Below are 72089 nucleotides of genomic sequence, written 5' to 3'. Positions count from 1 at the left end.
TAATAAACGACTTACCTGCATTCAAATCGATCATAAAAATAAAGATTAAAAACCACTTCAAAGCCATGATGGCTCGAAATGAATGTTAAATTTCACACTCAATCCGACATATTACGTTAAAATTCACCAAAATTCAAATGAATCTGCAGAGTAACTTGTTGCGCCGCTGGATCAAATCCAAGTGAGAGGTTAATATGACTTGTAATAACCATATGTAAATGTCATTTCCTTTTGAATTTGGCATTTCCTAGCAATTTATTATTCATTATTATGAATAAAATGCTCTTCCTATATTGAATAATCAAATATATGTAAATGAAAATAATTTGGTGCGTTTTTATCATGTCATATCTTGATGATATTTCAATTTCCAGTCTGCATCTAGGGGTGTCACGTTTATGTGTTTGAACGGATGCGATCGTTTTTAGCAATTTGCAATTCATTGATATCAAATAAATGTTATATTTTGATGAAATATTATTTTCCTATATACAGCTGTGTATCTATGTCCAAATTTGGTAATAGAGATGAAAAATATAAACCAGATCAGTTAGAGTCATGGTAACACTATTCTTTCTGTGTCTACTTGTGTTGATTTCATTACAAATGCCTCCATTTATAGACCATTTTACGACGCGGCCTGTTGCTATGAAAAATTGACCGGAAGTAGTATTTAATTAGCAAAAAATGCTTATCAAGAAGAAGTTCCAAGATAAGGTAAGTTTAAGGTAAAAGGTAGAAAATTATATAAAATAGCTTTAAACAAAGATAGAAAAGATTCCTTTATAACTTTGTTACCAAGATTGCCATAAAAAGGCATGGAAAAGGATATTGTTTAAGAAGGGCCCGCTTACGTTCACGGACCTGACATTGAGATTTTTTTAAGAAAATGTGAAATTATATCTTTTATTCAAATGGGAGTCAACTAAATTGTTGTTGAAATAGTTCATAATAAAGATAAAAGAAATTTAATAGCATATGTAATCGAGGTTAATAAGCATTCTGAAAATTGTCAGAACAGGCCCGGTGATTATGCATTTTTAGTGTTCAGTTTATCTGGTTATATCATTTATTTGACTGTGATGCAAACAGATATTTTTTAAGTCTTCTGGTTGATATAACATGGAATAAAAGGCCTTCAAGTATCACACACTGTGGGCTTTTGTCCTATGCAGAATGCTCATGCGTAAAATGCAACATTGGTTGCTATGGAAGAATCGTAAAAAGGTCTATAACGATGCTTATCTCTAAAATACAAAATTCAATTTCCCTTTATAATATTCACTCTGACTGATTTAAAAATAGCAAGCATATTTTTCTGCTGTTGTTTTTTTTCCATTTCACATAAATTGAGGTTGATTTTTTTTCTCTGAACATAAGAAATACGGTGCATTATCTAAAGTTATACGTTAACGAAGCATAACCCAGTATATAAATCACATAAACCAAATATTATGTTGTAAGAGGATTTTTTTTTCATGTTAAACAACAAATAAACAATTTGCTTAATTCAATTATATAAGGATAATTAATGAGATGTAAAACAATTATTTTAATTTCATCACTTGAAACTAATACTGCCTAATTTGTCATTTCCTATGTGAAGTGGTTTGAGCATATGAATTTAACGATTACCTTCTTGAAACCTCTACTTTTTCTAAGAAAAATAAAGGAATTCGGTTATAATTAAAAATTATCACGTAGATCTTATTAAATTAACCCCTTTCATTGAAAATAGGTAACATAAACAAATACCCGGGGAAAAATTTTTTTCTGTATTGATGTATGAAAGTATAAATTTCATACATTTTTTAACGTAAATTTTTTTTATATATATATTAGGAAAAATATTTAAGGTCCCCTTTCCCGTTTAAAAAATCTACAAGTGCTTTATGCTTCAGAAAATAAAAAAAAATTGGTTTTTTTTATAATGTTTTAATTATTAGAGTAGCCAAAATTTGCTAGGTTTATCTATATAAAATAGATATATTGTAGGGCCCCCACGTTAAATATTTTACGATAAATAAATGTATTCATAGTTTAAAATTTTGTTTTTTAAATTATAATACATGATTACTAGGTGAAAAGCGCGCGGTAAATGAAATGTTCAATTCTTACACTGGATGTTAGTCACTAAGATATATCAATAAGATATTCACTACAGTGTAGAGACGAATATAAACTTAAAGATCAATTTTAGACACCTCAGGCCGGTTGTCAGTCATTATAAATACAAGTACATGTATATCTAAGAAAGGTCGGACAATACAAATAAAGTCGGTTTTGCTGTATTCATTAAGATATCTTTATCAAAACAAAATTAAACCATATATTAGGGACACGGGCTTATTTTAAGATAAACATATACCTGTCCGTTAACACAGTGATGGTCCCGTCGTCTGGCAGTAGTTCAGACACAGATTTTCGGTATATTGCCTGAGTGTACAGCTAATGTAAAATGTCAATTCTATTGTATATATAAAATTAATATATATTTATGGAGTGTTTTGTTTTTTGATAGAAGTAAGTGAAAACAGACAGGCGGACAGACAACTTTATTTCCACTCAAGGTATTATAAATACAACATGAGGATATGCCGAGCAATATATGCTTTCGGGAGGGATCTAGAAAAGATAAAGAGTAAATATCGCCAAGGTGTTCACTCCATAAATATAAAATCATACCCGCCTTATCTTCTCTTGTATCGTAGATATAAAGTAATTTCAGTCTATGTTTTGATAAGATATGCATAAAACAATACACAGTTATAAATATTACGTAAATTTAGGAATCATAAAAGTTGAAACGCATGCCAAAAATACGTTGCCAATGGCGGTGAAATATTCTGAATATATGCCTTTTTATGTGCGATATTGAATTTATTGTACCGATAAAGTCCTGCATTTTATAAATTAGCAAAGAAGAAATGAATGACGTTCGAGGTACAATACTTCCGGTTTTTTTGTTTTTACTATGTAATATTACGTGATATGGAGACTGCTCTCCATGTAGCTAAAGTAACATTATGCTCATGTTTTCATTTTCAATATTAGCTGTATTGACTGCATAATTCAAATGATTTATAATTGTTATTATACTAACTGTGACTATTGGAAAATATTTAGTATAAGATATACTTCTGTCGAAATATAACAAGACTGCCCCACTCTCTTTATGAATTGGATGTTACGGTTAAATTCCAAATTATATTTACAGAATTTTCTTGATTGAAATTTCAGTATATCAACACAAAAGTACGACTTTAGCAAATAGAGAAATACTAAAGCGCTGTAGGTATAGATAAAGTTTATCTTTATACATTAGTTGATATTAATCGTTCGATCGACAATTATCTTATCGACGACGTTTCCGCCTTTTCCTCCTATCTATCGTGACCTTTAAATCAATAGATATGTATTAAATATATATCAAATGTCATCAGTGCATGTTATCGGCATCAATATATTTCATGCTATGATATCTCACCGCATTGATAAAAGACTCTTTTCATAACGTAATATTGCGTAATAACCTTGTGATGTACCACACCGTGGGGCTCTTTTGTGCGTTCATTATACTTACTTTAACATAATTAATAGTTTGATCTGCTTTTTTCTGTACAGTGTCTTATATAATAACATTACCTTTTAATGTTTATTCTCCAGGTTAACAAATTAAAAGAATTATTCTATATTATTTATCTAATATCAGCCACGATATCACGATTGAATCAAAATTCACTGCGAGTATCGCTGAATAATTTTGAAAATGAAATAACACATATATTTTATTCGACTTAAACATTACAAGCTCATTGTCGTTAAACAATAAAAAAAGCATACATGGAATGGCATGGCAGAAAATACAAATACCTTAAAAACATCATCACATTCGAGGGAGCTATTAGATCTACTAATTTACTTACACATATCTTTCGATTCTAAGGCAGCACACCACACTAAATGAAGCCGCAGCTAGGATTTCATGGATATAGTGACTATTGTGGATTTAAATGACTGGTTGTCTTTAAAATGCATTTTCAGCATGAAATTTGTTTTTGTGACATGTAATATGATCATTGGCAAATTCGAAAACATGATTAGAAATCACATGCTGATAATTATTGATGTCAAGATCGCCATTGTTTGTAAACATTGCTTTTAAACAGCATGCTCGGTAAAAACAAGTAATTTAACAGGGGGGTACAAACTTTTAGCAATAGCAAAATATCTACAAGGCCAAGCACCTATTTCTTTGTGATATTTTGCATGCATAGGGAGTTGCTTAAGCAGTGACAGAGTTTTTGTAGACCGTATATTTGCAGGTATTTTTTGCCGGAGGGATGAAAAATGTTGTTTTGGGTCTCGGACCACTATAGATTTTTGGCTTTTACGGAATGAATTGGAATTTTTTTAACTGCCTGACTGTTGCACATGGGATGATTTCATTACAGATTTGCAATGGTATGACATATATGTTCTTAACAAAATGTGTTTTCTTTTTCCAGGTTGTGTAGTTTGGGATCAGATTTATCAGACATATTGCTTGTAGGACATTGACGGCAGAAACTTGAAATTTAGTGTGGAGTGCTACCTTAAGCTTATTTACTCAGTATCATGTAGACGCTTAATATGCTTATTCACTGACCAAGAGTTATCTATGAAAACGTCTGCATGAGCTGAGTCAAAAACATTATGCTGAAAAAATGCCTAACTACAGTGTTTATACAGACAAGAAACTCAGCACGGGTCCAGACTCAAATATACAAGGACTAAGTGACTTACATTTATTTTAAGCCAGTTTTTGCCAATACGCCGTCTTTGATATAATTTTCTTTTTTGGCCAGGGTGTCTTGGGGGCTTCAGTCCTTTAAGCTCCACCCCTGAAAGATCCTGGCCTGTAACCCTTATTTTTACCGTATATCGTGGAATTCCGTACACTCTTGAGAACCATATATGTTCCGCAGTGAATTCCATTATTTATTATGTCACAATATCAATACTTATTAATTATGCCAATAATATATAATAATATATATATTGATGCTACTTTACCGATGAATTATTGGCATAATTGAGCTTAAAGGACTGAAGCCCCCAAGACACCCTGGCCTAAAAAGAAAATTATATCAAAGACGGCGTTTTGGAAAAAACTGGCTTAAGACAAATGTAAGTGACTTAGCCCTTGTATATTTGAGTCTGGACCCGTGCTGAGTTTCCTGTCAGTATACACACTGTCTTAAGGCATTTTTTCAACATAATGTTTTTGACTCAGGTCATGATAATTGAAAAATTCAAAACAAAGAAATGAAAATTTTGCCTGTGTCTGCCTTTAAACCTTCACTATGCAAATATGTGTATGTTCACAATTTTGTTAAATCTTAGCTCGAGGTGAGCATCCTATAGATATCACCTTAAAAATTGCCATACTTTAACAACAAATGCAGTTCCGTCAAATATAGTACGGGATCTAGATGAAATAATCGAAAACAAAATCATGAACATATCTTCAGTCCGGTCCTTATGAAATTTCGCCAGCACGTCGAGTTTTAAATGACTCACGTGATGCCAAAACCGAGGTAAAATCAACATAAAAGTATATAAACTAGAAACCACTTTTTGTTGATTATTTATGTATTTAAAAAGTGAATTTAAAAAATTATGCTAATATCTTGATTATATTGAGATTAAATGAAACATGGTGGCTTCACAGCACACGTCTCTTATCGAAGTTGCTCGAAACCTTACTTTGGGCGTACATGTTTCATAAGGAGAAGATATCCAGAATAACGTTCCCATTACACAGAACAAAACTGCAAAATTGACAGTAAGAAAATAACTTGAACGTGACAAAATAATGTGATACAACATTCTATCATAAGAGTCACGTGTGTGTACGTTTTTGTAGGATAAAATAATGTGCCACAATATTCAATCATACGAGACTCGTGTGTGTACGTTTTTGTAGGATAAAATAATGTGCTACAATATTCAATCATACGAGACTGTGTGTGTACGTTTTTGTAGGATAAAATAATGTGCTACAATATTCAATCATTAGAGACTCGTGTGTGTACATTTTGTAGGATAAAATAATGTGCTACAATATTCAATCATAAGAGACTCATGTGTATACGTTTTTGTAGGATAACATCATGTGCTACAATATTAATCATGAGAGACTCGTTTTTGTACTTTGTAGGATAAAATGATGTGCTACAGTACTATATTCAATGAAAAGAGACTCGTGTGTGTACATCTTTTGTAGGATAATATAATGTGCAACAATATTAATCATAAGAGACTCGCGTGTGTACGTTTTTGTATGATAAAATAATGTGCTACTATATTCAATCATAAGAGACTCGTGTGTGTACGTTTTTGTAGGATAAAATAATGTGCTTCAATATTCAATCATAAGAGATAAGTGTGTGTACGTTTTTGTAGGATAAAATAATATCGTACACTATTCAATCATAAGAGACTCGTGTGTGTACATTTTTGTAGGAAAGCATCATGTGCTACAATATTAATCGTGAGAGACCCGTGTGTGTACGTTTTTGTATGATAAAATAATGTGCTTCAATATTCAATCATAAGAGACTCGTGTGTGTACGTTTTTGTAGGATAAAAAATAAAATGCTACTATATTCAATTATAAGAGACTGGTGCGTGTACGTTTTTGTAGGATAAAATAATATGCTACTATATTCAATCATAAGAGACTGGTGTATGTACGTTTTTGTAGGATAAAATAATGTGCTACTATATTTAATCATAAGAGACTCGTGTGTGTACGTTTTTGTAGGATAAAATAATGTGCTACTATATTTAATCATAAGAGACTCGTGTGTGCACGTTTTTGTAGGATAAAATAATATGCTACTATATTCAATCATAAGAGACTGGTGTGTCTCTACTTAATTACTCACAAAATCATGATTTAACATTAAATGACATGGTAATGGAATGTATTGACTAAATTTGTTGATATATGACATTAGTCCAATTTTAAATGTTCTACAAAAGTAATACAGAAACGATGTCGTTTTAGGTTTTTTAAGCATCAATTTGCTATGTGCTTTAAGGCAAAATGTTTGACTCTTCATGAACTTAATTGTTAAATTTGAATAAATATACATGTATATAAAGATAAGTAAATAAATAGAACAGTATTTATTTCGAAGACCAACTGCTTTAATTGCATTTGAACAAGTCACGTTTCTGGAAATCGTTCAAGTAGATCGATGACTCAAACCTTAAATGATCATGAACAGGGAATTATACATGTTATAAAGCTTTTCTACATTGAAAGATTAACACCCACTTGTATATTTTCAGTTGTCTATAAAATCTGTGATCTCTAAAAAAAGTGGCTGTCATTTATCTGGACGGTACACAGTTTTATTGTGTGAAGGAACTTGAATCGTACCAATAATAAATCATTGGGAAAAAGCAACAAACAGTATAGGTATACAATTTTGATTAGTTTTATCATATTTTAAAATCATAATAACAGTTTTTAATTGAACATTTTCATCATATTATTGTTTTTATGTTCATTGTTGTAATTTCTGTTAAAGGAATAAAGTAAAAGGTTATATATACAATTGACCTAATTTGCATACTCATATATTTTATGTTATGTCTCAACCAGTACCAAACACTCCCGCTTGTGTCACTGCGACTATTTTGCATACTATATATGGAACTGTTTTATAATTCAATCGGAACATTTGTTCAGAAAAATACGTATAAATAGGACATTATATTGAAGAATACAAGTTTTAATGAAAGTTATGTCTCCAAAGATAAAGATTACAAAAGAACAGTTACAATAGCAACAGCCATGTCTTTAAATGAGATTATCTTAAAAAAGTCCCAATAATACTGTAAATTAAACGAGAAATTAAAGATGTTCGTTTCCCTATAATAATGTTTATAGTTATGTCAAGAATACTGAAATAGAAAGGTCATCAGAGGATGACTTCTAATATGGAATTAGTTTTAATCGCATAGCGCGTCTGTTAATGTAGTGCTATAACAAATCTGACTACTACCTCTCGGAGTATTATTGAATAACTAACTAAATATCAAAAAGAATATTGGCCAAGAGGTTACTATATAAAGTATCCAAATATGCTGGCTATTTTTTTATCTAAGAATTAATGAACATTTGATATGATACTGTCAAAATTCTAACATTCCAGGACGTTAAGCAAAAAGTTAGTGTTCTACCACACGTTTAGCTCTTTTGAAATGCAGAAGTCAAATAAAGATGCCTATTGGTAAGTAGATAACGCTCCATAGTTACTGATCTAACCTTTAATGAAGTCAAGCTTGTCGTTGACAATGATGCTTCATTTTCATTTACCAATATAGCCAATTTCACAGGCGTCAAACGTGTCAACTCATGGATAAGATTTTACATATTCACCTAAAGATAAGTGTAGCGTTACCCCCTGTTTAGGTAGCGATAATTTATAAGAGTTACAAAGAACACATGGGGGCAAACTACATGAGTTCGCCTGGGCCCGGCTTTTTGGTAAATTGATATTTACTGCCTGTCTGGCAAGGAATAACGGAGGCAGTTTAAAGTTTAACGATTAACTTTATTAAAGGAATTAAACAGTTATAACGAACAGCTAATAATATTACATCATATAGTTATTAAAATGTTTATTTGTATTTACGACAAATAGTAATATTGTGCACCCTAATCCTTTTAATTCATCTGAATAAATACAACGAATTCTTTTCGAACACAAATGTCAAATTGTTCCTAAGATATTTGTTCCAAGTTTTAATGTAGGAGCCTTCTAAGCAAGTTCACACTTTAATATGTTATCACCGAGAAACAAATACACTTAAATATTATATTCACCGATTTAGTGGTTTCATACCACAAAGAAACTAGTATCAAATATAGTTAGACTACGCCGTAAGATTTACCCTTTTGTAGCTTTTACCAGTTGGTGAATTTTACCAGTTGGTAAATGTTAGCAACTTCGACAATCCTCGTCACAGTTTATCAACATCTTTGAACAATTGTACACATTAATAAATTAGCACTTGAAATATACGCATGATAGAGATTAGTTATGAGAAATACACGTTGGTTAAATGGTTTATAATTTTCACCAACTAACAAGGTAAATTTAACGAACTTTACACTTTAAAAAGAATGGTTATATTGGTAAACACAAGACTTAAACACTAGGAAACACTGGAGATGGAGACACTTAGGAATTACCACATTTTTATTTATTTGGTTGATTTAGGGAACTTTACCTCTTCTGTGCCCATAGTTATTTTACCAATTGAATTTATTTTCTCGTTGGTGAGCGACACACGGAATACCCTCGTCAATGGTATTCCGACAAAAATAACAATGCCGCTGTATTTATATGAAAATTTCGTCAGATGTGACGTCATCAGCGATGACGTAGTAGGAAATGTAATGGCGGACATAAACCAGGAAGTAACTCAAAATTCACTATTCTTTTCTGGATTTTGAACTTATAAAAGCACTTTGAATGTTTTTAAAGGTACATTTTGTGAAAATAACAGTAATATTATTGATATTTATCAATAATTTTTAATACCATTTAAGAATATATGAATAAGACACGATTATCTGCTGAAATAAATTACGACGAATTCAAGCATAAAAATACGTCACTTTTAAAGCGTAGATTAGGGTGCACAGTAATTATTTCCTGAAAACAACATGAATTGTCAACACATATTACAAATATACATCATGAACAGTATTGCCGGCTCGCCACGGCGAGCCGGTATTACGGTAGGATTTTACTGAGAAACAACCTAAAACTCCGAAGCTATCCAAAAATTTAATCGAAGCTTGGCTTCCAGCTTTCTACAAAATTTATCTATCATGGCTAGGATCCAAAATTATGTAGCCAATCAAATTTAATCTTACATAGCGTCAAAAAACCTTCAATTTTCACGCCATTTTTAAAAATCAGCAAGTATTGTTTTGAGCGCAAAGATATAATGATGATTAAAATGTTTGTCTTTATGAATTCTTTTCAATAAATCATATTTACACTGACTTCTGATTTAGCGATTTCACCTGTTTTTCTCTGTAGTAAGTTTTCGTTTGGTTAATTAACATAAGTGTACATCTGGTTCTGTGCATTTTTTTATTTTTCTTTTTTCCGGTCATTTTATCCTTTCCGGTATTTAGTGTATGCATTTACTGGCGGGATCCGGGACGCCCGGGATCGTATAAGATATGGAGGAAAAACCCTAATGAACTATATATTGTGTTGATTGTTGTCGTAATGAAAGGCCATTAAACGTTAATTTTTTTTATTGTATATAATGAACGTTAAATTAATTTAACTTAGAATATAGATATATTTAGAGGTATTTATCAACAAACTTAAAATGCGGAAATCACAATACTTATAATTATATGCCTAATTAATTGGAAAAATCAAAGACTATTTTCTTGAATTGGTAAAATCCCGGGACCCCTATATGTTTTAAAACGATCCCAGCTTTTCTGAAAACTATATACTTGAACTGGCCAATCCGTGAGATCTATTTACATTTTAATACGACCCCGGCTTTTCTGAAAACTATTTTCTTGAACTGGTCAATTCCCGGGATTCCTATATATTTTAATAGGATCCCGGCTTATCTTAAAAACATCTTCTTAGACTGGTCAATTTCTGGGATCCCTATATTTTTTAATAGGATCCCGGCTTTTCTGGCTGAATTAATTCGACCAACTTGTGTTTACTTTAGGAACTTGTGGCCTTCTCATTCCAATACTAATATCAACATAAAGAGACATGTATTACAACTTAATTTTGTATAAAATCTGCATAGACATCTTTTGGGGGAATGAAATCTTATATCACCTATCTAACATTTTGTGGTCAAGGTCAACAGGCCATATATACACTGGCCCATCGGGCACCGGGCAAAGTGTTGACTTCAAATCTCTTCAGCTAACAACTGTCATTTTTACATTTAAACACACCCCTTGAAAAAAAAAAACGAAGCGAGTCGTCACTAGCTTTTTAGAAAGAGCTAACGCTTTATTAGTATACATATTATACATAGTACATTTAAAATACATAACAATATTTCTAAGGAAAAGAAAGTGGGTGGGGTAATGTAAATATTTGTTTTACATTGAGGTGCGATCGTTACATTGCCCCCCACTATCTAAGTTTTGGTCCCCAAAACATTATATTAGTTTTAAATTTCCTTAGAAGAACAAGTACAATAATAAAACAATTACATTTTACCAAATTCAAAATATTAGCTTAAAGACTTCACATGTCATCAAGTAAGACCTTAAGACAAACTTCAAGTAAGATACTTAAGCCATTCAATTTAACTTTCTTAACTGTAATTAAAATTGTCATAAAGAATAGAAAAGAAACATATTTACACTATTTTAGACTACATGAACTAGATATTAGGAACAGTGAAGTTATTTTTCAAGATGAATAATTTCCTCAAAAGTACTTAACATGTGAGCATTACAGTCACAATCATTTTCTCTCTCAAAGTTAAAGTTAACAACAATACAATTAAAAAAAAATACATGTGTTCAATTAAAACTTTTAAAGGTGAACCAAGCTAAAAGTACTTAAGTTGATTCACTTACACATTAAATTATACACTATATATCTTAATAAACAACTTAGAAAATATTTACAACAATAGTTATTTACTATGACAGAATTTATGATTCGCGACAAATGTTTATCTTTTAAAGACTTTATACTTGAAAACGTTTGATTTATTGTCAGTTACTATCATACATGTTTATGTGCTTAAAAAAATCACCAAAACAACAAACACATCTTGAGCACAGTAACCCTTTAACAAATGTAACTTTCCTACTATACACTCAGTCTTTTCAAAAACATTTAATTTCACTTTTTTATTCACTTCATATTACTCACTTTAGTTTCTGAGCAGTTAACCCTGTAAGAGAACAATATTGGCTCCTACCACACTCACTTGGTCAATCTTACTAATTGTCTTGATAATTTTGCACTTACACCTGGCTTAACTTTGGTGTTATACAACCAAACTAAATCACCCACATCAAATGCAGTTTGCATTAATCTGTGGTCGTAAACACGTTTTTGTGAATCGCTTGCCAATAAAATATGTTTTCGCGCAACCTCATGTACTAAATTTAATTTATCCGTAAGCAGAGATGCATATTCAGTTTCAGATATTCTTTCTATGTTTTTAGGTTGTCCTAATGCTAGATCAATAGGTAATTGCATCTCTCGTCCAAACATCATCATACTTGGTGTAAACCCTGTACTTTCTTGTACAGAAGAATTATATGCCATTGAAATAATCGGTAAGTATGTATCCCAGTCCTTCTGATTTGTTGTCACAAATTTTGACAACATAGCTTTTATCGTTCTTTGTCCTCTTTCTACCAATCCGTCGGATTGCGGCCTGAAGGCCGTTGTTCTAGTTTTCTCCGACCCTAGAATTTCACACATCTCCTTAAAGATACGTGACTCAAAATTAGTACCTTGATCGGAATGAAGTTGCTTAGGTACACCGAATACTGAAACAAAGTTTTCAACAAAACTGTTGGCTACGGTGTGGGCCTCTTGATTTACTAATGGAATTGCTACAATCCATTTAGTAAAGTAGTCAACAATGGTAAATATATACTTATTTCTATTATTGCTTTTAGGCAGAGGTCCAGTTATATCTATACCAACTCTTTCTAAAGGGGCACCTACTAGATACTGTTTCATAGCAGCTTTTGCTTTTCTTGGAGGGCCTTTCTGAGACGCACACAGGTCACAGGTTTTGCACCAACTTTTTACATCTTTGGATAATCCAAACCAAAAGAACCGCTGCTTTACTTTCAGCTTAGTTTTACGTTCCCCTAAGTGGCCTCCTATAGGGCTACTGTGTAGCTCCATTAACACCTCATTGACTAACACTCTAGGCAACACCACTAGGTACTTAATAGATTTCCCATCAATTTCTTCCCAAAGATGGTATAAAACTCCATTTTCTATCTTTAATGAATCATATCGATTCCAATAATATTTCAACTCCACCGATCTTGGAGATACTTCAGACCATTTAGGTTTTTCATTATTTTGTAACCACATCTTTATAGTATTTATATTTTCGTCTTTATCTTGGACATCTGCAATAGATTTGCCATTCAACGAAATTAGGATTTCTCTAACTGGTGTGTTACTAACATCAGTATTATTCCAACATGTGGGGATCTTAGACTTTATGTCACCCATACCACATGTGTCATTAGGAATATTCCTTTGATGTTCATTTACTATCTCAGACCTATGACTTTCACATTCTGTTGATACTTCACTATCATCAGCAACAGTTTCAATGACCTGCATGTTTACACTCTTGCTGACTTTCTGAAGCCCAACAACCTGCTCTTGATCTTGGATCACATCAACAGCTTGGTGAAAAGCATCGTCATGCCCACCTTCTAATTGCAAATCAATATCACCCAAGATTTCAGAACTCTTTCTACTACTTCTTTTAAGCAGTTCTTCCTCTTGTTCTAATGAGTTCTGACAAGCATTAACTTCAACATTAAATGTTGTGCTTATCCCCTCTTCTAGCCTATCTTTCATATCCAAACCTAATTCGTATACTGGCTTTGTATATCTGACGTCTGCTTTATCACAGTACGTGCATCCACTATGACTACAAGGTCGTCTGGACAACGCATCAGCATTTGAATGAATACGACCAGCTCTATGTTTTATCTCATAGTCATAAATCGACAACGTCTCTAGCCATCTGGCCACTTGGCCTTCTGGCTGTTTAAAATTGGTTAACCACCTTAAAGCGCCATGGTCGCTCCTTATTATAAAATGACGTCCAAACAAGTAATGGTGATAATGTTTCACTGAACATATCACGGCAAGAAGCTCTCTTCTGGTTACACAATACCGTCTTTCTTCTTTCGAAAGACATTTACTAAAATATGAAATAACTTTTTCTTCACCATCTTGCATCTGCTGCAATACAGAGCCGATACCAACCCCACTTGCATCAGCGTCTAAGATATATATACCATCAGACTTTGGATATGACAATACTGGAGCATTTATCAATCCAAGTTTTAGATTTTGAAATGAGGTTTCACAAGCCTCTGACCATTGAAATCGTTCACCTTTTTCAGTCAATTTGTGCAATGGTTTAGCAATTGACGAAAAGCATTTTACAAATTTTCTATAGTAAGAACACAGTCCTAAGAAACTACGCACCTCACGTACGTTTCTTGGTGTTTTCCAGTTTTGCACATCTTCAATTTTTCGGGGATCAGTTGCAATTCCTTTTGAACTGATTAAATGACCAAGGAACCTAACTTGTTTTTGAAATAAAATACACTTTTCGGGACTAAGTTTTAAATTTGCATTTTTCATGCGTGTGAATATAGCATCAAGACTAGATAGATGATCTTCAAATGTTTTAGAATAGCTTATTATATCATCAAGATATACTAAACATTGGTTCCAAGTAAGACCTGCTAAGACTCTTTCCATTAGTCTCTCAAATGTCGCAGGGGAGTTACATAAACCAAATGGCATTACTGTAAACTGCCATAAACCTACACCTTGTACTGAGAATGCTGTTTTATGTTTATCAGTGTTTGACATTCCGACCTGCCAAAATCCAGATTTGCAGTCAAGAGTACTAAACCAGACAGACCCAGATAAAGCATCTAAAGTATCATCAATTCTTGGTAATGGTTGACTATCTTTAACAGTACATTCATTTAATTTGCGAAAATCGCAACAAAATCTTATTGCACCGTTTGGTTTCGTAACCATGACAACAGGACTACTCCAGGGACTTGTGGAAGGCTCTATAATACCTTTGTCTGCCATTTCCTTAATTTCTTTTTCTGCGGCTAAACGTTTTGCAAGGGGAACCCTATAAGGAGCTTGTTTTATTGGTCTAGCATTTCCTGTTTCTATTGTGTGCTCAACAATATGTGTTCTTCCAATATCACCAGAATCTCGAGAGAACACATTTTGATGTTTAATCAAAAGATTCTTAACCTTTTCTGCCTCGGCATTTGTTAAATTTTCAACGGCCTTCTCTAAGACATCTTTTAAATGAATTGGTATCTTTGTATCATTACTCTCACAGACACCTACTGTTTCCACGTTAACAATATCTGGTTGCATCACAGCTTCATAAAATGCAGCCACGGTATTTTTATAAACTGTACAAGGCTCGGTATTTAAATTAACCATTCGTATTGGTATGTTTCCACTTTCAATATCAACAAGAGCTTTTGCGACCAAAAGACCACTCTTTTCAGAGAATCTAGCATTTGGTTCAATAATTCCTACTGTATTACGAATAGTTGCATTAGATTTCCCTAACACTATTACTTCGGTTTCTGGTGGTATAATTGTATTTTCTTTTACCAAAATTCGACAACTCGTAGCTAACGCATTTTCATCTCTATGAAAGCAAGAGACATCTTCTCCATTAAGTATAATACTGTTCTTTGCAACATCAATCTTACATTGATTAGCTTTAAAGAAATCCATACCCAATATACCATCATTTTTTATATCTGCCAGGAAAATATTCTGTTCGAAACATTGTGAACCTATTGTAATCATTGACTTAATTTTACCATAAAAAGGAGCCGTTTCACCAGTGGCAGTAGTAAGCGTCATGTTAATTGGTATTATTTCCGGCTTCTTGTCCTCCGAAATTTTATCATACAAACTTTTACGGAGAATTGTAACATTAGATCCTGTATCAACTAACATAGAAACTTTAATATCATATAACTGAGCAGGCAAGAAAAATCCATCATCTTTCGTCAAATTTTGATTAGCATTTATTGTGTCTGATTTGGACCTCTGGCCGGGTTTCGAATTTCGGTCCTTAAACTCGAGCCGCGCCCGTTTCCCGAGTAGTTATTTTGCTTAAATGCTTGGACCTTGTCTGGGCCTTTATGAAATGATCGTCCTCGTCCTTGATAATTATGGGTCCTATCAACCCTGTTATCAAACCTATGCCCAATTTTGTTTGTTTCATTACCCCTATGAAATTGCTTTAGGTTGTTATTGTCATGAACCTGAGCTGTTAACATTTTCATTTGATAAGACAACTCATTTAATTTTCTGTCGGTTTGATTTACCTCAGGTGCAATATTTCTTACATGATTCCTACCACCCCTGCTTTTATCAGCTTCCTTATGAGCATCTAACCTTACTGCAATTCGTTCTGCTTCATTAATAGACTTTGGGCCTACTTCTCTTAATCTCAATCGTATGTCAGTATCTGGTATAGCATCGACAAAATAATCTAATGCTAGTAAATCAACGACCTCAGATGAAGCACTCGGATAAGCCTTTCTAGTTAACTTCCTAACAGACTGTGCTAACTCTGGTATTGTTTCATTTCTACCAAGTGTTCTACTTTGTAGATGTGAGCGAAATATTTCTGCTTTGTGGACAGAACCATAACGATTTTGCAGTACATATACAATAGAATCAAAATCACGTCTTTTCTCGTTATCTAGCTCGCATAAGATCGCCCGTGCACCCCCTACTATACTACTCGCAAGAAAAAGCGATTTAGTTGTATAACTCCAATTATTCAATTCAGCTACAATATTAAATTGAGCTAAATATTCGTCTAAATCATCAGACCCGTCATATGTCTGTGGTTTTAGTTTATTATGTGTTACGTCACTACCCTGGTATGGTCGTTGTCTATTAACATGTTGACCGTATGGTATCTGTAAGTTTGGTGTGTCACCACTCATACCCAACTGTGAATTTTGAATAACCATTTGTGGGCCATTATTATTAATGTCTTCACAGTTAGGAGTACTGTTTATAGGTCCTCGTCCAATACATACGTCATGGGGACCTGCCTTCTGTATAAAATTATCTTTTTGTACAGTCACACTCTTTCCACATTTAGGTTGTACGTTATCAATTTGAATTTGTAAATGGTCTAGCTTAGATTCGAACACTGACAATGAACTTCTTACTTCATTTTGAACTGACACAAAATTTTGATGTACTTGTGTGCTTAAATCAATAACTAATTTCTCTAAAGTATTGTGGTTATTTTCTCCATCTCCAGTGTTTTCTAAAATTACTCCCTCAGGTGGAATGAACGGACTTTCATTCTCAGTCTGCATTGAACTAACACCAGGTTCTGACTCACAATCGCTGTCTTCCATTACGATTGAACTCTTTAATTGATTAAAAGTTACAATATTTGATTCCTCCATTTAATGCACAAGACCAAATTTACCACCGGTACCAGGTAAGATCACAATAGCACGTGCACAAACTAAATTAACAAGTCCTAAGTATGTTGTTCTTCCGATTATTTAAAGTGATATCCCACCGCTGCCACCAAATTTGTAGCGTTACCCCCTGTTTAGGTAGCGATAATTTATAAGAGTTACAAAGAACACATGGGGGCAAACTACATGAGTTCGCCTGGGCCCGGCTTTTTGGTAAATTGATATTTACTGCCTGTCTGGCAAGGAATAACGGAGGCAATTTAAAGTTTAACGATTAACTTTATTAAAGGAATTAAACAGTTATAACGAACAGCTAATAATATTACATCATATAGTTATTAAAATGTTTATTTGTATTTACGACAAATAGTAATATTGTGCACCCTAATTCTTTTAATTCATCTGAATAAATACAACGAATTCTTTTCGAACACAAATGTCAAATTGTTCCTAAGATATTTGTTCCAAGTTTTAATGTAGGAGTCTTCTAAGCAAGTTCACACTTTAATATGTTATCACCGAGAAACAAATACACTTAAATATTATATTCACCGATTTAGTGGTTTCATACCACAAAGAAACTAGTATCAAATATAGTTAGACTACGCCGTAAGATTTACCCTTTTGTAGCTTTTACCAGTTGGTGAATTTTACCAGTTGGTAAATGTTAGCAACTTCGACAATCCTCGTCACAGTTTATCAACATCTTTGAACAATTGTACACATTTAATAAATTAGCACTTGAAATATACGCATGATAGAGATTAGTTATGAGAAATACACGTTGGTTCAATGGTTTATAATTTTCACCAACTAACAAGGTAAATTTAACGAACTTTACACTTTAAAAAGAATGGTTATATTGGTAAACACAAGACTTAAACACTTTGAAACACTGGAGATGGAGACACTTAGGAATTACCACATTTTTATTTATTTGGTTGATTTAGGGAACTTTACCTCTTCTGTGCCCATAGTTATTTTACCAATTGAATTTATTTTCTCGTTGGTGAGCGACACACGGAATACCCTCGTCAATGGTATTCCGACAAAAATAACAATGCCGCTGTATTTATATGAAAATTTCGTCAGATGTGACGTCATCAGCGATGACGTAGTAGGAAATGTAATGGCGGACATAAACCAGGAAGTAACTCAAAATTCACTATTCTTTTCTGGATTTTGAACTTATAAAAGCACTTTGAATGTTTTTAAAGGTACATTTTGTGAAAATAACAGTAATATTATTGATATTTATCAATAATTTTTAATACCATTTAAGAATATATGAATAAGACACGATTATCTGCTGAAATAAATTACGGCGAATTCAAGCATAAAAATACGTCACTTTTAAAGCGTAGATTAGGGTGCACAGTAATTATTTCCTGAAAACAACATGAATTGTCAACACATATTACAAATATACATCATGAACAGTATTATAGTACTACAATATTATACATAGTACATTTAAAATACATAACAATATTTCTAAGGAAAAGAAAGTGGGTGGGGTAATGTAAATATTTGTTTTACATTGAGGTGCGATCGTTACATAAGGCAAATAACTGCCAGATGGTTATCCCATATGATAATATCTGGAAAAAAAAACTCGAAAGGTATTAAAAATGTTTCCGAGATATGACAGTAGCCAGTTTTTTTAATATTGTGACTGTGATGAAAGCTGGTTTTACTATTTTACGCCAGTTCGCATGTGGAACAATAAGATATCGGCCACCAAAAATGTCCCTCGACCATGTGTTTCAAAGCGTCTGCGGAGTGTCAAAATTATGTACGTTATTTTATTTAATACCCGGGTCTGTAGGTGCCGTTCAGTCACATTTAAGCATTATTATAAAGATATCGTCTTCAGTAAAATTGAAGAACACTCAATGAAGTTCGCCTTCGACTGGTATCAAAACCCTGTAATTTTTGCATGATATAACGCCACTGCCAAACAATGGGGCTACTAAAATTGATATTTTTTTAAAGAAAAAAGAGTGACTGTCTATAAAACATCCAAGTATTCTTAATCATGGCATCCTTTGGCTTTATCCTAGTCCCTTGACTTAAATCAACATCTTGCTTACAGAGAAAAAAATGGCCTCTGGTCGGTCATTTGATCATATTGCATTTCTTATAGACCCTAACTCGTACTTATTAGAATAAAAGCAAGTTTTAATTAATAAATTCTTTTAGGTATTTTAACTCTTAAAGATAATAATAATGATTTGATCTGGTAAGGTTGCCAATGAGTCAAAGACACAGTAGCGACTTACTAGTATTCCCAAATTGTTAAGTTTAATAAAACTTTGATTGTACCTAAGTGTCTGTTGACAAGATTATTATGATTTTGAAAAAGTAATAAACAATGAATGTAACAGCAGAATGAATGTGTTTGTAAGCGTGTTCGGCATGCTGTCATCATAAGACGTGTGACGAATAGACATTAAAATTAATGAGAAGCTATTTTTTTATCATTTTATATATTAATATTGTCAATATCGAAAAACCTTATTTCATATAGTTATTCAAAAATCGGTTTCTACAATTTCGGCACGAAATGATCATCTACGAGATACATAATCATTGTTTATCCAAGTAAGGTCACTCCTAAATAGTTAAAGACACACGAACAACAGTAAAGTCAAGTAATACCTACTGTTCTCTTTTATGTTGACAATTCCTTGCAACCGGTACAAATGCTGGAATTGCTAGACATTTTATACAAGAACTTCAAAGTTTATTATCAAAAGGGGGTTTTAGTATTCACAAGTGGTTATCGTCAATTCTTGAAGTCATGTCTACAATACCGACTATTGATAGACGGTCAACCTAGATTTGGATCGAGATACGTTGCAAATTGATCGAGCCTTTGGAATTCAATTGTGTATTAAATGAGACGAATTTCAATTCAAGATCGATATAAATGACAAACCGTTGACAAGGCGTGGACTGCTGTCTATGTTAAGCACTGTCTTTGACCCTGATGGTTTTCTAGCTACATTGATGTTATATGCCAAGAACAATTTCAAATCTCTTTGCAGATAAGGGCTAGGTTGGGATGATCAATCTCCAGATGAAGTCGCTAAAAGATGGACTTTTTAGTAAATGACATGCATAAATTGTCAGAGTTTTATGTGAGGAGATGTATGAAATCTCAAGGACTGGGAAAAGTGATGTCTACATCACTTTTCAGATGCTAGTAAAATCGGATATGGAACTGCCAGTTATTTGAGAATAATCATCAATGATAATATGATTCACTGCTGTTTTGGTATGGGCAAGTCTCGTGTTGCTCCAATTAAGCAGTAGTAACTCTTTTTTCATTTTCTTTGATTATTTCGATTGCAGTTGACATCTGTTTCTGCATATCTTCATGTAGTTTTATTTGGTGACATCAGGCCCCGTTTTCACTAACAAAAGATTAGGATCATGATCAAGTGATTCTGATTTTACTTTCATTGTTTTATGTTACTAATATCGTTTAATAATAATCGTGTTTTTGCTAGAATTAAATGGTAATATTCAAAATGTTAAAACATTGCTAATTTGCAAAGAAACCAAACTTTTTTTAGGATAAAATCATCAAATAACAAAAGAAATACAAAAATATTCGGATCAAAATAGGGATCAATATTTGGATCAGGATTAATATTTGGATCAACTGTAAAATGCCCGCATCTTGCAAAAATAACAATAAATTTATTCAAACTTTTTCATAAACTTGCTATTGCAAGTCCAGTTTTTATCAAATTAATATTAGATATTTAATATATGACGATAATTAAGCAATGAAGAATATTAGACTTTTTAAATTTGATCCTGATCTTGATCTTGATTCTTAAATCTTTGTTAAGACGGGGCCATGTGACAGTGCTGTAATAGAAAATATTACATATTTATTAAATCAAATCACTCACATATCAATATTTATAATATTTATCTACATTTTATAATTATTCAACATTTTCAAACATCTTCACCCACTCCATCCAAATAAAATAGAAGAAAAAGTAATATCAAGTTGGTTGCAAGTTTCACTGTAGAAGTTATAATCTATGTATCGCGATTTCGGACCTATTTTAATCAAAGTGGGGTTGCACTAAAAAATTCCAAAACTACAAAATGTTCTTATATCCTACTGTTTTTGGAATTAACACTAAAATTCAATTAGCATGGGGAAATTAGTCAGTTGTATTAAAATTCCCTAAACGTATGATACGGGATGACGTACATCTTTTATTAAAATATGATAAACAAGATCAACAAGGATCACTCACATATCAATATATATAATATTTATCTACATTTTATAAGTATTCAATATTGTATAAGGATCATTTTATTAAAACTCATTTAGTTACCTACAATTGTCGGTTCAATTGTATTTTGTAAACAAAAATTTCAAAATGTATCAACATTAATTAGCGATATAGTACGCTTCGAAAAGCAATAATATGTGACACACGAATGTGAACAAGGCCTACAAAATTAATATTCCTTCATCTCTGTATATTTGGTCGAAGAAAAAATTACTTATTATTTTAATTGATGTTTATTGACATCCCAACATTACGTTTCAGCACAAGCGGTAATTTGTTTCGCCGCGTTTTATAGGTTAAGGTGACAACAGACACTTTCCGTGGTACTCACATAAATGTCATTTAAACCAACTTATTTTAGTAATAATTATTATTTATTTAATCTTTGTGCATTAAATGTCGTTGATCATCATAAAAAATAACATATTTGAAAAAAATGCCTTTGTAAATGATTGATTTTTAATAAAAATCCTAAAATTTTAAATCGTCATATCAAAGTCATTTTTTATTTTTTTGTCATCAAACTTTTGGAAAATAAACATACTTATAATATCTAGGGAACCGTGTCTCAAATTTTTTCTATCTTTTCTCAAAAAAATATTACGTAACGTCAAACATTTTATACGACTTTTTTCACCATACATATTACGTAATTAAAGATAATTAAGTCGCTGATTGAGCAAACAAAAATCCCTGACACGGTTCCCTCCGTAAATAAATTCCCTTTCATGTGCTTTAAACCGCATGTTAATTGCTTGATTATTAAAAAAGTTATGCCGATTCAAAGTTAGTCCGACCCCCATCAAACGAAGTGACATAAATCGGCTGTTCTCTCTCGGACCCCTACGTTTCACGCTAAATAATTGCATAATACACAAATATCGCACCAGAGAGGGTCACAAGTTGCGGTAACATACTCTAACAACATTTTATGACCCAGTGTCATCTGACCAATCAAAAATTTGCTGATTAATATCAGGTTATAACAGAAATTTCTTCAAATCTTAACGTGATTTACTTTTCGTCTGGTATCGGTCTCACATGTCACGTGACTTTCGGTAAAATTTGAGGCACTCGGTGGGGGGAAAATGGAACGTATTTGCACACCGTTAGCGGGGTATTTAATTGTTTCACGTTTGAAGATTATTATTATTATCATCAGCATTATTATTATATTATACCAGTGTCACTCTGTCTGTGTATTCGTGTATGAATTTCCGTTAAAATATAAATTAAAATAACAAAAAACTTAGCTTCTGACGGTCTTTTAAAGTCCATGGTAGATGTACAAATTAGAACGGGATATTATATATTTTTTCCTCCAAATTGATATAAATGCTTGACATATTTTAATAGAAATAAAAGGTATCACTCGATAATTATGATCTGATCTTCTTGACATCTATTATCATGAAAATCATTTACGCACGGCATAGAGATCCAGTTTCTACTGGGGTATACAATAATTCCATACTTTGTCCCAGGTTTATTAGTACTGTGTTCGATTTACTGGCGAACAATTTATTCAAAGCATACACTGATAATATATATCAATATTTTTTTTATTGATTCATAGAGAAATAATCATCCTTAAACAATCTAAAATGGTTTAGAAATTTGTCAGGGACACCGTTCCGCCAGTCATATATACGTTCACATAAAAAAGTTGTCTGTTGTTGTTGTTTTACTTGACATTGTTAGAAAACGAGGTTGAATGTAAAGCAAGCCATTGAATCCGTTCAAAAGTCCATAAACTCAATGTAATATCTATCAGATTAACGGGACAGACAAATTATTTTCACACATTATGGATATTTCAGCAACCATATTTTTAAACAACCCCGTGGTCGTGCGATTTGCCGCTATGCTTAATTGTTTATGTTTTATACATTATGTTACGTACATTGGCCGACAATTTCTTATTTTATAAAAAATGCTCAATAAAAGGTAGACGATATTCATAAAAGATGTACGGTATTTGTACAATACATGAATTACGAGTAGTATGGACCAGTATGGACCGGTAATTCACGGATATATGGAACTACCGATTTCCCTCATTGACGCCTCAACAGGGGGCGGAGCGTTATCGATAATTGACAGGTTACGCGAATAGCAGATAAAAATGGTACAGGTACCGTTTAAAAACGTTTAAAAACACATTTTTGGACTAACTGCTTCCAAAATTAAATCACGAATGTGTTCAGAAATGGTTGATAAATCGACTAAGCAAAAAATCTCATTTTAGGTTTTTTCAGTGATAATTGACTCCGTTGTCACCTTAATGCATTTCACTGACCTATATAAGGACAGAAAAAAGTCAGACCTGAAACTTATATAACCGGGTCGCTGCGTTTTTGCCGGGTCCATCAGGAAGTGAAACAAACATAATTCTAGTTTTGGCCCGAACAGCTTGAAAATTGTGTTCGTATTTGTATATTTGTGCTACGTGATTTACAATCTGTGTTTATAGATGGGACTTTTGATTTAGCCATGAGACATGGTGTAAAAGTGTTTTTCCTCAAAGAGAAATTTGCTTTATGTATTTTAAAGATCATGTATATTATAATGATACAGAGTTTAAAGCAAGATGTAAAAAGTTGGATCATATGTTAGTTGACCCTTTGCAGTTCAGTGTGTCAGAAAAGAACTTAAACGTTCCCTTTTCCCCTGGGTTTGTACTTTCACAGATTCAAGTATGTCATTCAGTAACCCAAATTGTTTTGTGGTCACTAGGTCGAAGGTCAAGATCGCTTTTTATCTAATTTCTATATGTGCATGTAAGTTTTCATTTCCCTGCGGGGTTGTTAAGAGAAAGTAACGATTTCTGTTTTCAATATGAAAAAGGTACAATTTTGCAATCATTCATACTGTTAAAAGTGGATCACTAGGTCTTACTGATTGTATTGATTGTTTCAGATTTACCACAACTGTCCAAGAATAAACTGTCACAACATGCCTGCAACATTTTCAATTTTGCCATTTAGGGGTTCTTTTTATTTTCAAATGATTTATACTCAAAGTGTGAAACAAACAAATCAATATTAACAAGTTTTCCGATATTGTTTTGTGTAAGAAAGCTGTTTACGAACACACATTGTTGACGACAATGTGTGGCTGAAGATTTTTAAAGGCCCACAGAATCATATTTAAAAGTCATATCAGTGGTTTATACATCCAAACTAACACCGAAATTCCCCACCTGAAAAGTATATGAGCCATAAAATGACATTTCCAATTTGACATTTTACATTTTTTCAAAGATTCTCAAAATGCATTCTTTTCTGGCTCACTCAAGACAAATTCTATGAATTTTTGACAATGACAAGTTGCTTTTAACATTATTGAGCATTATTGCATGCCGACGTCGTTTTATTTGTCGTCGTTGACGACGTCATTAAAATTGAAAGGTCTAAATCAGCGTTTTGTTTGACATATACTCCTACATGTTTAACTGTATCTTAGCATGTATAACGCATGCAAAATTTAATATTAAAATTATTGACAAGGAGGTAGCTAATGTTTTATACTTTATTTCACAAACTTTGTTCTAGAGTACCGTATCAATTGTAAGCTATATCAAAGACGGACGGACAAATAGATCTTAACAATTATGATTGTCCTTTTCAAATAATACGCCAAGTAGCGCTAGTATCATTTGCTTTTCTTTATTAGCTCACAATGCACGCAGTATCCGGGTAACGTAAGATTGTCAAAGATTTCTCGTCACCATCGGGAGTTTTCCTCAGTGACAATACCTGCTCTGTTGTGCTAAATCCTTACAACGTTGATTGAAACTATTTCGAAATAACGGTATCATATTTTGACGTAAAAAGACATACATACAAGTCTAGACTAAAAGTGAACCATAATCGAACTGAAAAGACAATTTCACATGTGTTTTTTAAGCGGTATTATGATTATTTGTATAGATAGGTTTCTTCTTATGGCGTTATAGATTTAGTAAACATACCTGTACATTTAGTCTCATATAATTTGCAAACCCAGCATCTACAAATTTTATCTTTTTATCCATGTTCAATAGATGTTCTTGAACATTCGTTTGTTGTTTGTTTTGTGTCTGAAAACGCATGGTGCATCATACTTATAACCGAATTCGGATAATGTGATAGTTTTTATCCACGCCGATGCACTAGGATTAATGCAGTAACAGCGCGTGGCTGTTACCAAGATTATGTCATAAATGAAACCGCGCAAAAAGATTGCGGCAAATCGCCAGGCTTTCATTACATACTCAAAAATGAATGTGCACAAAAACACCTTACCATAATGATGTTTTATCACATTGTTCTGTGATCATACATATATACACGTAGTCAGAAAATATTTATTCTGAATTTTAATAATATTTTCTGACTATTGTCAATTATTTATGGAAAGGATTCATACTTTGACAAAACTAATGTGACAACACAGACCTATTAAAATTATAAAAAAGGAAACATTTGTTCAAACGTTTCTTTGTTTGGTTTTAGAAAAAGAAAAAAGTCGAAGGTGGCCCCCGCCCGGCGGTGGCTCTTGATGCACTTTAGCAATAGTGCCTGAAAGAGATGAAAGTTGAATGGCATTTATATACTCGAGGTGCATGGGTGCAATAAAATTTTCGATGCTCAGATGAATTAATTATCTATGAATGAACTACAAAATTACAGTGTTTGTATGGAATAATGTAAGTACATCCACCCCCATAGGATACTGCTTACCCGTTAATATTCCTGTTTGCTTTCATCATATTAAAGACAAGGGCCTGCTTGTTACTCCCATTCTTTCAAGCTTCTGTGTACATTTAAGCCGTTCAAACTTTTCAAACTATTCCTACTTTATTCATTGTTCAGACTGGCTGCTTGGTTTATAAATGATTTCATTGAAAAAATGCCTCTGTTGTAACATTGATATACAATTACAACACATAAAAGGTCATTTAAACAAAATATTGCAACACCACAATTGAAAAAGTTATTTTTCAATTGACATAGCCCCGTGAATTTGACTAGGTGCTGGATTTACCTTCAAAGTTTCCAACATTGATCAGTTATTTACCAAGATCCACAGTATGTAGGCAATATTCTGTGTTTATAAGCAGTTCAACAGTGTTTAATAAGCCAGAAGTAGTTTATTTATTGAGTTGTTATGATAAATCTCTATGTATACAGTGTAGGGCCTATTCAGCAAAATACACTGGAGGGTGTTTAGTCGCAAAGGGCAAAGTTAAAGCCCTCTAATGTCTTTGCACGGCTTACTGCTATCATCAATTAAGGATGTTCCAATCCAAACATGTTTAAAAAAACAAACTTGTTTTTGCCACTGCTAAGTACTTGAAAGAAGGAAGTGCTGGCACGTTCCTGATCTTACTATAAAGCCAGATACAGTTTTCCTGCAGTCCTCGCGACAGTGTCTCAAGTTTCTATCAAGAAGAGCCATCGTTGAATATCATTTTTTATTCATATTTTTTTTAATTATATATATGGTATTCAGGATAAATCCTCTGAGTTTTTGTCTGAGCAAGAACGTTAATAATATAAGTCCCTGGTCCAACATATGGATTTTATTAAACTCTGTCCACATAAATGATAATTGAGTGGAGTCAAACAAATATTTAAGTATTGCAGGTTTAAGCTCAATATCAAGTTAAAAAGAATTAATATTTATCTAAACTAATGTCTTGAGTCATGTTCCGCCCCTGTACAGTCCGCCGTGTCCTACGACCGAATGTGATAACATTGTAAACATTTTAGACTAAACCTTTAAAAATCCAAGATGGAAGCGAAAGAAAGTATTGCAACACATGGTGTAGAAAAAGACGAAAATGAAAGGGCTAACATGTCAGCAGGTGCCAGTAACACGGGCACTGAAAAGCCAACATGTGTCATTGTTCTTGGCATGGCCGGTTCTGGGAAAACAACTTTCGTTCAGGTGAAAAAAATGATCGATATATTTGTTTACATAAGTTGCAGAAGTTCGGATATGTAATAGTTATCGTTCATGTCTTATTAACGAGGATAGGCAAATGCCTTGGAACATAATAAGTCTATTTATCTCGTATGGAACATAATATACATTTATCAATAATTATATTTATTATATAATTCCCTTTATTTAATGTATCCAAATACTATTTAATTAAAAATTTAAATGTTACTATTTGAACTCGAGGGGAATAATAGAGTTATAGACGGGAATTAGTAACGATTCGCCACACTAACGATTCCCCACATAACGATTCGCCACAGAGTAATAACGATTCGCCACAGTTAAATAACGATTCGCCACAGTATATGATTATAGATCTAACAATGTTTTTTTTTTTTCCTTTTGTTTTAATAATTTGACAATGACTATAATTTAATAATGTTCCTTAATACAAGTAATTAACATGAACCTAAAGCCCCCATCGCGGATTTTCAATTTATCAAAGTAACATAATTACAGGAATACATTTACAAGAAAGTTATATAATTATATGTTGAAATAAATATTGAATTAATCATAAACATAAATGTCAATTAATATTTATATATATATATATATATATTATATATATGTCAAAAATTAATAAAAAAAATATTGCAAAAACATGTGATCATTACGAGAATTGATTTTAAAGAACGCATATCTAAAACATTTGTCACACCTTTAATTTTAACAAGCCAAATCACCTTAAGCTTGTTGTTGAAATATTTAATTGACGCCGAAATAATCCTTTATTATCTGACAATGTGAGCAGATTTCAAAACAATGCGGCAATTAAGCTTTTGTATGTATATTTTGTAATAAAATATGTTAGTTATATAAATAACTTAACTTATCTAAAATGTGTAATGTAATTTTGGTAATAAATTATATTTATTTTCATTTATTCAATTAAAGCCGTTTTCTTTTAATTTTCCAGTTTATATAAATAACGAAGATTAACTTATATTCAATGTGTAATGTAATTTTAAATAAAATATTCATGTGTCTTTATTCAATAAAAGCTGTTTTCATATAATTTTATTACGGTCTCACTAAAAAGCGTCCCGAAGAAATTTAGCGTTTATTTAAATAACGAAGTTTTCTCATCTACAATGTGTGATGTAATTTTGGTGATAAAATATAATATTTATTTTTGAACACGTGGCGAATCGTTATTTAACTGTGGCGAATCGTTATTACTCTGTGTCGAATTGTTATGTGGCGAATCGTTAGTGTGGCGAATCGTTAGTGTGGCGAATCGTTACATTACCATAGACGGAAAGGGACAAATAAAGTTTACCATACATCACAGTGAAGGTGTTTGCTTTGACTGACAAATGATTTGATACAAAAATTAGTGAATAATTAAGTTTAATTGAATTCAATATTTTATGATCTGAAGATACACAATGTAAGCCTGAAATTATCTCAAATAATTGTACTACACATTTAGATATTGTGTTACCTTGTGTATGGGTTATATCTGGTGGGGGGAAAACCCCGGGATCGCCTATAGAAAAGCCGGGACCCAGGATCGTATTAAACATATAGTAATCCCGGGAATTGACCACCTACTCTCAGTGTATTATTATTATGCCCCCATTTCGAAGAAAATGGGGTATATTGCTTTGCACTTGTCGGTCCGTCGGTCTGTCGGTCCGTCGGTCCGTAGACCAAATGGTTTCCGAGTGATAACTAAAGAACCCTTAGGCCTAGGAACTTCAAACTTGGTATGGTGATTGGTCATGACCAGTAGATGACCCCTATTGATTTTTGGGTCAAGGGGTCAAAGGTCAAGGTCACATTGACCTTGTAAGCAAAAACGGTTTCCGATCAATAACTAAAGAACCTTAAGGCCTAGGAACTTCAAACTTAGTATGGTGATTGGTCATGATCAGTAGATGACCCCTATTGATTTTGGGGTCAAGGGGTCAAAGGTCAAGGTCACATTGACCTTGTAAGGAAAAACGGTTTCCGATCAATAACTAAAGAACCTTAAGGCCTAGGAACTTCAAACTTGGTATGGTGATTGGTCATGATCAGTAGATGACCCCTATTGATTTTGAGGTCAAGGGGTCAAAGGTCAAGGTCACATTGACCTTGTAAGGAAAAACGGTTTCCGATCAATAACTAAGGAACTTTAAGGCCTAGGAACTTCAAACTTGGTATGGTGATTGGTCATGATCAGTAGATGACCCCTATTGATTTTGGGGTCAAGGGGTCAAAGGTCAAGGTCACATTGACCTTGTAAGCAAAAACGGTTTCCGATCAATAACTAAAAGAACTTTTAGGCCTAGGAACTTCAAACTTGGTATGGTGATTGGTTATGACCAGCAGATGACCCCTATTGATTTTGGGGTTAAGGGGTCAAAGGTCAAGGTCACATTGACCTCTTGGGTAAAAACGGTTTCCGATCAATAAGAAAAGAACCCTTAGGCCTAGGGACTTCAAACTTGATATGGTGATTGGTCATGATCAGTAGATGACCCCTATTGATTTTGGGTTCAAGGGGTCAAAGGTCAAGGTCACATTGACCTCTTAGGTAAAAACGGTTTCCGATCAATAACTAAAGAACCCTTAGGCCTAGGAACTTCAAACTTGGTATGGTGATTGGTCATGACCAGCAGATGACCCCTATTGATTTTGGGGTTAAGGGGTCAAAGGGCAAGGTCACATTGACCTTGTAGGTAAAAATGCTTTCCAATCAATAACTTAAGAACCCTTAGGCCTAGGAACTTCAAACTTGGTATGGTGATTGGTCATGACCAGCAGATGACCTTTTGATTTTGGGGTCAAAGGTCAAGGTCACATTGACCTTGTAGGTAAAAACGGTTTCCGATCAATTAACTAAAAACGCTTAGGCCTAGGAACTTCAAACTTTGTATGATGATTGGTCATGACCAGCAGATGACCCCTATTGAGTTTTGGGTCAAGGGGTCAAAGGTCAAGGTCACATTGACCTTGTAAGTAAAAAACGGTTTCTGATCAATAACTTAAGAACGCTTAGGCCTAGGAACTTCAAACTTGGCATGGTGATTTGTCATGACCAGCAGATTACCCCTATTGATTTTGGGATCAAGGGGTCAAAGGTCAAGGTCACATTGACCTTGTAAGGAAAAACGGTTTCCGATCAATAACTAAAGAACCTTAAGGCCTAGGAACTTCAAACTTGGTATGGTGATTGGTCATGATCAGTAGATGACCCCTATTGATTTTGAGGTCAAGGGGTCAAAGGTCAAGGTCACATTGACCTTGTAAGGAAAAACGGTTTCCGATCAATAACTAAGGAACTTTAAGGCCTAGGAACTTCAAACTTGGTATGGTGATTGGTCATGATCAGTAGATGACCCCTATTGATTTTGGGGTCAAGGGGTCAAAGGTCAAGGTCACATTGACCTTGTAAGCAAAAACGGTTTCCGATCAATAACTAAAGAACTTTTAGGCCTAGGAACTTCAAACTTGGTATGGTGATTGGTTATGACCAGCAGATGACCCCTATTGATTTTGGGGTTAAGGGGTCAAAGGTCAAGGTCACATTGACCTCTTGGGTAAAAACGGTTTCCGATCAATAAGAAAAGAACCCTTAGGCCTAGGGACTTCAAACTTGATATGGTGATTGGTCATGATCAGTAGATGACCCCTATTGATTTTGGGTTCAAGGGGTCAAAGGTCAAGGTCACATTGACCTCTTAGGTAAAAACGGTTTCCGATCAATAACTAAAGAACCCTTAGGCCTAGGAACTTCAAACTTGGTATGGTGATTGGTCATGACCAGCAGATGACCCCTATTGATATTGGGGTTAAGGGGTCAAAGGGCAAGGTCACATTGACCTTGTAGGTAAAAATGCTTTCCAATCAATAACTTAAGAACCCTTAGGCCTAGGAACTTCAAACTTGGTATGGTGATTGGTCATGACCAGCAGATGACCTTTTGATTTTGGGGTCAAAGGTCAAGGTCACATTGACCTTGTAGGTAAAAACGGTTTCCGATCAATTAACTAAAAACGCTTAGGCCTAGGAACTTCAAACTTTGTATGATGATTGGTCATGACCAGCAGATGACCCCTATTGAGTTTTGGGTCAAGGGGTCAAAGGTCAAGGTCACATTGACCTTGTAAGTAAAAACGGTTTCTGATCAATAACTTAAGAACGCTTAGGCCTAGGAACTTCAAACTTGGCATGGTGATTTGTCATGACCAGCAGATTACCCCTATTGATTTTGGGATCAAGGGGTCAAAGGTCAAGGTCACATTGACATTGTAAGTAAAAACGGTTTCTGATCAATAACTAAAGAACGCTTCGGCCTAGGAACTTCAAACTTGGCATGGTGATTGGTCATGAGCAGCAGATGACCCCTATTGATTTTGGGGTCAAAGGTCAAGGTCACATTGACCTTGTATGTTAAAACGGTTTCCGATCAATAACTAAAGAACCCTTAGGCCTAGGAACTTCAAACTTGGTATGGTGATTGGTCATGACCAGCAGATGACCTATTGATTTTGGGGTCAAGTGGTCAAAGGTCAAGGTCACATTGACCTTGTAGGTAAAAACGGTTTCTGATCAATTAACTAAAAACGCTTAGGCCTAGGAACTTCAAACTTTGTATGATGATTGGTCGTGACCAGCAGATGACCCCTATAGAGTTTTGGGTCAAGGGGTCAAAGGTTAAGGTCATGACCAGTAGATACTTGATAACCCTTATTAATTGTTTGATCACTGGGTCAGAAGTCATGCATAATAACCTTATCATATGACTAATTGGCTGCTGATTGGGGGCATACATGTTTTACAAACATATCTTGTTATTATTATTATTGTTGTTATCATCATCATTTGAATGTTTTGTAGAGATTTCTGAATAAGTTTGATTTGTAGTAGGTATAAAAATCTTAAAAATAATGTTGTTTTTTTTTCACGATTTTCGGGATCGTTTGATCACTGGGTCAGAAGTCATGCATAATAACCTTATCATATGACTAATTGGCTGCTGATTGGGGGCATACATGTTTTACAAACATATCTTGTTATTATTATTATTGTTGTTATCATCATCATTTGAATGTTTTGTAGAGATTTCTGAATAAGTTTGATTTGTAGTAGTTATAAAAATCTTAAAAATAATGTTGTTTTTTTTTCACGATTTTCGGGATCGTATTAAAAAATATAGAGATCCCGGAAATTCAGATAAGCCGGGATCGTATTAAAACATATAAGGATCCCGGGAATTGACCAGTTCAAGAATATAGTTTTCAGAAAAGCGGGCATCGTTTTAAAACATATATAGGATCCCGGGCTTTGACCAATTCAAGAATATAGTCTTTAATTTTTCCAATTAATTTTAATAGGCGTATAATTATAAGTATTGTGATTTCCGCATTTTAAGTTTGTTAATAAATAGCTCTAAATATATTTATATTTTAAGTAAAATAATTTATTATTATTATTATTGTTGTTATCATCATCATTTGAATGTTTTGTAGAGATTTCTGAATAAGTTTGATTTGTAGTAGTTATAAAAATCTTAAAAATAATGTTGTTTTTTTTTCACGATTTTCAAGATCGTATTAAAAAGTATAGAGATCCCGGAAATTCAGATAAGCCGGGATCGTATTAAAACATATAAGGATCCCGGGAATTGACCAGTTCAAGAATATAGTTTTCAGAAAAAAACATATATAGGATCCCGGGATTTGACCAATTCAAGAATATAGTCTTTAATTTTTCCAATTAATTTTAATAGGCGTATAATTATAAGTATTGTGATTTCCGCATTTTAAGTTTGTTAATAAATAGCTCTAAATATATTTATATTTTAAGTAAAATAATTTAAACGTTCATTACATACAATAAAAAATAAAAACTTAACATTTAATCGCCTTTCATTACGACAATATTCAACACAAATATAGTTTATTTGTTTTCCCTCTATATCTAATATTGATTCTGGATCCCCGGCCTCCCGGATCCCGGGATTTTCCCACCACCACAATATCTCCAGCGAGATTCTAGCAAAGAACAAAAATATCTTAGAACATAGATTTGGCTGATACAAGTCAATCAGGCCCTAAGTCAACCCGGCCTCAAGTGAATCCGGCCCCAAATTAGTCAATCCGACCCCAAGTCAATCTGATATCTTGTCAACCCGGCCATATTTTTATTATTAATTATTTGCCACTAAAAATATGCAAATTTTTCTTCATTTACTTATTCTTCTCAAGAAATAATGTGAATAATTATTATTGCAAGACAAAAAAAGATTTATGATATCTAGATGTCATCAAAACTAGTTAATTAATGTGCTTTATTGTTTAATTAACAACTTATTTAAAGAAAAGGTGATGATTTTAAAAAAAATCTTTGAATACATTCTCTTGTGTTGTTTATCTTGATTATTATTTACATTATTTCCTGAATAGGAAAAAAGATAGAAAGATATTAAGAAAAAGTGAAAAATAAGTGCTATAATAATAATATTAAAACGTTTCTCTCTTCTCTCGATTTCGGGTCTATATCTATTTAGGAAAATATATTTTCGAATTTACATCAAATATTAAGACATGAAATAGACCAAGGTTTTTTCACAATTGATGTTTCTTTGTTTATTAAGCTAATTTTTACTATGTCAGTAATAGATGCTAGCGTGAACTCGGCAAATGTGAGTTTTTCCCAGCAGCGGCAGCTAATCTGTAGGTACAAACAATCTTTTACCATTATAGCTTTACAGTGCACTAAGTATCTGTCATAATAGATTAGTCAACCTGATGGGATTATTTTAGAAGCTGTAACTGTAAATTTGTTTGGATCTACAGATTAGCTGGGAAAAACCCAAATGTTCTTAATTCCGGAGTTAGTCTATAATTATGTACAGGATTGTAGCAGTGATTTTTCTCACTTAATTGGGAAGAGGCCTCTTGATGTTGGTGAAAATTATTGCTAAAATTGCTGATTTGGGAAGTAAAAAAGCAGGTTTAAGTTCAGATTTTTGGGAAAACTGCTTGATTTTAAAGAAAATTTTTAATTGGAAAATGCCTTTTATTTGGGTCTGTTATATAAGCAGGAAAATTACTGTGAAGTTATTTTCAATAAATTTTGTTGTATTTTCAGAGAATTGTTGGGCATTTGCATGCAAATAAAACACCTCCCTATGTGATCAATTTAGATCCAGCTGTACATGAAGTACCTTTTCCAGCAAACATTGGTTAGTTTTTATTATAATTTAAAACACTTGAGCCGCGCCATGACAAAACCAACATAATGGCTTTGCGACCAGCATGGATCCAGACCAGCCTGCGCATCCGCTCAGTCTGATCAGGATCCATGCTGTTCGCATACAAACTCTTTAACAAGTAGAGAAACTGATAGCAAACAGCATGGATCCTGATCAGACTGCGCAGATGTCATGACGCGGCTCACTTGATAATTGTTACAGATGTATCTTTTCAAACCTGCATTACAATCTTTTAATGTATATATTATAATAATTGTAACAGTTGCAGTATTCTGGGGACATTCATGGATGTACATGATGTCTACATGTAAACTAAATTTGTGTGTGATTTGATATTGGTGTCATTTCATTCCCTTTCATTACTTAACAAATTATTATTAATATTTGTTGGAACCACTTGCCTCTCACTTTGGAGTCTTTCATGTGAGGAAGCTATCCAACTAGCTTACAGAATGTTGGTGGTTCTATGCAGATGCCCACTTGTGTCTGAAAAAACGCATGGAGGGGCACCTTAGGTCTTCCTCCATCAGTAAAGCAGAAAAGTTGCTGTATGAAGTATTGGTGTGACTTAAAACTCAACAAAACATTGTGTCTGCATAGTGTGCTGTGTGAACACCATTTAAAGGAGCTTTGAAACAAATATTAGTTTGAAAAAAGATATTAACTCTCTACAAGACATAATATTTGGTGTGTATTCTGGTTGTTTTGGTACTGTACAGTATCAATATTTTTGTCTGTCAACAGGGACATAGATAGCATTTGATTGATGCTCTAGAGGCATTCTTTTTTATTTTTTTATTTTATAAATGAGTAAGTATAAGATTTTATATAAGTATTTGTGTTGAAAAGTATAGAAATAAAATATGAGCCACGGCACGACAAAACCAACATAATAGGTTTGAGACCAGCATGGATCCAGACCAGCCTGCGCATCAGAGCAGCCTGATCAGGATCCCAGCTGTTCGCTTACAAACCCTATAACAAGTAGAGAAGCTGATGGGGAACAGCATGGATCCTGATCAGACTGCGCGGATACGCAAGCTGGTCTGGATCCATGCAGGTCGCAAACGCACTATGTTGGTTTTGTCATGACGCGGCTCAAATATAATTTCAGATATAAGGGATACCGTCAACTATAAAGAAGTGATGAAACAGTATCCTTTTGTTAACTAAACACCCAGGGCCATTTTGACATGGATATGTAGATCATATGATGTAAAAAGATAAATTAGATTATAAATTATTCTTCAAATGATGAAATTGTACATAAGTATTACAAACATATTTAAGAAGACATTGTACAAACTAATATAATGTAACAAAAGTAAGAATTTTAATCCATAAAACTGCAGAATTTAATCAATTAATAATTGGCAATTATAATTTATAACATTAATTACAACCAATGTAAGAATGAATTAACTTTAAATTACAAAAATAATCATTTGTCCATTATTTCTTTTATACCTTATCTTGCGTGTAATTCCATTTCTCATCTTTATCAATTTGTTCCCTGTGTCCTAATTACCTCCTCTTGTTAGACATAAAAGTTGCAATTTTACAATTTTGAAAATAAGTATGATTGATGTTTATTTCTCGTTATGTGTTTTTTTTTATCCGGTACACAAAAAATAGCTCTTCTTAGTTACAAATTAAAAGCTTTGGTTACATAAAAAGTCCTTAACCAAGTATAGATATGGCCTTGGTCCGAATGGTGGAATTGTTACATCACTGAATCTGTTTGCTACAAGATTTGATCAAGTCATGCAGTTTGCAGAGAAGAAGACTAAAGATGAATGCAAGTAAGAATTAATCTTAATACTGTTCTAATATTGTTTTGATTTGGTGACTTGGAGACTAAAGGTCATATAAGACATGCCTACGTTCCCGCAAGGGGTTTGACATTAGTTGAAGATAGATGGGTATTTGTTGCTTATTCCAATCCAACTAAATGGAAGTATTGGAATGTGTTTATAATGTTTGATGTGAAAATAGTGAGATATTTTTACAAAGTTAGTTCCTATAATGTAAAGACTTTAAGCATTTTGAGATATCATATTGTTGAAAAGAAAAAAAACTGTGGCTGTGTGAATAAGATTACTGACTTCTAGTCACTGTGTTCCTTATAGTCATGATCTCAAATCGTATTTGTGATCTCTGATTCTTTCATGTTACTGCCAGCTCACTGCAATTATAAGGTTGATTTATTCATATGTTTATTTCTGCCTGAATTATTGCAAGGATGTGGGCCTGAGGCCTTCTTTGGACTTCCAACTGTGAAGCTATTGCAAGGAGGTGGACCTGAGGCCTTCTTCCAACTGTGAAGCTATTGCAAGGAGGTGGACCTGAGGCCTTCTTTGGACTTCCAACTGTGAAGCTATTGCAAGGAGGTGGACCTGAGGCCTTCCTCCAACTGTGAAGCTATTGCAAGGAGGTGGACCTGAGGCCTTCTTCCAACTGTGAAGCTATTGCAAGGAGGTGGACCTGAGGCCTTCTTCCAACTGTGAAGCTATTGCAAGGAGGTGGACCTGAGGCCTTCTTCCAACTGTGAAGCTATTGCAAGGAGGTGGACCTGAGGCCTTCTTCCAACTGTGAAGCTATTGCAAGGAGGTAGACCTGAGCCCTTCTTTCAACTGTGAAGCTGGAAACTCACAATATGACATTTACAGTGTCGATGTTACTTAAAACCCATGGGAAAATATTTAATATAGTACAAATGTAAAAAAATATCTTTGTAATCATGATTGATGATTTTTCACCTGTATTATTTACAGGTACATTATCATAGACACACCTGGACAGATTGAAGTATTTACTTGGTCTGCCTCAGGCTCTATTATTACAGAAGCTTTGGTAAGATTTCTTTTTAACATTTAAATGTTTTATAATACCTGAATTTAAATGTTTTATAATACCTGAATTTAAATGTTTTATAATACCTGAATTTGCTCTGTGTCATAGTGTTAGTTTTTTTTAGAAGTCAGACTTCACAATAAATAGAGCACCACTTTTAAGTGACAACAAAAATCTTTGGTTTTCAAAGAGTGTTGCTCTGCAGAGGTTGTACTGTATTAAAGGGACTCAATTGAGGTTTTAAAGGGACTCAATTGAGGTTTTAAAGGGACTCAACTGAGGTTTTATGACATGCCTGGACTGGAAATAATTTTTTAAGGTTAATGTTCCATTTGATGTAGGTCTTAACAAATTACTTGTGTGCAAAATTTCAAATGAGTTGCTCAGTCCGACTTTCCAGAATGATTATTCAAATGGTGAAAAATGATCCAAAATTGAAAAGGGGTGCATCACTGTTCACTCATTTGGGCAAAAATAGCATGAAAATACAATTTTCAATTTATTCTCATTATATTTCAAAAATATCTTTTGCATATCTCTCTGTTGTAAGTGTCCCAGTTAATCTATGCAAGGAATTCAAATTTTATGTTTTTAGGCTTTGGACCTCAGTGGAGTCCCTTTAACATTAAGAAATTGTGTTAAAAGTTTTCTCTATTACTGTGAATGGCATTGTTAAAATAGCCTCTGTTTTGTATGTTATACTATACATGTACACAAATGCATGTGATAATTAATTGTCATAAAGTCTGTTTTTGTCTTTTAATATTGTACATGTATTTATAAAAATGCTTGTCAATTCACCCTTACCCTAAAGTGGACTTGTCCATCTTTCAATCTTGACAAGACTATTCATCGTTAAATTTTAAATTTAAGGGAAAGTTTCAAAATATGTACTACCTGAATAGTGAACAGTGCAGATTACTGGCCACATAGGTACATTCAGTTACTGCTAGCTCTTATGTTGATAACCTAAGATTTTATCTTTTGTTGATAGCAATGAAATGTATTACATTTATATTTTCAGGCATCGTCTTTTCCAACTGTGGTTGTTTATGTAATGGACACATCCCGCAGTGTGAGCCCGGTCACTTTTATGTCCAACATGACATACGCCTGTAGTATACTGTATAAAACAAAGTTACCTTTCCTTCTAGCAATGAACAAAGTATGTTTGATACAACTTTACCAAAATTATTCATTCTTTATTGAGTGATAAATAGAGGATATTGAATGAGTGTAGTTTAATACTAAATTCATGGAACGGGTTGAATAAAATTATATTATGCGAGCCCCTGGCGAGCATAATATTGTTTTATTCAACGAGTTCAATAAATTTAGTATTGAATCTACACAAATATAATATTCTATTTATCACATACATGTATATAAAATAAGTACAGTAAACTGTTTAAAGAGTAATTTTACAATGACGCGCCTAAAGTGTAACGCTAACATTAGCGTGCTTGAACGCTATTATTCTATATAGCGCAAATGACGTCACGTCAAAGTGTTATTACACTAGTGTTATTTCGTTTTTATTAAATGGCTTTATTACACTTGTGCGCCCTGTTTATGTGATAAAGACCTTTATGGTCAAGTGGTTTTATCATTGACTTTGAATTATATTTTCTTGTATATCAGACTGGCGTTCCCTTAGTTTTATTTATACGTGCTGGAAATTTCATCTGGCAGGGGGGGGTAGCAATGACATAAATTTCCATGGAAAATTGTTTTATTAAGGTTAAGAGTTTAAAATATAATGGAATATGGTAGCATATGCAAGAAAGAAGATCAGACACATGTTTTCAGTTTGAATCGGTATATCCGTCTCTCGGCAACCCTCCCGTGAGCGCGTCCCCTAGGGATGGATATTCCGATTTGAACCGCAACATACCGGTATGACAGATGTTATAAGTCTCTCATTTTGTTATGGTTTCTAACTTCATTCAGGTATTTTTATGATAAGGTTTTTTTTTCTACTATTTAGCTTGCTAACAGTACTTTAAGGAATGTATCCATATGCCTTCCTCAATGTCATTAAAATCATATCTTAACCGTCTCTCTGCTACCTTTCACTATGTCGTAGGGAAGAGTTACGGAACTAAAAATATTGATCTGATTTTAATGAGATTGATGCCTTCTTGTGATGGATGAGCATATGATGTTTTTCTCCACCATAAAATGTGAAAATTGTCAAATGACCTTTACAGGGTCCATGTGAAAGTTGATGAAAATCTACACTTTCAGATATAATTTGTAAAGCAAGTAGTAGTTCTCTGCAACTACTGGCTGGAATTCAAAAAAACTTTATGGGAATCATCAATATCAAGAGAAGATGCGCATATCATCGGCTTGTTCCGGTCAGATACTTTAACTCAGAGTTATTGCCCTTGATTAGTTATGCAGTATGCATATGGAGTAAAAATCGTTTCCGCGCTACTTCTCTGCAACTACTAGCTGGAATTCAACGAAACTTTATGGGAACCTTCAATACCAAGAGGAGATGGGCATGTCGTCGGCTTGTTCGGGTCAGACACTTTAACTCAGAGTTATGGCCCTTGATTAGTTATGCAATATGCATATGGAGTAAAAATCATTTCCGGAGTGGTTCTCTGCAACTACTGGCTGGAATTCAACGAAACTTTATGGGAATCATCAATATCAAGGGGAGATGGGTATATCGTCGGCTTGTTCCAGTCAGACCTTTTAACTCAGAGTTATAACCCTTGAATAGTAATGTAGTATGCATATAGAGTAAAAATCGTTTCCGCACTACTTCTCTGCAACTACTGGCTGGAATTCAACAAAACTTTATGGGAACCTTCAATACCAAGAGGAGATGCGCATATCATTGGCTTGTTCTGGTCAGACACTTTAAATCAGAGTTATGGCCCTTGATTAGTTATGCAGTATCCATATAGAAAAATATTTGTTTCCTCGCTACTTCTCTGCTACCACCGGCTGGAATTCAATGAAACTTTATGGGATACTAAGAGGAGATGTGCATATAGTCGCCTTGTTCCAGTCAGATACTTATAACTCAGATTTATGGCCCTTGATTAGTTATGTAGTATGCATACATCTCATTGGCATTTCCAGATTTTACTATTTAACACAAAGTTATGGCTCTGTTATTTCCCTGAATATTTATCAAGTTCAAAGAATATTACTGTTTATGCCATGATTAATATATAAATAAAGCCTTATGTCTTCAGTTGTTGTGTTAATAATAACCAGTACTCGGCGGGGGATATAAATTCAACGAATTTGCTTGTTGAATACTGAAATATTTTGTGTTTTGTACACTTTGACTTTGAAATAAAATATTTTATTTTATATAAAACTATATAGTTTTAATGTTATTCAATTTGTAGATAGACATAGTAAGTAACCAGTTTGCTGTGGAATGGATGACAGATTTTGAGACGTTCCAGGAGGCTTTAGAGCACGAGACTTCGTACACGTCAAATCTAACTCGGTCAATGAGTCTAGTCTTGGATGAGTTCTATGCTACACTTAAAGTAAATATAACAATTTTCAGTTTAGAATTGAACATGTGTTTAGCTATAACTTAGTTGTAAGTTGTAAGTAACATAAAGTAAAAGATAAGTAAGACTGAATGTCCCCTGCTTTGGCAAATAGCTTTACTGGTAAATACATACAATGCACAACATAAAGGAAGTAAAATTTCATGCTTTTATATAAAAGAAATAATAAATGACTTTAAGTCCGAAATATTTAGTATCACAATGATCTATTTTGTTTGTTTGATTACAAAGCTTCTATGAAAGTTTGGTCAAAATCCCTTAAGAAATGTAGAAGGAGCTGTGCACAGAAAAAATTGTTAATGCCTGCCCGCCCGTCCACCATTCGCCTGCCTACGTACCCCAATCTAATAACCAGTTTTTTCCTTCGGAAAACCTGTGTGGCTTTGTGTGGACAGCATGTAGATTATTTGACCAGCAATTATTGGAAATAAGAAGTATGGTGTTAGATGGTCGTGAATCAAATACAGCTTGAACCCACAATTCCTGGGTTGAGAGGCATATAGCTTAACTACTAGGCTACCTATGCCCTGAGTTGTCCATCAAGTATAGAAATGTTTATTTACAGGGATGCAGTAGATTTACAAAGAAAAATAAAAAAGATGCAGATAGTTATGTTAAGATAAATCTTGTAGATTAATCATATCTAGTATGGCTGGGTCTGTTAAATATATTGTTATCTGATGAAGGAATAATTGTTTTCTGGACAGATTTAGGTTAAGCCACACGAAAAAACAAGAGCTGTCACAGAACATGACAAATGCCCCTGAAGAATTCTAGTTATAAACGGCCTGTTACATGTTAAGTGTGGTGGTAAAAATTGACAAAGTTCGAACCCCAGCAGTGACCTTTAAGTTAGACAAGTTGGTCTTGTTCACAACACATTGTCCATCTATGGTGACATATTTTTAAATTGAAATTGAAACTTTCATGTACATGTATATGGAAGTTACAGAGCGGACACAACAACTACCATTGATATTTATATAACATAAATATTGAAAAAGTTTAAACCCCAGCAGTGACCTTGAACTAAGGCCTAGGAATATGGGTCTTAAGGGCAACACATCATACATTTATGATAATTTCATATTTGAAATAAAAAATATAATACTTTCATGCATATAAGTTTCAGAGCAGACACGACAATCTCTGCCTTTATGTATAATAACATCAAAATTGACAAAGTTTGAACCCCACTGTGACCTTAACCTTAGTCGTAGAAACTGCAAGTCTTGTTCGCGACACACCATACATCTATGGTAAATTCATATGTGAAAGAAAAATTACAATCCTTTCATGCATACCCAAGTTTCAGAGAGGACATTACCATCACCTTCTACATTTATATAACATAAGAAATGACAAAGTTTGAACCCCCACAGTGACCTTGACTTTAGTCGTATGAACCCGAGTCTTGTTCGCGACACACCATACATCTATGGTTATTTCATATGTGAAAAAAAAATTAAAATCCATCCATGCATACTGATGTTTCAGAGCGGACATGACCACCACCTTCTATATTTATATAATATAAAAAAATTTGAACTACCTCAGTGACCTAGACCTTAGTGGAAGAAACCCGAGTCTTGTTTGAGGCACACCATATATCTATAGATTGGTTATTTCTTATATGAAAGAAAAAGTAAAATCCTGTCATGCATACTGAAGTTTCAGAGCTGACACGACCACCAAAGCCAGACAAAGTGACAGACTGACAGACAGACGGACGGTTTGATTTTAATATGCCACCCATTGGGGCATAAAAAGCTTTTAATGTCTTTATTTTAAGGGCCACACAAATGAAAAGCAAGTTTTATGAAATTGTATTTAATGCGTTTTACATACCCTATATAAACTGTATTTTCAGTCAGTTGGTGTGTCTGCGGTTACCGGAGAAGGTGTACAAAAGTTTTTCTCGCTCGTTGACGAGGCTGCTGTGGAATATGAAAAGTAATGTTGAATAATGTTGAAGTACTTTGTTTCCTATAATATACACACTGCTTGACCAAATTGTGTTCTGATAGCTCAGGTTTAGTATTTGGATACTTTAACCTCTAAATCTATGAGAGTGTAAATTCAAATTTAAACCAGGATGAATCAATTTCTTGAATTAAGAAGGATTATCATTATGTTGATAGCCTAGATTAAATTATTAGATAACATATGGCATGTTATTGATGATAACAACATGTATATGCTAACAGTTAGTCCATTTATACATTCAGACCGCACTATATACTATAAGCTGCTTAATTGAACATCAAGCTCCCTAACGAATAAAAGTGGCTGTTGCCAAGATCAAAGCAAGACAAATTCATTATTATTATTATTATTATTATTATATACCACATTTCTATAGCACTCTTTTCATAAATAATAAATGTTCAAGAGTGCTTTACATAAATCCGATAAAACATAATCATATATATATATAAGACATAATGTACAACATTAATTAAGTAAACCTATTAAACAATAATGATAATCTAAAACCAGTAAAGGATGGTAAGAAATACAGACACATTTAGTTTAAAATCAAGGCTCAATTATGCAAATTTAGGGGTAATAAAATAATGGAATCTATATCCATATTGTCATACCTGTTAATTTTTCTCCTTACTTTTTGTTGTAGAGATTATAAACCAATGTTGGAGAGAAAGAAGAAAGAAGTGAAGGAAAAAGATAGAAAGAGAAAGGAGCAGGAATTGAATAAAGTGGTTAAAGATAGAGAAGAGGAATTGATGGAGACTGAAGGTGAAATAAACTCATATCATCTTTTATTTTTAAGCCTCACTTTTAACTAAACTTTTAACTTGCTGGAACTACTGTTTAAGTGGTTAAGTTAGTGACGTGGAAATATTGGTGAATTTCACAAATTGACAAAAATTGCTTAAATTTCCTCTAGCGTTAATATCTACCAACCTGTTATTAAGTTCTACCCTTGCACAATTCTCTAAAATTTCCTCATGCGAAATGTCTGGAATTTTTAATTTGCTTAACTTTTTCAACATGCGCGAATATTCCATTTATGGGGAATTTCCTTGCCCCCCAAACTATCGACCCAAAGAGGGACCTGAAAACCTTCCCTAGTCTATATGAAAAATGTAACTTTCTTTGGTAAATAAAGTGATTTTTATAGTAAATTTATTTTTCCCTTTTTTTGCAACTTTACTTTTTCTTTTTTATTTAATAGAAAAATTTGTCTAAAATACATAAAAAATTCCCATAAAATGCCCACATTTTTTCTTTTTGGGCTTATCTTTTCATAAACCCTTTCTTGTTTTTGGAAAGAAACCGGGTTCCCACGAAAATTTTGGCATCATTTCCGACCAGCGGGTCAAAATACCGGGGTTCTAAAACCTTTGGCTGACCTATTTTTATTATTACTTTACGGGGATTTTTTTAAAATTTAAGTTTTAAATTTTAAAAACCCATTTAAATTTATGAAACATATAAAAATTTTTTTCTTTTAATAAAAGGTATAAAGGATGAAAAAACATCGAAGTGAAAATAAATCGTGGAAAATGGGATAAAGTTTGAAAAACAGGGGGGAAAAGTTTTAGACAAGATAACCCTTTTTGGTATTGAAATTTTCAAAATTATTTGGGCTTTTTTTAAAATTTTTTAAAAGGGGAATGCCAGATAAAATTGGAGAAACCCCAAAATTCCCCAACAAATTTTTCCCTTTCCCTAATTTTTAAAAGCAAAAATATTATTTTTAAAAAAACCCTAGGTTTTGGGGGAGCAACAAATTTTAAAATTTAATTTTTCCTGGGGAAAATTTTTATTGTCCAAGGAAATTACCAATGTAACAGTGCAAATTTTTTTATTTCACTTGGTAATTTGAAAGTACATTTTTAAAAGTAAGAAAAACCCCCTTTGGGCCTTTGGGATTTTAAATATTCCCAAAAAAAAGTGGGGTTAATAACCCAAAATTTTTTAGTTTACATAAATTTTTCCCTGTTGTTTATTTAAGTTTGTAAAAAAAGAACCTTTTAAAATTTAAATTTCCCTTTGGGGAAATTTTAAAAACTACAAAAAGCAGCTATATTTTAAATATTTAAATTTTTTAAAGGGCCAGTTTTTTTTGGGTCCCCTTTCTAAAATTCCCTTTGGGAACTTTCCAGGGGGAAATCTATGAACCCTCCCCAAACCCCCCACCAACCACCCCCAGTTATTGACAGGGGGGGGTTTTAAAAAAAACTTTGTCCCACAACCATTTTGGGGCATAATTCCTATGTAAGACTGGTTTCTTTCATGTGTGAAAGGGTTTTTCGGGGGCTAGCAATGGAATGTAAAGGGGGTTCTACTCAAAAAATTCTTATCCCCTAAAAAGTATGGGGGGGGAAAACCCAAACCCTTCCCAAACCATCATTTAAAGCTAAAATTTTAAAACATTGACCTTTTCCAGTATGAGTGTGACTTAATGCCCAACAAACTTAAAATCCTTCTTTATTTGGTTTATAATTTCAGATGAAGAAGAAGTTAGGGAATATCAGTCATTTAAGAATTATCTGGATAGTCAGAAAACAAGGCAACAACAAAAAGCTGATAAACTAGAACAAGATAATACATGAATTAAAACAGTGTGACATTAACTTTGTGTTATATATTTGTCATACCATACATTGTAAATAAACATGATGTGTCATTTTTGATAACATGTTTTTTAATGACTCGTTCTTTACACAATTCTCTGCATACATGTATGTCCTTTACTTAACAATGGTTGTCTTGTGAGATGCAAGATTTTTATCAACATATTCTATTGGGTAATTTGGTGCATGTCTGTAACTTGAAGTTGATTCAGGGCTTCCGTTAAGTTTGGGAATCATTTACTCCTTCATTTTGGCTTTGTGACTTCCAAAATGTAATGCTTTTCCTTCTTTTTCTTATACATGTATAATGAGACTTCCTATATAAGAGATTTTGAAGTCTGTGACTTCCAAATTTTGGAACTTATGTTGGAGCATTTGTTGTTTTAATGCTGCAAAAGATATCATGTGCCTTGTGTGCATCTAAGGTCTCCCTTCAATGGCAAAACTGGGCAGTTGCCATATGACCTATCACCATTACATACAAAAGACAACAACTACAGCAAAATGTTATGAAAAAAAATGTATAAATGTGTGTAATATGTCTCTTGAGGGTTTTTGATTTGTTTGATAAAAGTTTATCCTGCACTATCCTTATCATTTCAATATTAACATTGTACTATTAATGGGATCTAGTTTGTGACGGAAGTGTAGAAAGGTAAAGTTCAAGGTCTTTTTCCAATTTAAATTCCAACTGTCTTTTGTAACATGTTAGTTTCTTAAAAAATTAAAATGAAAAAATGTTGCCCCATGTTCTCCCATATGTAAAAAAATCAAAATTTAATGAAATGGTAATTTTGCAAAATTTCAAAAAGGGACCGGATCATTTTCCTTTTTTTGGAAAACTGCCCTTAAAAAATTTTGGGGGGAAATAAAGATTAACAATTTAATTAGAAAGCCGACAGTCTTAAAAGCAATGTGCAGGCTTCCCTTTGCTATAAAACTGGGGAAAAATGGGGATAAAACTTTTTAAATTTTTCCGGGGAGAAGGTTTTAAATTTAAAAGTTGGAAAAATTTTAAAACAGTTTTATTTATATATTTTATTGTACAAAAACAGGTAAAATTTTTAATGGCTGATGGTGTTGAAGTTGGCACATCACAGGGTCCATCCTTGACCTTCATAACCATGTTGAAATGACCAATCCTGGAATGAATAATATAAGGTTTTTGCAAAATAGTATGAATTTGAGCATGATCATATGTAAGCTTATAAAGACAGTAGCAATGAGGTAATAGTAGTGTCCTACTTGTATTCAACTGCCGTTATAAATGGTGCCAGCAGCTAATATTTTCTTACTCACCTTCGGAGATTCAATGCTACATAAACCCAAAGAGCTATAGACACGATTGCACAAAAAAGTTTGATTTTTTTTTCTTCAGAAAAAAACCTCTATTATTTGGTGTTTAACCCTGCATTATTTGTAAAGGACAATGCATCAATTTACTTAGAACATGATTTTTTTTAAATAGATAATATCAACCCTAGACAATTTCATTAACCATTAACGCAAGTGCTACATGCAGAACATGTAAATGTACGCTTATGTTTGAAAAAAAAACAACAAAAAACAACAAAAAACCAACTAATTATGATGTTAGATACCAGCAAATTCTTCTCTTGTTTTCCATGTCCATGTGACATTGATTGCCATACGTGTGTCCATCTGTTCCGCATATTGGTGACACAATATCCGGACACTCAAAACCTCCATTACAGTCCAGAAAACGTCTTAGACTACATGACGTCACTAGAATAATTATAAGAATAATTTCCATGATAGATGCGTATTATTTGTTCATATGTTGTTTGAATTAAATAGAAATTCCGTCAAAATTAATTTTAAAGAAAAGAAACAATGTATTATAAGTCCGCATTGTTATATGCCCGAAAAAACTCCTGTGCGCATTATGGTTTATATCCGTCTTTAGACAGGTTTCCGCAGGATAACTTTTGAAGGATTTTCGATTAGTAGTTGTGTTTATATATGACATGCATATATGTTCTGTCAAAACACGGATCAAGCTTGAGTTTTTATTGACAAAGTTATGCCACTTTATATGCAAACAATTTATTGTCATAAAAATAAACTGTTTCCTCGTCAAATTCACATTAATTTTGACGGGAAAATTCATCATTTGTGATATTTTACAATACAAATGTATGTACTCTAGAGGATATTGAATGAGTGTAAGTTCAATACTAAATTTTTTGCCATCGGTCGTATTTTGCCCGCCTCAGCGGTAAGTCCGATACCATATGAGCTCTCTTTTGTTCTGATTGCTATACAGTATGTACCACAAAATATATATGTTTGTAACAATTTTATGTAACATGTTTTTCTTCAGTAAGATTAAAAAAAAGGGAAAACATTTTACATGTATATAAATAGATCCACAGACACTTGGGGTTTGGAGCTCAAAACGTCTTTAAAATCCAAATAAAATTATAAAATGCATATTTGTCAAGCCTAGCACATGTACTGATCATATATATAAAAAAAACTTAATATAAGCCGTTTTGAAAAAAATTCATATTTCAACATCTATAATAATATAATAGATGTTGAAATATGAAATTTTGAGCTCCAAACCCCAAGTGTCTGTGTATAGATCTAGCACAATACTCTAAATGGCGGTGACGAGATTTAACCATGGGTTCAATTTATCGGATGTGGTTTTATGACGTCATATCAATTACATCCTGCTCCGTTGAATGTACACGGAAACAAATTTTATCCCCTTTTTATGATTCCACTCGTTATTCGTTATTCTTTTTGTACTACATGAATTGCTATGATTGCAAGTGGTTTTGCGGACATATACGCACGTATTGATTGACGTTAGACGTTTGTTAAAGAAGTTCAGCCGCGTATTATATAAATAGGGTGAAAAATACACATACCCGTAAGAAACGTAAAGAATATTATCCTCCTGCTTTCATTGTACTGTTATTGAAAATATTTTATGTTGTTCTGTTCTTAAGTATATCCTGTCTAATGATAAAATTAAGGCCATCTGGTTTTATCTTGTTTTTTATATAGATAGGAACTGCGCATCTTTCCTAAAATATGGCTCAATGACGTCAGGTGTAGTCTTGTAGTTAAGTGAGTCACGCTTTAAGAAAAATTATTAAAATTCCGTAATTATGGAAGTGAGTCACGCTTTAAGAAACTTTGATAACATTCCTTAATCATGGAATTCCATTAACGCGTCATACAACAATTCATTTTCGGCATGACTGTTTCTATTTTATATATTCCCGAACACACAGAAACGCGAGCCATTTTGCAGAAAATCTGCTGAACTAAATTTCACGGGATCGCTTTCATGTAAGGAAGTTATCCAGCTAGCTTACGGAACGTCGGTGGTTCTACTCAGGTGCCCGTTCGTGCCTGAAATAATGCATCCATGGAATGGCACCATCCACCAGTAAAGCTGGAACGTCGCCATATGACGTCATATATATATACTGTGTGGGTGTGACGTAAAACCAAAACAAATAAACTAAAACAAATCATTTAAATGAAAATGTAAAAGTTGTTTTTATTTTATCTCCGTTCAAGCTTATTTGAATTAAATAAAGAAATTGTTCTCAATTTGTAAAAAAGTGATGTGAAATATACATATAGTATAGTATAGTTCTGTAAATAGTGTTGATGCTTAAAGTTCTAGAGTGCAAATAATATATGTTATTTTGGTTTTGGAGTGATATAATAATTATGTGGATATATTACCTGTTAAGATTTTATATCACCCGAGCCGTTAGGCGAGGGTGATATTTTATCTTGGCAGGTAATATATCCACATATATCACTCCAAAACCAGAATAATAATTTTATTACCCTTCCCCTGCCGAGTTTAGACGATTTTTTAAAAAATCATTGCTGTTTCAAATGAAACGTCGAAATAAGATTCCCTTTAGAGTACCCCTTCGTCACAACATGACGTCACATAAATACATGACGTGTTTTTCCCGTACCTAATAAATGTAAACAAGAGAAAAGGAGTAGTCTATTAAACGCACTTTTTTGTAATTAATATCAAGCTTTCACAAGGTCATATTTGTTTTCGATACTGATGGTAATATGTATCATTACTCTACTTTTGTAAATATTTATCATTTGACAGTTAAAAAGTGATTTTAAATCGGAATTTACACCCCGTAAAATCGAACCGTACGCGCATCACCTCAGCGCATGTTGTTTACAACGTTGGGTACCCAACGGGGAAATTTAGTGTGTATATTACCCGTCTGGCTCGGTTATATCAATTTCTTTCGGGTGATCAATATCCAATCAAAAAGGCGGAAAAAATCTGGAAGGGTAATAAAATAGTTTATGTCTTTTTATACTAAAATTACAAGGTCAGTTACAACTTGTATATAACATCAAGATCAAAATATGGACAGGGAATATTTTTTTTTTCTAAAAGATTTTTTGCTCTTTATTGATATTTTTGCTTTACTGAATGCGTGCTAAAAACTAAAAAGGCATACTAACCGCTGTACGTAAATGTTTTACATGACATGAGGCTGTAAATTAAATTGATTAAGTGAAAATTATCGACAAAATGCGGTATAAAGACATAAATTAGAAAGATTGCTTGGAACATTTAATGTAATATATTTCATCATTTTCCATAGTAACGGATGTTGCATTTCGCGCATGCGCATTTGCGTTGGGCAAACGCAATGACGAGAGACTACAATTTATCGTACTTGAATGCTTTAGTAAGCTTCGTTACCAAGAAAACAGTAATTTTGGGATAACTTAAAACGGTAAGGACTTTAAACGTGACTTAGTTTTCATTTATGTCAGATTTACGAAAATATATACGAGACTAAGAGTTCAATAATCAAAAAGCGCAAACAAAAGGTTCTGTTTAAGGAAACATTGGAGGACTTTTCCATATTTAGTAATCTAAATTGAAACAACAGGGTCTGAGGTACTATGTGTTATTCCTTTATTATACCGCTCTTAATTACCTTAAAGTTCAACAATGATTAAATCATATTGTTTCAAAGCAAAAAGTACCGTATCATTGAAAGTTTTTCAACAGTTTTGTTTCAGAGATAACAACACGCCTGTGATCAGATGTAGCATTTATGGTAATAAACATAAGCTGAAATCGTAATTCATGTAAACCAAGGATGAAAATTGAACTGTTTATAATTAGCATTACTTAATCCAATACATTTATTTCAGACTAGATTATTGAAATGCATGCCTGATTCTGTACATGTATACATATGGTACGGATGTGTAATTGAAATAAAATGGATTTCTGACACATAATGTGCCTTTGGAGATAATATTATAATATGTGTTATTTTTGTCAACAAGTATATCTTCTACATATTTCAAAATTTTTATTTTCTATCTCTTATTTCATGCTTTGAACGCGCTCTAATGATTGCTGCTTTTTCCACCATTTTTATCAGTAGTTCACAAAGTCATATATGTCACGTCTAGAATTACTCTGAAAGTCGATTTGCACGAAATTCACGCGCTTTTACATTGTCGGTATAAAAGACCATGGACAAATACTGTTTTATATATACTATTCACAATGCAATTTTGTTTTCATGCAACATCATGTTTTTTGACGCAAAGCATGCATTTACTAAAATTGCACAACATATTCTAATAATCTGACGAAATTATAATTTTTGTACAGTCTATGGAAATTGTGTTATTGCGTAATTACTGAGTCTTTCAAATAGAAATGTCCTGGTTATTAATCGCATTTTGAAGGTGAATTCATGCGTTTTTTCACACGAAAGTATTTTTGTAAAATGTCAGTAAAGATAGAATCCTCAATGATTTATAGTGAAATGACGCAACATCATGTTAGGAGAACTAGCATGAATTTGCCTTTGGCATTGCGATGTCGCCGCAAAGCAGCACGACGATGCGATTTAATTTTGGTGGGAATAGTTTTTACTCTAATATAACCGGATCTATTTAATGCAGCAAATACATTCGATTCAATATACATGTATCACATAATTCTTTTGCTGTTGGCAAAGTTGAGATATGTTGATTAGAATACTTTCCTGGTGTATAAATCTCCATACAGCTTTCATCTGTCCAATTCGAATTATCAGATGAGTGAATTTCACTACCGTCAATTTACGTGGTTAAGTCATTTATTATTTTTAGTGGGATGTCGAACGTATAGAGGTACGATACTTTTTTAAGCGAGATGAAAAGGTACGATACGGAGTAATGGAGGATTTTATCATGTTTACACCCGTCAGCGTGGGTATATCTTATAAAATGCTAGAGTCATTTACTATCAAAATCACAAATTTTACGTGGATCATGTGAGGCTCTGACCTACACATATAATCTCGAAATCATAGTAAAAAAGATATTGAATGTAAATTGGCTGTAAATGATTTTGTGTCGGTGACAAAATGATGAGAGTCCATACTGTGACTTCTACTTGTAAGTTCTACTTGTAACTTATCTAAATACTCATTATAGCGTTGCATAGCAAATGCTTTTGTGCAAAGATATTTATTGACGTGTTGTAGTCCAAAAATTAATATGAACGATGAGTTTTGGTACGATAAGATAACTGTACGCTGCAAAAGATTCGAAAATTTTGGCAGTGGTAATTATTACTTAAAACTTTTACCGTCATTAATCTTCTTTAATTGATTTTAAATAGGATCTTGCTGAAAAAATGTTCAATGTTCTCACAGTTTCTTCTTGTGGCTGACGTCATTTACCTTGCTTATACTTAAAAATACTCAAAAATAATTTTGTCACCTTTATTCTAAGAATTAACTTCCCTTTGATGATAAAGGTTAGTTATAAGTTTTTATTCACCCTGTATATTTTCATGTCCTTTCTTTTTTATATCTGAAGTAAATTACTTCAAATTCTATGCAGTTTATCGAAAATACAAAACAGAATTTGAATAGGTAAGGTATTCACTGCGGTATACCGTACCCCGGATATTGCTCGATATTATGAGGACTTTCATCCCATTTCGCGACTTTGAACGAGGAAAGAAGGTAAGTTCAGTGACGATATTTAGTCATTTTGAATTGGTATGATATCAATTTTATAGAAAAACAATTTTTTCTAGTTACTGAAAACCCAAAAATGTTGAGAAATAGCTTTAAAATGTAATTAGGAGGTAAAATTCGTCTCTTTGCTAACGTGATTAATGAGCTCGATCAGTAAAATTTGATGTTTTTGTGCATATACTTCCTTAAAAGAAAAACTTGAATCGAGTGAAATGTGATAATGATGATTATGTTGATGTTGTAAATGTTCAATCAACAATAGAACCTCAGATGACAGTGTATTTTGAGAATAATTACACATGTCAGTGTACCGAGTATTGCATCGGAGTTGCCCGCTGGTGTCACGAGTATTGCTTTTTAGTGTAACGAGTATTGGTTATCAATATAGAGTAAATGCAAGAAGTAAATACAGAGTATTTACCACATTTAATCTTGAATATTTCTTATTGTGTAAACTTATTTCCACTATATGTGCAGAATATACAAAGTTCGGAGGTACTTTACTGGAAACATCTGCGAATAATCCAAATTTTCATTCCTGCTCATGAAAAATCTCAGTCGAACGAACTCAGCAATTTTCTGTGTTTACAAAGTTCTTGTTGCTATCGAAGGATCAACCTTTCCAGAATTTGTTAGTAATTATTGCATATCTTACTTTAAATAGTAAAAAATGCATCCAAAGTGCATTAGTGCTGCCTATTAGGCGGTTTTGAGCAAGTGTGCCAATATCTAATAATAAACGACTTCCTACTATGCCAAAAATCCATATTAAGGTAACTTTCGGTCATTTTGCACCTGCAGTTTAGCAACGGCAGACCGTCTGCACGTGAAATTTGTAAGGTCATTGGCAATGAGTTACCGTATGACTGCCGTATGACAGCTCAAAAAACCGAATAATGGATTTTGATAAGATTATGATATAGTGCAGCAGATGCAATAAAAAGGTTATAACCTTTTACCTCACAAAGGTGTGTTTTGAAGGCTTTAAAACCCACCCCTTTTGAGGACTCAAATAGTGTAAAACATGCGCTATTTAGGCCCAAAACACTGTTTTTTTTCGTTTGAGAAATGTTGTTCAAAAGAGTGATCACTTTTTAGGCGCCAGTCCCCCATTAAAAAGGTACATCAAGGGATGCCACAGGGGGAATGTGCCCCCTTCTGTTTTAGGGTTTTAAGTGGGGCAGTAGCCCCTCCAATCGCTAAGAAGACTTGGGACTTGTGGGGGCTAAAATGGCCTCATGTCGATTTAAAGGTACCGTGTAATCAACGCCGAAAAGCCCTAGACTTGCTGCACCTTGAAATCAGTTTTGATGGGATAAACAACGCAAAAAAGAGATTTTTGGCAAATTTGAGACGTCCCCCTTTGCCATGGTAACTGGAAATTTAAAATTGAGCATTGGTCAAGCCAACATTTGTGCCCAGTTTAAAAAAATTGAAGCATTTTTTATAGTTTCATAGCAGTTTGAACTTGTAACAGGAGGCTTAATTAAAAAAAAAACAGCCCTTTTTCGCAATATACTCATGCAGTAAAAGGTTAAGACGATACCGGCATGCTTAGACGGCATAAGCCCTCGGGCCAATATTTTACTAAGTGTGTCGATATGTTTCTTAAGGCAAACTTGGCATTTATCATAACTTATTTTTTTATCCTTCTTAACTTACATGTTTCACTCCAATAAATATTTCTGAATCCATGAACTTAAGAAAGGATCGAGTTCTGGGGCAGTTCGAAAAAAGGACAACGTCAATGGGAGTACAATATGTGCTATCTAGAATGCGTTGCAAGGTTGCAGAAAGTCAGATTTTGCCGTTGTTAGTTTAAGGATAAAACCAAGGGCGTGCGAAAGAAAGAATTTGATAGTTTTCATAAGTTCATTTTTGGATTTGAACAAACATCCAAGGCAATAGTGAACTTAAACATAAGGGGAGCTATAATGTGTATATCCATTCGGATAGTTTGTTGTTCGGATGTACAATTTCGTGGTGCTAAAATTCGACTGTGTTTCGTACATATTGTAACTAAATTGGAATACTATATAAAATTATGTTAATTTCACTATGTACTTTAATTGTTTAATAGAAAAATAAATGTAAAGCCTCTTGTTGGTGATTACGTGATTATAAAAATTTCTTATAAAATCTTAATAAATGGTTTTCTCTCTCAATTTCTGGCTAACTCGTGGAATGTCTTAGTGAAAATGCCCTTTGATGCTAAATTTTCATTCAACATGTTTCACATACATACGATCTTAAAACTAAACTTTGGCAAGACGGTACACATAAAGAAGGCCAATGTCCACTGCTATGTCCAACAGATCTTTCGTTAAACAGAGCTTGTGACACACATTGCACAATCCTCCTAGAACACACACACATCCACTCACAAGCACGCACGCGCGCGCACGCACACACATACACACACACGCATAGAAAACTCATGTCGATTTAGTCTTCCAAATAGGTAACTTAATTCATTGTATCAGAGCAGGGAAGACTTTTTTCCAGTATGAACTGTCCTAATGTTTAAATGTGTCTATTTACGAATGCTATATAATAATTTCGAGTGCTATATAATATTTTCGAGTGCTATATAATATTCTGAGGTGTTATAAAACCATATGCATATGCTAGTGGTAATTGTTCATTAGTTTCACCATACCGGTAACAAATTGATAATGCCCGGAGAACAGATATCAGTCGGTCATGCATGAAACTCAATGTAAGGAACCAAATGTTTTGCGTACAGTTAGTTTATCGAACCAATTATCATGCGTACAGTAAGAAATGCGTAACTATTGGGGATATATGTACGGAATTCCATAAACGACAGCCTACTGCTCACTGCCTACTGCTAACTGGACAGCCTGCTGTTGACTGCCTAATGCTATATAAATGCTTATTGACAGTCTAAGTCTATGTATGGATCAAATAGAAGTATTCCGAATGTGCACACATGTGCATCCGCCATTTTTTTTGAAAAAAAAAATCTGCTGGGAAAACAATGGTAAGTAAATTAAAAAGGATTATTTTATAATTAAGCCTAATAATTTGTAATTTCGAATTCATTGCAATTACTTAATTGTGTATGTCCCACCATTGCACATTGCATTGATTATGTTATGAAATGGTTCAACGTGCCTCTCACAGGTGATTGTCAAATATAGGACTCATTTTAGGATAAATCATCTTAATAATAACTAATTCACAAAGAATCTGTGTTCAACAATCAACATGGACGGGCTTGAGTCCACTATTCCTCGGTTGAGAGGCGGAGATCTGGACCATTATGTCAACACTCCCTTATTTTATTTAGAATTTCAAAGTTTATTAAACTTTCATTTGACAATGTAATACATTTCTAGAAGATATACTGGTGAAATCCTGGTGAAATTTAGGCTAAACATTCTCTCATAATCAAAAATGTGCGAGTTTATTTACGAGACCATTTAGGTTCAGTTTTCATTGGCTGTTAGTTAAAGCTTATAAATATGTATATGTATAAATTCCTTATTAGATGTTATGTAATGCATTTTTGTTAAGTTGATTGCACTCTTGATAGTTTATGTTGCAAAGATATGTGCTTTGAATGTTAATTATAGAATCAATTTTATTCCAGTACAGAGGATGATAAATCTGACAGAAACATTTCAATGGAGGAACATCCTATACTTTCATTGACTACACAGACAAGTAACAGAACCAATACACCTGTATGAAAAAATTGAAATTACAGTGAAAGAGAAAAAGACTACACAAATGTATTGGCTTAAACTCGGCTTCCGAGACAAACTTGGCTGTATTCAAATTGTTTCAAAAACGTTCAATATTTCAATGACATAAAGAGTGCAAACATGAAGTGATAAATTACAGTTTGGACCAGTTTATTTTACTTTTATGAAAAGCCATCGTTATTCTCTTGTTTAAATTCAATTGTGCTATTGAAAAACTATGAGAAATAATAGATTCTTAACTATTTAAATTTACATGTACTTAAAAATTTCTGATAGACAAAATGATCATGTTAATGTTACAATCTATTTTTTGACGTGTTTGTTTAAAATCCATCTTTTATATATTTTTTATAATTATCTTGTTAACAAACACACTTAAAAAGTGAACTTTTAGTTTGGTTATTTCTTCTATTTCTTTTTGCAATTACCGCAAGTAAAACCAATGAGCAAATCTGCCTTCGTATTTGCCAGAATCATCCAATGAAAGTCATTACTATTTCTATCAGGGTTCTAGAGGTTTGACAAGTTTAATTGACAAGACAATGGTAAACAGTTCTAAGACATCGTGATAATGTTGAGCCTCTATAATATGATATGAAGCATTTTTAAGTTACCTTTCTTACAACGTGTAAATAACTTTACAGAGTATATTTACATTAATATAATTTCATAACAACTACATGTATATAATTCATAACAGAACTTTTAATTATAATTCTGCTTTTATATTAATTGCTTTCCCCGAAACTTTACAAATATTTTATATAGATTTTGATTTTTTACAGGCGTGTCATAATTTTTATTTTAAATAACGGTGTATACAAGAAAATATTAGCTTACTGGTCTCATTATTGGGACTAAACATACTTTTTATGTGGTGTTATAATCAATAAGTGTATTTTGTTTTCGTTTTAATTGTAAATAAAAAAGTTCTTTAAAAATAAAATATCATAATTTTCTTGTAATTTTGTTTATGTTTAGCTCCCCGGAAAACAAAATTATGACAAAATGAATTGAAAATGGTTATATATATGTTAACCATAAAGCAAAGTTTGTTTGTTGAATGTTGTAACATGGCCAATTTGAAAAATCAATATTCAACATTGTCCACATTTAACCCAGTACTTCATGAGCATTTTGTGAAAAATGGCTGTTTTCATTGAAAAGTCTCCCGTTACAAGTTAAAATTGCTATAAAACTATAAAAACTGTTTCAATACTAATCAAACTTGGCACAAATGTTGACTGGACCATTGCCTTTGTAACAACATGCCCAGGCTTCAATTTCCTATTACCATGGCAACGAGGGGACATCTCAAAATTGCCATAAGTCACTATTTTGCGTTGATTTTTCCATCAAAATTGATTTCAAAATGCTGCAACTTCTATAATGGATTGAGATAGAGTCAAATGCTTTTCAGCGTTGGATACACGTTATATTATGATCGATCTGGGGTCATTTTGAGCCTCTCGAAAGTCTTTTCTTGTGCCTCCTTCTGACAACCCCCTGATGTATCTTTTGGTTGCGGCCGCGCCGAAAATGTCCCTTTTTTAAACAGCATTTGTCAAACAAAAACAAGTGTTGGGGCCTAAATAAGGCATTTTTTTACCATTTGAGACAACAAAAAAGGGGGGGGGGGATGAAAAGGCGTTAAAAGGCGTGTATGTCGGGTAATGGGTTAAACAGTGTCTTAGTCCATCAATTTTAAATGGATGGGATCGCGAAAAGTATGAATTAGGAAGATGAAGATTACGTTATATCATAAGCTACATGAAAAATACATCTGAAGCTCCAATACCTGACAAGTTACCTGAATACATGTATATTTCTTTAAAATACTAACTAAACACTCTCTTCTTAAGGCAATGAAATAAAAAGACGGCCGTCCAGCAATATATTGATTAATCTGTTTTCTATCATGTGATTTTAATGCCTTTATCATAAATTATAAAAATCAGAATTTAACACAGGCAATACTGCAAAAACTAAGAAATTACATGCGGAATGATTACAGTGCCTCAAATTTAGGATGCCGCAGTTCATCATATCGATAAACAAATACTAACAACACTTTGTATTAATAATGCCCAAGTAACTAAAAGATCTTTCAATGATTTTATTATGCATCGACTTTCCAATTATAACACAATAATTGACATGTTACTCATCATGCTTTTTTAACATCTACTAAAGTAACATTTTCTTGAGACAAATCTAAGACTTTGTAGAATTAAGGTATTAATGTACCGTCTACAATCAAAAGAACAAGTATTAACTTTTTTAGATAGAACAAAACGGTTTCATGTAATAGAAAGAGCATCGAAACACGAGGCTATCTGATTTGTACGAGGGGGCGGAGCCCCCGAGTATTAATCAGATTGCCAATTGTTTTGATGTTCTTTCTCTTTTGTATCATAGTCAAACATAAAAACACGTTCCCTGTTGTCACAATATGAAACCCCGGGAAAAAGTAACCAATGAACGAGCATCAGAATATGATATTTCTGTCGCTTTCCCTTTCTCTGCCGTCACACTATGTAAACCCTAGTCCAACTAATTAGACTTGTCAAAGAGACACCGAGATAATTTTGGACGGGCGCTGTCTTTTTCCAAAGACAACCGGTAACGGTTTTAATTGACAGTAAGAAAAAAAAGTCTGTAAAATGGGTCAAACCGTTCACGCCAAATTAATTAGGCTACAAGGTTTCAGTCAAAGTCTTCATAAATGATACTGGGTAATTCCTTGACCAATACTGTTTCAAACGGCCTCATTGTAACACATTGGAAGAAGGGCAAGCTAGTCAAATCGGCCCCAAGTCAGATCGGCCCCAAGTCAAATCGGCCCCAAAATAAGTCAATTCGGCCACAAAATTAGTCAAATCGGCCACACAACAATTTTAAAAAGTCAAATAGGCCCCAAAACGAGTCAAATCGGCCCCAAAACTAGTCAAATCGGCCCTAAAGTTATTTTTTTGAAAAATCCTAGTTTGGTTAAAATAATGTTATTAGCCAAAAATTACAAGATAATTAACTGAGAATTGCACTTTAACAAAAATGTACCAATTAAAAATAATTCATTACAAAATTGAGACAGTTTTGATGCTAGTGATAATTGTTATTGATGTAATTATGCAGGTGTGCTATGGTTGTTGATTGATTTCTACATTTAATTACAATTAAATATCTTCATATAAAGGTCGATCTACGTTTTGAAGATAAATAATTCTGTGAAAAACAAACATTTATCACGTGTCTTTAATCAATTCAGTCATTGTCTCAAATAATCATGCATTGAATTCGGCTTTTTAACAAACAATTTTGTGCGAAGTGAATTTAATCAGGTATGTATAAAAAGGTTGATTTTTTTAGCAACATTCAAAATTGTATTTTACTTGTTTACTGTTAGTAACTCAGGGATCTTTTGTGCATTGATTATTTTCCTTTAATTTTGGAGATTAGTTACGTTGTTGGAATTAATTGTAAAATAGTTCTTTTTAATAACTTTAATAAATTAAAATATTGTGAAAAGTGTTGTTTATTGAAAATGACTGATAATTGTATAGACTGTGGAAGTGTTGTGCGGAAACGGCAGGAGGCCGTCACTTGTGATGCTTGTGACAGATGGCAACATAGGAAGTGTAATACCGGTGAGTTACTTTAATTGACAAACTTATCAGGAGTAAAGATATTGCCGTTACATTTTATTTAGTTTATTTATTAATTTTAGTCTCATCTGTGTACAAAAATGTATAAAATTTATACACATATATATGCAAATACAGTACACATTACATGTGAAAATATATCGTCATAACTAACAGCTATAAATACTTAAAGATATACTTAAAGATGTTGAATTAATTGCCATAGCAAAAGAAATTTTTGTTTGTTTGTTTCATTTTACGCCTTTTTCAACAGTATTTCAGTCATATAGGCGGCAGGCAAAAGAAATTAAAAATATTCAATTTCAATTCAAATATATTTATTCACCCAGATATTAATAAAATACATAAGGGGTTTACAAAATAATATTTTACAATATATATGTTCCGGCTGTAAAGTCCTGAAAAGATAATGTAGTATTAATAGTAGTCATTTAGTTATTATTTAACAGAAATAAAAAAAAATAATGTACATTTTTAATGTTTTAAAGAAAGAAATAAAAACATTTTTATTTCTAAATAGAGTAGTTTTTAAATTGAATTATAGTTTATTGATAATTCAGTTTCAGATTCAGTTTTAATTTGGTAAATCGGCATATTTAAGATACCATTGGCCAATTTAACAAATACAATAATAATAAAGTTGCAATGCTATTGGATTAACGAATGTTTGATGCAATTAACGATGATTAAGTGTGAACAATGTGCTACCTGATTAAACGTGACGTGATGTTCAAACTTAATTTGATTTGTCGCACATGAGTGGATATAGGAACACGCAGACAATGTAGATATCATATATGAATATATAATTTGGTATTTAATTGATGACCATTGTATCATATTCTTTGCTTTCTGATATTACAAAGTAGACAGTTGTTTTTAAGTAAATGAGATGATAAAATACTTGTTTGTTTTTTTAAACCAATTATATAAATCAATTTTGATTCATCCTGAATTAAACTTTCTTTTTTTTTTGCTTAACTGCTAAATTTGATTAAATTTGTGGCATTTCTAGAAGGTATATAAACGTTAATTCTCAAACTTTCCCTTTATAAAAATCTGTATATATAACGCTTGAATTTATTATATCATGATTTTTTGGTGCATGTATTATAATAAAAATACATGTATACAGTTAAACTTCGTTCGCTCGAACTCGGATCGCTCGAATACCTCCCTTCGCTCGAACTCATCGCCCAGTCCCGGCAAAATTCCTATATAATATATATTGTTCTACCTCGGATCGCTCGAACACCGATCGGTCGAACTCTCGAACCTGATCTCTGGTCCCTTGAGCAGATATATAGTAAAAATCACACCTTTTCGGTCGAACACAAAAAGACAAGTCGACATGTCCTAAATAAATGACAGTCGGCGACACATGTTTTTAACACCTCGTAATCGTGACAAAGGCAATAAAGGTTAATTGAAACAAAATAAGAGGTGTTGTAACCGATTTGTTTGTTATGATAATATTGTTGATTTGCCGTTTAGGGTAACGATAAAAAGAAAATAACTCGTGAAATAAGTGAAATATGCAAAAGTCAATACAGAATGACGTTTACCCGGACGGCTTTAATTACAACCGTAGTTCATGTAACGTGAATTGTAACAGTGTTATCTTTTAATAGATTGATACTTGTTCGTGTGTTTATTTTAGTAAATGACTACAAATAAATGCTGCTGTCAAACTTTTCTTAAATATTTCATTAATTTATACTTTTTTTAAACTAAATTAATCCTATTATAAAAATATAAATATATTTTGAACATTGTTCAACAAGTTTGGTCTGATTGCTCAATCGAACTCAACCAATTACAAGATTAACACAACGTACCGTTAATACTTAATTGGGATAATAATTCTGAATATGACGACGAACAGATGTACTAACAAACAATTATATTGACGTATTTATCATTCGACCGATGTATGCTAGAAAACCTTTAGGCATATGATCAACGTAATAATAGTTCGACCTCGGTTGGCTCGAACTTCCGATCTCTCGAACAAATTTGCACAGGCCCTCCGAGTTCGAGCGAACGAAGTTCGACTGTATGTATGTTGAGATGATGGTTATTAAGCCCCATTCAGAACTAAAGTATACGTTCTGTTATGAAAAATACTTATTTAACATAACATAACATAATCTTTATTTGGCATAAAATAGCATGAGCATACATATAGCCAATATACTTCCAATTACATTTGAAAAGGGATAAATGTGTTACAAACATAAATTAACCTCTTAAAAGTTATATATTTTCAGTTCATATAATTCTAAATATTTTTTAATTCTCTTTTTTGAAATGCAAAGTATAATTATTTTGATAAATTGATAATTTCTTTAGTTAATTACTGTGGAACTATTTGGTGTTATATAAGTACAGCACAAATAAATTTATAGAAATCTCCTTCCAATTAAAGAGTGTTACGTTTAATCAGGTAGCATGTTGTTCACACTACATTGCTTCAAATTAGCTGTTTATAAGATAAACGTATCCGACACATCTGGATATATTATATATTAATTTAATCCAGCTAAATCTTAATTCTTTAAATAAAAAAAAACTATTATAAAAGAACTTATTAAAAAATCAAAATTAATAAAAATATATGAACAACAACTTAAGACGTCCGCGATTTAGACTGTGCCGTCTTTAAAGCTGAAGTGATCACATTTAATGAGTAATTCTACTTACCTTGATTTCATCTCTGTATCTATGCATAAACTTTTTTTAAAAGTAATTATTACATATTTTAGGTATATCACAGACGCAATACAGAGATGCCATACGTGGGAACACTGAGCTGTTGTTCACATGTCGCGGATGTCAGCAATTGCGTGAGCATGCTACTTCTGCCTTAGAAGAGTCCATGGAAACAGAGATGTCAGCTTCGGTTGAGTCCATGGAAACGGAGATGTCAGCTTCGGTTGAGTCCATGGAAACAACAGAAAACAACGACAGCATAGTGTCGGTTGAGTGTGAAAGGTCATACCAGGAACCAAACGTCGTGCATAACAGGTAAAAAATTGATACATATACATTCTTGTATGATGCTACAAACGTAGAAAAAAATAAGTGGACCTTAATTACATAATGATGATATTGAAGAACAGAGAATGTTCTATTAGTATATATTCTTTTTGATACTACAAACCGTTTCCTTAAAAAAACATGTTCTATTAATATATATTCTTTATGATACTACAAACCGTTTCCTTAAAAAAAAATATTGATCAATACATTTTTACATATCCATGAAAAGTAAAAGTAATCATTTTTTTCTACATTACAGGTCATATGTTGACAGGCCGCCGTCAGCATCACCAATGCCAGATATTCCCATAACATTCGAAGTGATATCAAAAGGTTCACAGCATGGGAAAGATCTCCTAGAAGACTCGCACGGTTATTGCTACGTCATAAAGGTAGATTTTGTATTTTTGTCCTAGAATAATTCTGTTCATTCACAGGAACGTCGTCCAAAGTCTACGGTGTGGAGGTGCTCTTTTTGTCCTAGAATAATTTTTTAAGTCAGTAAAACGAATATGCAGATATACAAGTCACCCACTTCTTTAAAAAGAAACATGTTAATTTATGAAAATCACGATAACAATGTTTTTGATACCGTATTTGGTGCTATTTGTTTGTATTTTAACTGCATCAAGTAATATGCTAATTAAATTGTATCATGTTCAAGAAGAGTATACTTTTTCTTTAATCACTTTTCTACCGATTTTTTTTTGTATTGATAATTCTGTTCATTCACAGGAACGTCGTCCAAAGTCTACGGTGTGGAGGTGCTCCGTCCGTAACAAAGCAGTGAAGTGTCCAGCTGGTGTTCGTAGCTATGACAGGAAGGACAAGTGCGGATTATGAGCACGTATTAAAAGTAAGTAAAAACAGTTTGAAATCAAATTTAGCTTTTGGAAGATTTTCTGTGAAAAACTAAATAAAATAAAATTATGCAATCAGTAAATTTTACAACTTTGCTGTTTTAGGCGTGTTTTACTGTTACTTTTTTTCTTTCTGTTATTTATATATGTATATATACATGTATTACAATTTTTAGGCCATCAAACGAGGTTTAAGAAATCAACAAGAGGTTGAAGAGGTAGTCTGTGACTTCGAAAAGGCCATCTGGAAAGCCATGAGGCGGGTTTTCCCGACCGTACTCATGAAGGGTTGTTCATTCCATTGGGGCCAGGCTGTTTGGCGTCATATACAGGTATAGATTTTTTTCGTTCTTATTTATTCCACTATATTTGTATATGTTTTTGAGAGATTTAGAAGTTTACCATTTTTTTTCTAAAAACGTTTATATTTCATTAAGTTGTTTGTGACTTTTTATTCTACCTCCGATAATTATCCATTCATGTATCTCATCCAAACGAAAAGAAAAAATATTGTTTTAAAAATACACCTTGTAATACATGTTCAAATCATTTGTTTATATTTTAGGGACTTGGGTTGTCCACGGAATACATGAATAACCACGGGACGTACTCTCTTCTGCGCATGATATTCTGTCTGCCTTTTCTACCCGCTGAACATATCATCGAAGTGTTCGACAAGATGGAAGATTTCAACACGTCTGAACATCTTGAACCATTGTTCCAGTACCTTAGAAGAACGTGGTTCGAATCCTCAACGTGGACTGTCGAAAACTGGAGCGTATTTGGACAGTCCGTCCGAACAAACAACGATTGCGAAGGTAAATTTAATATTGCAATGTATAATGATACAATGTATATAAATTTTAGTAAAATTGTAAATGTTATCGACATTTGAACATTCGACATTGGAACATTCGACCGATGTCCAGGATTGTATTAATAAATGTAGCAGCTAAATATTTTGTTACAAACATTTTATTCCAGTTAAATATATAGGGGTCTGTATGTTGTTTTTAAGATTTATAACTCAGCTAGAAACATTATTTATTATTTTGTATATTTGCAGGATGGCATCGTCGTCTGAATATCAGAGCTGGGGTGTCGCCGACTTTCTACAATTTGATTAAGCTATTGTACAAAGAAGCAAGATTCGTGGAATCACAAGTGCGGTTTGTGTCTGAGATGAAGCTGCGACGAATGCAAAGAAAGACTTACAGATCGATGCAGTCGCAGATATTTCAAGCTTGGGACAGGTAAATGTGATTTTTTTTGGTGTCTTATACTAAAGTGACATAACGACCATTTTTTTCGATGTCAAGTTGAATTTCATTAGTAATATATTTGAACAGAGGCTAGTATAATGATCACAAACTGATAATTGATGATGAAAAAAGTGTGTGATACAATATAGATATAATTAATGTCAATTTCAAATATGTATAATATCATTCAAATGTATATACATTTATATTACAATTGTTGGCTCCTTAATACTTTCACTTAATTTTTCTGCTTGCAGCTATCGTGCGAAACAACTGTCGGCAACGGCCCTGCTGAAGAAGGTTTCCAGTCTGTATCAACCCAGGGTGCTTAGACAAGAAGCAGAGTGATGCGCGAATAATGTTCATGCAGTGATAAGAAGTGAAGTGACAATTACATGAAAAGTGACATTTACATACTGTTCATATGTTTATAGACAATAAATAGTTTAGTACAGTTAAGATAAATGTTATACTCAGACAATAAATTATATTGATTATTATGTTTTGTTTTGGTTTTCTATGTAATCCATTGTTAGTCATTTGATATTCCAATCCACACAATTTTTTTTTATCAACATTAAAATAAGAAAATGAACAATGAATTAAGAAAAAAAAAATGGGGCCGATCTGACTTGAGGCCGATTTCGCTTGGGGCCGATTTGACTATTTTGTGGCCGATCTGACTTGGGGCCGATCCGACTTGGGGCCGATTTGACTGTAATTCGAAGAAGGACATAAAAGTCAACATTTACTTTCAGACAATTAATCGGGTAATATTAAGTCTAATAGACAGGTGTAGCAGTAGGCATTTATCAATTAACAGTAATCATTAAACAGTCGCTGTAAGCATTAAGCAGTTTAAAATAAGCAGTTGACAGTAGGCCTGCCGTTGACAGTAAGCAGTTGACAGTTGGCAGTTGACAGTAAACAGTAGGCTGTCGTTTGTGGAATTCCGTAAAAAGCCGTTGTCAGCACTTAGTGGCATTCTACCTAAAATATAAGAGAACCAGTCTACATTCCTTGCACATGCGCAAAGAAAGATGTAAACAAATCCAACAATTTGGTTGTCGGACAAGATTAAAAGTTGTATTACTGCATAAAACGCTACATTCTGTCTATCGAATAATCAAACTTGTCATATGAGATTTACTCCTAATTTGCTGTTAGTATTGTTTTAGATAGCATTTTAAAGTTGTATATAAACTGTCATTTAATTTATTTGTAACTGTGGTCGCGAAAACTAATAATTTACCTTTTGATAAGTGGAGATATTTTGAATTTCTTCTTCATTATTGCAATAAATACTTGCACATTTTGTTCTCCTGGGTTTTTATCGAGTTGAGCTATCCTTTGTGTGAATAAACAATTGGTTATTTAGAAATTTTGTTAGAGGAATTACTGTTAAAAAAGGTCCAGATAGCATGCTATAGCATGGAGCTCTGTTAGTCCAACTAATTGTACTGCGCGACGAGATATTGTGCTATTTTCGTGTCTGGGCAATATCTTGCCTCTAAAGCGAGATTCTGCCCCAGAACGAAATTATCTCAGAATCAAGCTTTGGCACGTCAATATATTTTGACTAGGAGCTCTGTGTTAAGTTTCGAACATAAAGACTTGAAACATTGACCTTTTCGAAAACCTAGCTAAACACCCTTTTCCGGTACGTTACCGTTTTAGCTCTGGTGAATTACGCCTAATGAAGTACATAACACAGTTTAATTCGAGATATGTCTATTTTTCTATCATTATTTAACCGTTTAATGTGAAAAAATTGATTTTTTTGAAAATAATCAATATTCGTTTAATATCTATTGCAAATTATTCAAAAAAATAAATTGTTTATAATGAAAATCAATAAAATTCAAACAGACGTAGTGGAATCTTCCATAATAAAAAAGGTTATTTTCTGTGTAAACTGTGTATTTACTTTATTTTTTGTATGGAATTATTCATACAATGATATTTAATTATTTTCGTATAAAGAAATAACTGTTTTATTTCAGTTTATTTTTAAAAAAAGCCGAAAACATTGAGTTCGCTTTTACACTCCATTAGGTGAATTCCCCAGAGCTATGTACAGAAAGTACCGGAAAACGGCGTTTAGCTAGGTTTTCGAATTTGTGAAGAGCCAAAAATCTAAAGAAGTCGTTAACATTTTATACTAAAAAATTGAAATGAACTTCCCCATATAATGAATTTAAATTAATAAATAATATAATGGACACTCGCATGACATTACAACAAAATTATACCTGAAAAATTGAAATGTAGGCAACAAATAATATGAAATTAGACAAAGCCTATGAACGGGAAAGTCGTTAAAAATTCCTTTCATTTTTCTGTTTTAAAGGTGTCAACTGTCTGTATTTCATGCACCGCTTTCGTTTTCACTCGGAACACTCGATGATTATAATTAATCCGAAAAGTTGAGATTTTTTCCGTTATAGGAATACACCGCCTATTATCATTGAGTTACTTTGTAAATGGTGGCACCTAACTATAACTGACACTGAAAATTTCATTGATAGGTATAGAATTCTATATATTTTTAATTGTTTTTTATTTGATTTTCTTTTAAATATACATGTGTAGTCTATAGCCGGGAAAGCCAAAGCCAGGGCCCGCAGACCTCTTAGTGTTATCATAACTTAAATTGCAAGTATATAATTATTCATTTATTATTTAATAATGAACCTAGATCAGCAAATGTCTCAAGTTTATTTTCTTACAATATCTCAACTGCCCATTTCAACTGAATGAATGAAAGTTATAGCCGGCTAAGTCATATTATTTTATAAATATTTATTCATTTTCAACTTTTCTTCTGGTCTGGATGAGTTCGGATTGGGTCGGTCTATTTACCCCAAGACACCCCAAGACTATCCCAAGACACCCAAAGACTACCACAAGACATCCCAAGAATCTTCTTAATGGAAATTAACTTATAAATTGGAAAAGTTTTATAAATATACGACCCTGTAGGAGATAATCTCAGGGGAGTAACTAGGTACAACTGATATCATTATTGGAATTAACTCCATGGAGTTGTGTGGCAGGTTGGAATTAAAAAAATAAGATGTTATTCTTGTGTTTCTTCAATCATATTTTAATAATATGTTTGTTTGTATGTGTTTGTATGTGTTAACTAAAAATATAGCTTGAATTACATAGCAGCAACATTAATGTTTGAAAAGTAGGAAAAGTACAATGGTCAATTAACAAATGTATAAGTTTAAAGATATATTTCACTTGAAATAAAAAACAAGGATTTCAAAAAAATATAAGAACATTTAATCTCTTTTTTTTTTTAATAAAATATGTAAACAAAGTCTTTATTCTCTCAACAAAATGGCATGGCAACAAACAGTAACACTTGAATTCACTTTTATTAACAATCAAAATTATATTATTTATTTTTTACTTCAAATGGTTTTGAGGGTAGTCTTTGGGTTCTTGGGGTAGTCTTGGAGTGTCTTGGGGTAAATAGACCGACCGGTTCGGATTAGACAGATTCTACTATACTACACTTGATATTGTTTAAAAGGAAGTTAAAGCACTGGTACTACATGTATTTAAAGAAGGTTTGAATGGCTTTACTATTTGTGGCAATAGTATTGATTTTTTCTAAGCTAATTTGTTTTAACCCAGCTGGAGAAAGCCCAAGAGTATTTTATAGTCTGATTTCTGATAAAATACTCTTTAATAGTGTCATAATAGTGTTCAGCAAAATACAAAACTGTAACTCAGTACTTTGTTTGGAACATCATCATTTCCTTGCAATTAAACTGCATGAACAAACAACTTTAGTGAAACAGTTAATAATGTTGGGTAACATTTTCATACTGAAAAGAGAAAAGAGCAGTAGTCTAAGTAATCTCACTAATCCTTGCTACTTTTCCATCTTACTAAATCTTAAAACTATAATATAACAGTGTTCAATCTAGAATAAATTCCCAGGGGGCCTTTTGGGCCCATAAACTTTTCAAAAGGGGGTCATTTGAGAAAAAAGGGGGCCCACACTTAAAAGAACATCAAATTCAAATAAGGTATTGTTTCTTTTAAGTTACTTGTTTACGTACCATATATAGACCAAAAACGGTTGAAAAATTCCAAAACACTCAACTCACTAAAAAATGACATTATTTTGACCTTTTTTGAGAGTTCTGTTAGCGTTGATACAGGCTCAATTTTAAGAACTGATTGGTAAAGAAACAATGACATAATGTTCAAAGAAACGTATGAATCTTATTTTAATGTTACCAGGGATATTTGATAATAATGTTCAGTTCTATAATCAGTGCCCAATATATAAAAGAAAATCATATTTCCCAATTAGCTTTGTTGATGAAGAATATAAACTTACAATAGTCGCTAAAAACATTTACTCTTCTCAATATATCCAAGTGAAAAAACAAAGTGTCAACAGGTGCTAAGACAATGTATATTGACATACCGGTACCTTTGATCTTCTGTCAGGGCAGCAGTTCTTACATCACACTTAAGATGTCTGTATTGATTAATGATATGCACAATGTTTTAGCGCCGACCGGCCAAAGACCAATCAAGTTTATTTACTCAATTGTCAGACACTCCCTAGCCAATTGTGTTTGATTAGCTCCATCTTTAAGACTTTTTTAATTGGATGAAGGCGTGTTCGTAATAATTTATGCACACTTCTCTATAATTAACTTGCACTTTTCACAAATATATAGTTTTTTTTTCCTCCGGAAAGTTATGACATACATGTATTTATTTGTTTTGACCGTGAAAAAACTATAACTACACGCACATATTGGATTATCTGTGACGATTTGTTTTGTTTATAAAAACTGTGACTCAAAAGTAAGTAATAGTTACGGTACGAAGAACAAGTCCAGACCCCGGCCGAGAGAGCGTAGCAATCAAGGTTTTAAAAGGGTTACCGAGTGCGGTAACTATCTTACCAACATGCTCTTGTTTTCTATACAAACTTCAGTTTTGAATTCAGTATTTATTAATATAATTCACAAGAAACTTTTTTATGTACTTAATCAGGTTTAAGAAAGCATTCTAATGTCATTTAGGGCATTTTCTATGATTGCGCCCATCGGGCCCACAGTTGAATTTGTTTTGCGCTGGAGGTCTTTTCAGGGGGTCAATGGCGCGCTCTATATTGAACACTGATATAATATAGCAAAATGAATTTTTGTAGGGAAGAAAAGATTCAGCCAGAAAATCAGTATAACAAAATCAACTGTGTTGTTTGAAAGTAAGGACATGATGTTTTATGCCATGTTAAAAGTATGAACCCACAAAATTTGATGTGTACCCCTAAAATTAGACAGACATGATGGGTACACGTACCCCCTTTTGGAAAAAAACCAGTGGAAACCCTGGATTTTTTTAGCCTTCTTTAAATTTTTTGTGTGTTTTGATCCTGATTGCTAGTATGGAAAACAAGTATATACATGTATTATTTCCAATTATTGTTCGGATATAAGTTAAATTAAAAATATTTGAATTTTTACTTGTCATTCTGATTGGTCAGGACTGAATTTTTTCTTGATCATTCCAAATTTTATAGGTCATGTCTGTCAGACCACCACTATTCAGAACAATTTGTTTCAGCAAAGGACAATAGGTATCATAAATCTAAAATGTACATCTTGCATTAGACTATAAATGCTGTTTTTGTCATTATGTTTCAGGAGATTTCCTCATGTGCTTGTATAGGTTGTCTTACTAGAAAGAATGGCAGACAATTATCATGTGCTGGAGCTTATTGGAGAAGGTTCCTTCGGGAAGGTTTATAAGGGAAGGAAGAAATATACAGGACAGGTAGTGTTGCTGACTTTCTGTAATTCTTACACACTTTTTGTAATCCGTCCTACCCCACTGGTAATATAAAGGACTTTGACATTTGGATTATGAAACCCTTGGTAAAGTCTCCCCCTTATAGGAACAAATCAGATGGCAAATTTCTCATCTGATATTCAACTTTAAGATACTGTTTCATGCTAGAAGAGACTTTAAAATCTTAAATAACTCAGTCGAGCGTAAGCAGCATTTTATATGTGGTGTTCACAATCTTTGACAAGACAAATTAAGATTTCAAGACTATAGCAGAATTGATGTACATTTTCATGACTTATGTTATTTCAGAAATTATTTTTCTCATATAATTCATTATAGAAATGGACTATCCTACTGTGGGATATAATTTCATATGACAAATTTTGTTATTTCAGATTGTTGCAATAAAGTTTATTCCAAAGGTAGGAAAGCCGGAGAAAGAGTTGAGGAATTTACGTAGAGAGATAGATATCATGAGACACCTTCATCATGAGAACATTATAGAAATGTCAGACAGTTTTGATACTGACAAAGAGGTGAGCTATTAAGTGTTCGCATTATTGTGTAAACATATCAAAGAAATCCTTAAAAAATAGCAAGGGACAAGGAAAGTACAGTCCCTTTGATAAAACACTTTCTTGTGAATTAGGAACATTGTTAAACTGTTTTGCCATTTTGAAGCTTGATTTAATGTTTAGTATTAATGAGCAATAAACAAGTAATCCTTCTCATTGGGGTGCATAATGTGCTCAGAAAATAAACCTCATTTTTTGCCATATTTTTAGGGCCAACTTATAGACGGTCTTAGTGAAAAATCTGTT

At 33.0% G+C, this 72089-nt stretch overlaps 2 protein-coding genes and 2 long non-coding RNA genes across 4 annotated transcripts; 3 read left to right on the top strand and 1 right to left on the bottom strand.

The window, feature by feature from the left end:
• The first annotated feature begins 27383 nt into the window (after positions 1-27383).
• Positions 27384-44045, top strand: LOC132759711 (GPN-loop GTPase 1-like). Its single transcript, XM_060751531.1, has 9 exons — positions 27384-27570; positions 34714-34807; positions 35952-35991; positions 36532-36639; positions 37612-37690; positions 38715-38855; positions 41065-41211; positions 43109-43191; positions 43874-44045. The coding sequence occupies exons 1-9, from the start codon at positions 27415-27417 to the stop codon at positions 44043-44045; spliced, it is 1020 nt and encodes a 339-aa protein (XP_060607514.1). The 5' UTR covers positions 27384-27414.
• A 2843-nt stretch (positions 44046-46888) lies between these two features.
• Positions 46889-48802, bottom strand: LOC132759715 (uncharacterized). Its single transcript, XR_009629760.1, has 3 exons — positions 48740-48802; positions 47441-47585; positions 46889-46981 (listed from the first exon to the last, which is right to left on the bottom strand). It is a non-coding gene; the product is annotated as an uncharacterized LOC132759715 (long non-coding RNA).
• Positions 48803-64113: 15311 nt separating this feature from the next.
• LOC132759716 (uncharacterized) lies at positions 64114-65069 on the top strand. Its single transcript, XM_060751533.1, has 3 exons — positions 64114-64170; positions 64351-64506; positions 64740-65069. The coding sequence occupies exons 1-3, from the start codon at positions 64129-64131 to the stop codon at positions 65067-65069; spliced, it is 528 nt and encodes a 175-aa protein (XP_060607516.1). The 5' UTR covers positions 64114-64128.
• A 1395-nt stretch (positions 65070-66464) lies between these two features.
• LOC132759714 (uncharacterized) lies at positions 66465-71800 on the top strand. The gene is made up of 3 exons (XR_009629759.1): positions 66465-66598; positions 71124-71253; positions 71664-71800. It is a non-coding gene; the product is annotated as an uncharacterized LOC132759714 (long non-coding RNA).
• Positions 71801-72089: the final 289 nt, after the last annotated feature.

Source organism: Ruditapes philippinarum, unplaced genomic scaffold (assembly GCF_026571515.1).
Source record: "Ruditapes philippinarum isolate M1 unplaced genomic scaffold, ASM2657151v2 ctg3378_1_1_1_1, whole genome shotgun sequence".
Lineage (NCBI taxonomy): Eukaryota > Metazoa > Mollusca > Bivalvia > Venerida > Veneridae > Ruditapes > Ruditapes philippinarum.
This window is presented reverse-complemented; position numbering and strand designations above follow the sequence as displayed.

Bases quoted from the DNA above. Each gene is read 5' to 3' on its own strand.
- LOC132759711 (XM_060751531.1), top strand. From the start codon at position 27,415: ATGGAAGCGAAAGAAAGTATTGCAACACATGGTGTAGAAAAAGACGAA. The intron at 36,640-37,611 runs GTAAGAATTAAT...TATTATTTACAG, and splicing joins AAGACTAAAGATGAATGCAA to GTACATTATCATAGACACAC. The intron at 37,691-38,714 runs GTAAGATTTCTT...TTATATTTTCAG, and splicing joins CTATTATTACAGAAGCTTTG to GCATCGTCTTTTCCAACTGT.
- LOC132759716 (XM_060751533.1), top strand. From the start codon at position 64,129: ATGACAGGAAGGACAAGTGCGGATTATGAGCACGTATTAAAA. The intron at 64,171-64,350 runs GTAAGTAAAAAC...TACAATTTTTAG, and splicing joins ATTATGAGCACGTATTAAAA to GCCATCAAACGAGGTTTAAG. The intron at 64,507-64,739 runs GTATAGATTTTT...TTTATATTTTAG, and splicing joins CTGTTTGGCGTCATATACAG to GGACTTGGGTTGTCCACGGA.